Source organism: Physcomitrium patens, chromosome 6 (genome assembly GCF_059467195.1).
Source record: "Physcomitrium patens ecotype Gransden chromosome 6, ASM5946719v1, whole genome shotgun sequence".
Lineage (NCBI taxonomy): Eukaryota > Viridiplantae > Streptophyta > Bryopsida > Funariales > Funariaceae > Physcomitrium > Physcomitrium patens.
In genome coordinates this window covers 14,849,851-14,921,581 of record NC_143415.1, presented here as the reverse complement: position 1 = coordinate 14,921,581, position 71,731 = coordinate 14,849,851, and the positions used below count along the sequence as shown (strand labels likewise).

The 71,731-nt window shown below is 35.1% G+C and overlaps 4 protein-coding genes and 2 long non-coding RNA genes across 22 annotated transcripts; 4 read left to right on the top strand and 2 right to left on the bottom strand.

The window, feature by feature from the left end:
• Positions 1–18,595: 18,595 nt before the first annotated feature.
• LOC112283627 (clathrin interactor EPSIN 1) lies at positions 18,596–23,586 on the bottom strand. Of its 9 annotated transcripts, XM_024522603.2 has the most exons (15): positions 23,441–23,586; positions 23,021–23,217; positions 22,814–22,865; positions 22,503–22,582; positions 22,303–22,381; positions 21,902–21,985; positions 21,641–21,786; positions 21,364–21,528; positions 20,922–21,053; positions 20,534–20,718; positions 20,197–20,318; positions 19,819–20,059; positions 19,540–19,650; positions 19,187–19,342; positions 18,596–18,945 (listed from the first exon to the last, which is right to left on the bottom strand). In XM_024522603.2, the coding sequence occupies exons 2-15, from the start codon at positions 23,155–23,157 to the stop codon at positions 18,809–18,811; spliced, it is 1,827 nt and encodes a 608-aa protein (XP_024378371.1). In that variant the 5' UTR covers positions 23,158–23,217; positions 23,441–23,586; the 3' UTR covers positions 18,596–18,808. The 9 variants fall into 9 exon arrangements, 8 of the variants coding, with proteins under 8 accessions (XP_024378371.1, XP_024378363.1, XP_024378366.1 ...); XM_024522595.2 differs by having other exon boundaries at positions 19,540–20,059; XM_024522598.2 differs by having other exon boundaries at positions 19,209–19,342; positions 19,540–20,059.
• Positions 23,587–23,711: 125 nt separating this feature from the next.
• Positions 23,712–27,120, top strand: LOC112283628 (uncharacterized). 8 transcript variants are annotated; one of them, XM_090251397.1, is made up of 10 exons: positions 23,712–23,840; positions 24,334–24,412; positions 24,651–24,771; positions 24,888–24,973; positions 25,281–25,375; positions 25,475–25,571; positions 25,824–25,938; positions 26,089–26,243; positions 26,456–26,581; positions 26,714–27,120. In XM_090251397.1, exons 3-10 carry the CDS (start codon positions 24,684–24,686, stop codon positions 27,074–27,076), a joined length of 1,125 nt encoding a protein of 374 aa, XP_090107523.1. In that variant the 5' UTR covers positions 23,712–23,840; positions 24,334–24,412; positions 24,651–24,683; the 3' UTR covers positions 27,077–27,120. The 8 variants fall into 8 exon arrangements, with proteins under 8 accessions (XP_090107523.1, XP_024378376.1, XP_024378374.1 ...); XM_024522608.3 differs by having other exon boundaries at positions 26,702–27,120; XM_024522606.3 differs by having other exon boundaries at positions 24,641–24,771.
• On the bottom strand, positions 26,988–28,572 carry LOC141045532 (uncharacterized). The gene is made up of 3 exons (XR_012217731.2): positions 28,248–28,572; positions 27,378–27,474; positions 26,988–27,149 (listed from the first exon to the last, which is right to left on the bottom strand). It is a non-coding gene; the product is annotated as an uncharacterized LOC141045532 (long non-coding RNA).
• Positions 28,573–29,797: 1,225 nt separating this feature from the next.
• Positions 29,798–34,351, top strand: LOC112283629 (patatin-like protein 6). The gene is made up of 5 exons (XM_024522610.3): positions 29,798–31,531; positions 31,765–32,507; positions 33,027–33,217; positions 33,513–33,755; positions 34,121–34,351. Exons 1-4 carry the CDS (start codon positions 31,249–31,251, stop codon positions 33,598–33,600), a joined length of 1,305 nt encoding a protein of 434 aa, XP_024378378.1. The 5' UTR covers positions 29,798–31,248; the 3' UTR covers positions 33,601–33,755; positions 34,121–34,351.
• A 1,420-nt stretch (positions 34,352–35,771) lies between these two features.
• LOC149989182 (uncharacterized) lies at positions 35,772–37,239 on the top strand. The gene is made up of 2 exons (XR_016503434.1): positions 35,772–36,240; positions 36,484–37,239. It is a non-coding gene; the product is annotated as an uncharacterized LOC149989182 (long non-coding RNA).
• A 16,806-nt stretch (positions 37,240–54,045) lies between these two features.
• LOC112283864 (uncharacterized) lies at positions 54,046–61,549 on the top strand. Of its 2 annotated transcripts, none has more exons than XM_024523136.3 (18): positions 54,046–54,186; positions 55,273–55,417; positions 55,541–55,676; positions 55,815–55,966; positions 56,198–56,281; positions 56,391–56,453; positions 56,614–56,763; positions 57,160–57,372; positions 57,752–57,868; positions 58,202–58,269; positions 58,635–58,785; positions 58,916–59,065; positions 59,426–59,539; positions 59,837–59,935; positions 60,099–60,188; positions 60,433–60,520; positions 60,635–60,765; positions 60,971–61,549. In XM_024523136.3, the coding sequence occupies exons 2-18, from the start codon at positions 55,352–55,354 to the stop codon at positions 61,112–61,114; spliced, it is 2,016 nt and encodes a 671-aa protein (XP_024378904.1). In that variant the 5' UTR covers positions 54,046–54,186; positions 55,273–55,351; the 3' UTR covers positions 61,115–61,549. The 2 variants fall into 2 exon arrangements, with proteins under 2 accessions (XP_024378904.1, XP_024378903.1); XM_024523135.3 differs by having other exon boundaries at positions 54,112–55,020.
• The last annotated feature ends 10,182 nt before the right edge of the window (positions 61,550–71,731 follow it).

Below are 71,731 nucleotides of genomic sequence, written 5' to 3'. Positions count from 1 at the left end.
TTACAAAGTGTCTTATGGCATTTTTTAACTTTAACAAATACTTGTACCAATGTTGCTTTATTATCATAATTAAAAATAATTCTTGGTGTTGCTAAATCTAAGAATTTCTTGTCAATCTTATATAAGAAAATCTTAAAAAGTTGGCTCCCTGCAAACACACTTCATAACTCTATTGCAAATCAAGCCAAATGACTATACATAGTATATGAGATATTTTCTTTTTTATGGTAAAAGTCTTCAATGTATTGCATTTAATCATGTTCTATTATGTAAAATCTTACTCAAGCATGCATTAGGTACCTGACTATAGAAGGTAGAATGGAAATTTCAACAACAAAATCTTAAGTCTAATAGAATATCAAATAATTCTAATTAAATCCTTAACAAAACTAAGTAAAATTTAATCAAATTCAAAAGAAACCTTTAAAAAATTACAAAAGAAATAATAAGAAATATTAAAGAAAATAAAAAAAAATCTACAATAAACCTTAAAAGAATCCTTAAGAAATCCTAAAGAAATATTAGAATAATTACAAATATATCTTAAATAAATCTCAATCAAGTCCTAATTCAATCATAATTAAAATCCTAATGGAACTCAAATAAATCCTATGCCAAATCTTAAATCCTAATTCAAACCCTATATAAATCCTAAATTCAAAATTAAATCCTAAAAAAATCCTAAAACTTAAACCAAATTCTAAACAAATTCTAAATCCTAAATCAAATCCTAAGATAGATTAGAATTCTAATAACTATTGATTAAATTATTGATCTTGCTTAAAAATTTACACACCTCTCAATCTCTTAGTTAAAAAAAAGGTATAAAAAAATTAGAAGATAATGGCACTTATCAAATGGAAGAAAAACCCTAAAATCTGCTTAGATATTGGCCAGCCTCCTATTGCAATTTGAATGTTGAACTTCCAGCACCAATATCTCCTTTTTAAATTATTTGATTGATTTTAAATTTTACTTATGTATAGAAAATCAATTCCATTACTCTTAGACATAAATTTCACTCCAATCCAACTAGTAGATTACTAAAAATCTTAGAAACTCTAACTTCCCCTCAAAGTCTAATTTCCAAGACTTCAATTTACTTGAAATTCAATAACCTTCAACTCAACTATTTGATCAAGCTCAAACTTACAACATACACTTGAGACAACTATTCACATAAGTTCTTAAAATTTAAATCATAGATCTGCCACCAAACTTACAAAATTCTCTAAAATGTGATAGCTTTTTTATTTCACAAATTCCAAAATCATCCAAAACAATGTGACTTTGCAAAGCTCTTACAAAGCCATCATACACTCAAATCACTCAAAATCAATGCTCAAAATAATCTTAACAAGTCTATTCTCTAATCCAACTCTTTGATCTTACCAAAGAATCCCAATGATTACCATGGATGCCTAGTTTTGTGCCTCAGGGTCTGATTTCGACCTATGTTGATAATTGGTCCTCTCTAGATATCAAATTTTGTTCTTTTGAGTAAATATTTACTAAAATCAACTTCTAACTTCTTCCTATATATGCTTGTATTCTTTACTTTTCTAATCTATCTTATTTTATCTTATTTATGGCCTTACAAAGTAAGTAGGAGCCTACATTGTAAAAAGATAGTATTTACATCTTGAGATTTACTTTCTTTTGAACTATTGTCTATTTTTTAAGATAATTTGTTATAATATTTGAAGTAAGATCTTCTAAAATATAATAATTTCATCACCTTTTTTATCTATTAGTCGTATTATATTACAACAATGCCTAAAATCTCCATAATTATGCTTCAAGTACTTAATAAAAATTTGGAGAGGTTTAAATGATGACACTTCTTTCATTGCAAATAAAGATGCCTTCATAGCTTGAGCCATGTAAGACAAAATAGTTGGAGCATTAATTAAGGAAGTAGCTACTTTTTTTCCTTTGATATCTTCTAAAGATGTACTAACTTCTTGTTGGATTGGATCTTCTTCCTTCACTATAGGCATTAAGCTTGAGATAGTATCTTCTTTAAGAATTGAAATAAGTTCTATTCATACCTTTCAATAATGCTTCACTTCATGCAATTCAAATGAGTATTTGTTACTCTATTTTTTATAGATTTAGAATACTTTATATTCCAAGTATTGTCAAAAGAGTTCTAAGGCATATCACGAATTAAAAATGGGAGATCTTTCATGTTTTTTATTTATTTATATTTAAAATTTGAGTATCCAACCTTGCAAAGAGATGCCTTCAATTCTTCTTGAAAATCTATCCCTTACCAAGTTTTAAGGATTATCTTCTATCTTACAAAATGTGTCCACCTCCAAAATCTAAAGCCTTTGAGTGGTATCCAATACTAAAATAAGCTGAAAAGCCTTGTTAGTATCCACCTTTGACTCGAAGTCCTTGATGTGGTCACTATCCAAGTAATTTAGTAAAAGAGATCAATAATACTAACTCTTATTATGTACCATAAAAGAAACTACTTAGATACTTGCAACTATTTAAAGGCTAAAAGGACAACTTGTATCTATAAAACCACCAAGCTTTGAAATTCACCAATAATCACCTCCACATCACTACATGTCCAACATATTTGCAAACAAATGGATCTTGCTAGTCATCCACCTAACCTTGTCTCTATAGTATACCTATCAATACAAATTAGTACAAATATAAAATGAGATTGCCATGATAAATCTTTGAAAATAATATCCACAAGTACAAGAAGGTACAAAAAATAAAATCCAAAAATCTACATTGGATTTTTATCTCTAATAATACATAAATAAAAATCAATACTGAATTAAAGTAACTAGCATCTATTTGTGATTAATTATTACAAATTATATAACATGTGACAATAAAAGACAATTGTAATCAAATGAAATATAGAAAAATGTCAAAAAATCAAAAACTCACTTAGATAGGAATTGGTATTTATTAAATACCACTTCAATGCTCCAAATGACCTACACTCTAAAAATTGAGTATGCTAATATATTCTTTAGATTTCTTCTATATAAAATTGACTAAAAAATAATCAAATTTAGATTCCATAAGTACTTAAAGTGAGCTTTCAAACTTGATACTTAAGAATTCTAGATAATGTATTTTTTTTTTAATATCATATAACAATGTATTGGGTCTATGACTGTGGAACCTTATTACTCTAGATCCATTACCATGATGAACCTTTGATTGTGGTGTCCTAAGATTGTGATCTTATAACCATGGACTAATGCTTTGATGTACAAAAGAATGTTGCAAGCCGCTATTGGCCGCCACTAGTCAATGCTTATTGCTGCAAATTCAATTTATTTTTTACAAAATTTTGATACACAATAGCATCTTGCACCACCTCATACCAAAATAATTGTGCTTTCTTGCTCAATATTGCACCACTATTTTGTAGCCTATTTGTACAACTATTATGCACTAAAAATCCAAGCTATGGTCTACAACCAATTTGTAGCTTAGCCTCACCTTGCAACATCTATGTATTTATACTATCCAATATTGTATCCAATTTGTATCTTTGTGCAATAAGAACTCCTATAACTTATATTCTAGTACCTTCACTGCCGTAGCTAAGACTCTTGCCACTATCCTTTAATGTTGCCTTGTAAGCTAAGCCAATAATCTATCATTGTACCTCCATATTTCAGTCTCACTTTGTAATTTTGTACTTCTTGATTACAACTTGCAATCATCCAACGCCACAATCTCATACTCTACTTCCTTTATACCATACTATAGTATCCAATATTACTCAAATATAGTATTTATCCTTATATATTGTTCCAATATTCTACTTTTATATCGTGATGTATTTCAGCACACTACTATTGATTTAGTTGCCTAGTACATTAGTGTCTAGAATTCAATAGCAAAAATAAACCAAAATAGGATTTTTTTTTATTTACTATTATTTTTATTTTTAAAATTTACTTCATTTTAACTTACTATTTGAAAAATTGAAGAAAAAGAGAGATTCTTGTGAAATAAAAGATTAAAAATCTACACCAAACTAAATTAAGCTATCTCTTATATCATATCAAAGACATGAACCTTAAAGAATTAAAAGATCAATACAATCTTATGGTATTCAAAAAGACCAAAAAATCACTCAAAGATGATATAATATTAAACTAAAATTATTATTATTAAAAATAAATAGATTAGAAAGTCTTGAAATAAGAGTAAGGACTAGAAAGGCATTAACAAAAGTAAAGAAGGCTTCACTCTTACCTCCATATATACTATCTAACTAAGAGCTATGTAGCAATTTTTTATAGCACCTCAAAAACGTATTGACTTTGCAAGTCACATACCTTAACTTGCAAGGCAATTTTTTTACATGTATACCATATAATTAGCTTATTCCTTAAGCTACCAATTCATGGTTAATTTTTTGATCAAGTTTCTAACCTATCAATCAACTAAAAATACATACGAAATCAAAGCAGTGTTTATGACGATTCTAGAAAGCTATTCTAAAAAATATTATGAAATAAATCTACTTTACCTACTTCTACTTAATTATATAGGTAAATATTAGAGTGAATATTCATGTTTGTATCACATCACAAAGAGAAAATTTAAGAATATAAGTGTAAAAATTTTAAAAATTAAAAAAAAAAAAAAAAAAAAAAAAAAAAAAAAAAAAAATTCTAAAGCTTTACTAAAATAGCTAAATAACCATAGCTAAGCAAACTCTTTCAATAAGTTCTCTTACTCTCAAAATTGCTCACAAGACTTGACTTAACTAGAATATCAAGTCAAGGATTTTTTTCTACTTAAGTATTTAAACTTTAATTAATATGAATAAATTCAATTAACAAAAAAGCTATCAATGGATGAAAAACCACTAATCAAATTAAATTACATATATTTGATGAGATTTAGCACCTAATGCCATAGCATGTGATAATTCCTTTAAAAAATAAAATATAAAATATATTTAAAAAAATAGATCCAAAGTTCTACAAATCTATATTAGAAAGCCAAATATATGTAACCAATATAAAATCAAATATATGCTATTCTATGAGTTGTATTAATTGATATATAAAAAAATCAAAAAATATGTATTTTTAAATTACAAAAAAAAAATTAAAATATCTCAAGGATATATTGGGTTTTGGACTTTACTTGACAAGCCAAAGAGATGAATTATACATTGCATTTGTTAATTTTGACTCAAGTTGCAATCAAAACATGTACCAATCTATATTAGGAATTATTTGTAAATTCAACGATTTGACAATCCATTGGTCCAACAAAGTACAAGACATTGTATCTCTATCAATAACAAAGGCAAAATATTGAATACTTTTGTATGCAACTTCCACCATACTTTATCTACAAAAAATATTTACTAAAATAAAGATGAGTAAAATCTATCCAACTTCATTTTTTAGTAATAATCAATCATGCATGTATCTAGTTGATAATCCAATCTTACACAAGAAAACCAAACATATAAACATAAGAATTCACTTTATTAAAAAAAGTTATGACAAAAAAAGTAAAGATAGATTATATTCCTACAATCATTTAATAAGCAGATTTTATTACTAAACTAATGTCCTATCCAATATACTCTATGAATAGAGAAGAATTAAGCGTCAAACTTCTTTTCAATCACAAATTACTATTTGCATCTTAAAAAACCTTAATCCTAATACATTATTTAGCCTCTTTATCAAACTTCAAACCTTGATATTTTAAACTACTTAAATCAAAAACTTTCTATTTACAATCTCTTTAAAAGTCATAAATTTTGGACTTATATTCTTCATATACTGCATATAGTTTTCTAAACTTCAATGCATAAACACCTATGTCATTGAAATTTGTTGCTTAAAGCATTAGCTTGAGCTTTTGCCTAGCCACTTTGGTCATCGGCTCTCTCTATTCAACTTCTAACCTATAAGTTGCAAACTCCATTAAAACTATTGAATTTTTTGCTTCCATACTTGAGGCTATATGCAATCAAGAAAAATAGTAATCAAGAAAAATGTCACAAATATGACAAAAAACTATAGGTAACAACTAAAACATCATCCAAAAGATCTTAAACTGAATAACAATCAGTTCTTTATATTAGAGTAATGGACAAATTACAAAGTTTTACTTCAATTCAATAGTATAACTTAAACAACTACAAGAGTTATGCACATACTATAGAACGAACTTTGATTTGTCTATATAGGTTCTTTAAAGTCTTGTCCAAAGAAAAACCTGCATAAAATATCTTATCCAAAATAAAAAGGAGGTTGAGAAAAAGAAGAGGTGTTAACTTAAATACTCTTATTTTAATTACATTTATCTATATATAATATTTATTAGATTACTTGCAACTAGTTACTATTGATTTGGCTATTGTATAATTAAGTACAAAAATTCTAATACAAATGTCTAATATACAAAACCTTAGTCTAAAAACACAACTTATAAGTATGTGTCGAGATAATTTTGAATAAACTAATAAATAGATAAAAAAATATAAAAATACATAATATACTCCAAATAAATGCATATATATGTATATATATATATATATACCATTATTTTAATTTAATCTAATCTAATGTATATACATTATTATTATATTTATTTCATTAAAATTTTATTATTATTAAAATATTGAATAATACATTGACACATGATAATTCTTGTTAAATCATTTTAGAATAATAAACCACATCATCTAAAAACTAGTAGAACCAATTGAACATTAAATGCAAGAAATGCAACTCAATAAACTAAGCATCTCATTTTAGTGAGAGACACATTCTGACATTAAGAAAAACTTAAGAAATTTCTTACAAACAACTGTAACAAACCTATCCAGCATTTCAAATTACTGATTGCAGCACATGCTCGGAGAACAGGTAGAGAAAATGAGAGTTACACATCATTCTACAAACAAGCTGAATGGTTCACGAGAGTGTGACATTGTGGTGTTTCACCCATTCACAATGTTGTTCTATCTGACCGAACAGTGTTGAGATTGGATACTATGTTGAGCATTCATTCTTGTCATCAGCATCTTCATAAGTCTTTCGTAGCAGCTGAGCATCAATAGCATGGAAAAAGCTGTAGTCCCGGAGGCTTCAAGCTCCGAAGTTACTTTGTGGGGTCTGTGAAGTGATACACGATTCGAGTTTGAAAAAACGGAGTTCTTCAGTAATTTGCGCACACATTTAGTTGCTCAACGCAAGGTCTTATTTTACGAGGCAAAAGTGAGATGTAACCCAGCTTCGAGGCTCCACTGCAGAGGGCCGTTCGAATATGCCACAGGGCTGTGGATGCTGGCAGTCAATTGCATGCCCAAACCTGGGAGAATTCAATGGGACAGAGGAGTTGTCTACTGAAGCGCTTCAATATTCAGTGGAGGACCGCAACATCTGGAGGGCAGCAAGGCGGAGTGCTGATGCCAGAATACGGCGTAGGTGATAGCTGCTACTGATGAGGAACTAATTGTTGGCAGAGTCCAGCTTATTCACCCCCATCTTGCCGATTCTGGAATGAGAACTGAGCAACAAAGTGTAGTTCTCCATCATTTTAGGGAACAATGCGGGGGGAACATGGAAACAGTAAATCACACAATCCTGCTGCACAGAATAACAGCGGTAAGATTCAAAATCATGTCTCATGACACCAACTGGCTGAACACCACCTAATTGTCCTTGGCAAATGCACTTTTAGCTTCGCCTTTGAGGGAAACACTTTAATCCAGCAACAAAGAGTCAATCACCTTGTGTTTCAAATCTTGTTTGCTTTGTTCCTCTCCTGAGGGAGCTGCAAGCTTATCATGACGGTTTATTTTCTGATTCAGACAACTTCCTCTGAGATTAATAAATGCGACTAGATTACGAACCGAATCCAGGAGCTTTTTTAGGACCCTACGTGCTCCTATATTCTTGATTTATGACGTTCTATGTCAAATCAAAGAAATGAATAATCACTGGATCAAGGATCATGATTGAAGTAGAATTGGAAGGTACCGATTATTTCCCTAAAATATCTATTTCGGAAACATTCCGATCTGCGATACTGAACTCATGATCAGTACTAGTTTACATTGTTTCTATTTGCTTGATAGATCAACAGGAGGTACAAGAGGCGATTGTTGCAGACTTAAGAGCAATTAATGCGGACATTTTAATTCATCAGAAGCAACTGCATTTGTTTGTTTTCAGTCTGATTGACCAGTTTAATAAATTGATTCTCGAAGGCAATGTCGTTTTGACGCATTCATCAAACTTTCGAGGGTAAGTCACTTTTCTTTACAGAAAGAAAAAAACGATAGATATATATATACTTCTGAAAACTGAAGTTTCAGTATTCCAAAGAGTAAATACCCTCAGTCTTGAATCTTTGGTTAATTAGATAACCTGATATATTTCATTCATTCATTCATATGAGGCAGCTATGGAATCCTGGTGAGATCTAGTAGGCAAAAACTAAGTTCCTGAGGATCCTAATGTTTGGTAGGCAGTGGGGTCACACCCATGATTCTGAATACAGTAGTCATCTATCTTCTCTGCGACCAGGTCAGGAACCATTGCGTCAGAAAATCGTGCCGTAGACATGGGCCAGATTCTGCATCCTCAAATAAAAACCAAAGACCACTCCTTAATGAGAAAACTGTCACTTCCGGCAGATCGACTTGTGTCAGGCACGGATTGACACAAATAACGGTAAATTAATGCACGATGTGAAACACAGCCCTCTGCAGCTTAAAACATTCTTCTCAGAAAGTAATAATAGGTTGCAGTCACTTTCTCGAGTTCGGACACAAGTGTCTATATATATCCTGGAGCATTCGTTACTGTGACGCAACCTGTGGATTGGTACCTACAAGAAAAAGCCAAGGCAAGCTGGCTGAGTTGAGGTCTTTACCCGACCTGGCTGTGAAGAGGAAAGATTGTTGACCAGTCGCAGGTCCAGCACCAGAACGCATCTAATTCGGGACCCAGACAACGGAGTTAGTTGTCGGAATATCAACTTTTGCAGATGCTGCGTTGCATCTAGAAGATGAAAAATCACCTCAGTAGAAGGTTGAGATCTTCAGGGGAAGCATCCGACAGAAAACGGGAACAAGAAACTGGTACCCTAGCTGTAGGGGTATTCATAATGTTGAGGAAAGCCAACGTCGTGAGTTATTCAGCTAACAATTTGACGTGTACGTGGATCCACTCTACCCCTGGTTGACGTTGCCAACATGAAAAGAAAGTATGAGTAGTGCATCAGTAATTTACATCTCAGCGGAGAGGCCAATAAAATATTAGAATTAAGACGACGGCAGCATGTAATGATTTCATAAAGTAATCAATTCGGAGTTCTCAATCTTGGGAAGATCTAAACAAAAATTTGAGATAAAAGCACCAGACTAGCCTGCTAGACATTGTGTATTGACTGAATCGACTGTTATAGTTCAGCTATATGCATTGAAGAAAAGTCGAGTCCATTATCAACATAGTCATCTCGAAAATTCAATTCGAATCATTTACACTACAAACTTTGATTCCTACTTTTCGGTGGAAGCTGTGGTTGAGACACACGTCACGTGTTGGGATTATCGAAAGTTCTTCACAATTTTAGTCTGCAATCATGTTTCTCGTCAAAGAGCAAAGTTACGAGCCTAGACCCTATCGTTCACTGTTGATACTGATCCTGCTGCAATATATCTATTGACGAGGCGCTTGCTATTAAGAACAGAGGTTATGTGCACAATCAAAATGTGTAATCAAGAATATCAGAGAAGTGGATTAATTGAGATTACATATAATTCCTGCACAACTCTCTGGAATGACTAACCATCCACTGACTCAGGCCCGGCCCTGGTTTGAGAGATATTATAGAATCATCTTAGATATCTTGTTTACAGAAAGAGCTTCAACAACCTTAAACAACAATGTAATCAGATCAAACTGTTATAAGTGGGATACTGCAATTAAGGGCACCACAAGTGTTCTAATGCAGAGCTATCAAAATCAAGAGGTTCGATCAAAGTTGGTGACAGATTAAGTGCACGATCTCCCTCACCCACATAGTTCAATAAGAAGCCACGTCAAGTACGCAGTGCAAAAGTGTATGGTTCCAATCGGCAAATCCATTACTTTAACTTGGACATGAAATGCCTCTGGCGCTGCGTTGGTTCAGTGAGACAGATCCAAAGAACCTAAATCCCCCAAACTGCAAATCAACAGACCAGTTTTCGCAGAGGAGTTAACTAAGTCAATCGAGTTTGGCATGAGATTAGATTGGACTCTCCTAGTCACAATCACGATGCGATGGACTTACACATACCAGAGATCAAACTACTGCAGACTTACTGCGAAAGAAACCGGACACGATTGGTGTGTTAAGAATCAACAGCTCACGTTGAGGTCGTGTGTATTGAAGAATCCGATGCACCAATGCAGTATCGAAATTGCAGTTATGAAATTTCTCATTGACACCATGCTATTTCAGCAGTGTTCCACAAGCAAGTGTTGTGGGGGTGTAAAGATCGGGAAGACGATGATCCGCTGAAACCTGCATCCAACCACTTAGTCTTAATTCGATCTCACTACAAATGACAAACATACGAACCTCATATCGACACAGAGCCGGAGTAGTCTGCCTCTTGAACCGTCAATATGAGACTGAGCTGAGGGGAATGAAGCCTGGTCCGAGGCTTGTGTCGCAGCAAAAGCATCAGACCATGCAGCATTCCTCCCAGCACAGCACCACTGGTATGCTGGTCATGAATAAAGCGTGTCGAAAGAAATGTATCATGAAATAGTCTCAAGGGGAATGAAACCTGGTCCGGAGCAACATTTTGGCAAGCCAAGATATGACGTCTTCGAGCCATGCATCATTCCCCAGGACGGTATTTCCTTCATCATCGGTACAATGCTCTGACTGATAGAAATTCGCGCTTCTCATACCCGAATCATTAAGCAAACATTGTCGGTAACCTAGATATGCTTCCATTTTGGGAATAGATACCTATCTTACAAAATACTACTGTTATGCAACTCCGTCGAATAAGAATGTAGTATGTTCAAAAGCGGAATGCCTCTCAGCACAGTCCCCCACTTTTTTAACAAACTCCACCAGGTTAAATCCACAAACCAAATCTCACGAAGGGTGAAGTTTAGTATATTGCATCATCATGCAACTTCTACGAGGGGAATGAAGCCTGGTCCGAAGCTTTAATTGGGCAAACCAACGCTAAAAAACTTCGGTCCAATCATCATTCCCCAAGGACAAGCCGCATATGACTAATATGAGTATCTCAGGAACAACTCCTCGCATTCCAATTGCGACGTAACTGCAACTTGTTAATAGCACTGCTATGAAACTCCCTCGAGGGGAATGAAGCCTGGTCCGAAGCTTTGATGCAGAGTGGACACACAGCTCCGGTCCAGACGGCATTCCCCACGATAAAGTCCCATGTTGCACCAAGTTCTGAAACTTCAATTTCAAATACCCCGTCAGCGACCTTGATGCCTACCCATCGAGTTTGCTGTCGATCAAATGCCACGATTAGAGAAAAACTTTTCTAAGAATTCCCAGTACAGACTGTCAGAGGTCACATCTCCGAAAGCGCTGATATAGAAGGACCTAGGGCTATATGCTTAATCCTCACCTGAACAAATTTGGATGCAGGCAGGATTAGGATGATGTTAACGGTATCGGTTCACAACATACTATGACTCCCTGGCTGCTGAATGACATCGAAGGTGGGTTAACTACTGAACTGTGCTGCCAACGATCCTACTCTCGTGGCGATCCCTCGAAGGCTCGATCCATCAGAACAAAGCCTCGAATTGTTACCATGGCTAAATCGATCCTGTCCAGCGGACATATCAAGGATGGAAAGGGAATCCATAGGTAACAACTACTAGAATGAGTTTTCCCAAGCAGTAATACATATCTGTGAACGATACTGGCTATGATCTACAAAAACCACCACCACGAACGCTGAATCCAGGAGGAATCAATCCGACCCTGAATGTTAGCATCGTCAAGCACCGAAGATGGCGAATTGTCTCGCAGTTTGTTTCGAACAGTAACCTGCTCTGATGGCTTGGTTATGAATTCAGCTCACTGAAGCATCACCACAAATCACCCTGAAAAACGTCGAATGGTATACACAGTCCCCGAGACGATCATCTAGCCAAACACAAGCAGGCTGGCCACAGTACTGCACTATCCGACGCCGGAGCCAAGGACTGCCGTGGCCGTCTTTCAGCAGTATCCGCTTCTCCCCTGCTGACACATGGAGTAATCGCTAATGATGTGCTGCATGAATCGCAACAAAATTCGGCAAAATCATGGATCATCGAGGCGACTGACGACACATCTACCGAAGTTCGTCAAAACCCACCCCAACCTCCCTCTGCACACTCTCAAGTCAGAGAGCTCCTCGTCACTGGAGTGTCGCCGATTCCCAGTACCGCCCGGCACGCATGAGCCTCTTGATGCAGGATACGAAACAGCCGATGTATGCATGAAACCAACACGATGGTTTAAGTGCCAGCCGCATCCGCCAAGCAGAGAGGCACATGCGATCCCGAGTGACGTGATGGGGCAGACGGCGGGGGTGGGCACGTAAGCGAAGCGTGGATGCAGGATCATGGTGAGCAGCAGAATGGAGCGGGCGTTGCTGCTGCAGACGGGGTGCGATTGTGATGGAAGTGATGGCGTAGTGGCGAATATATAGCAGAAAGAGGAGGGCAGAGCGGCCAGGTGTACGTAAATAGTAAGAGGCCCTTTGCATCATGCAGCCCTTGGATTTTTCTTCGCCGTGCTTTCTTTTATCTTTCTTTCGCCTTATTTTGGAACCTACTTCAGTTAGGGTCTCCGGTAACGAACTTGTGCTTCAAGCGGGGCATCATCGTGGGGGGGTTGGGAAGGAGGGAGAGTTATGCTGCGGCAACCCCACCAGCCCTTCACGCGGGCTCTGCCCGCTGCGCAGGCTCCGTTCCAAACAAAACACACTATACCGAACTGCCTTCCATGCGGATGCGGCGAACGGCTCGGATCCAAGGGAATGTTGGTCAGTTTGACGAGATAGTGCCTGTTAATGCTCTCCCTCTCTTCCACTCTCTCACAATTGTGGGCTGCAATCCAAATCATCCACTGCGGATGGATCCTTCCCTTCGCATGTGCTCCGCGTTGCCCTCCACCGCTCCGAGCCTTTCTTCGCCTTTCGCCCGCCTCAATGCCCCAGCAGCAGCAGCAGCCTCCATAACAAAACACAAAACAAAAAGGCACTTCTACTTTTACTCGTTACTTTTTTGCTTTTTGCTTTTTCGGCATTGAAGCTTCTTGGAAATTTGTTGCGCATGACGACCGCGATTTATCGTCGAGAATTGCGCTGAAGGAAACTGTTGTAGAAGTAGTTAAATTATGTCTAATAAGTCCAACTCGATGCAAATTTATGTCGGGTAATCTTTTACTTTTTTTCCTCTTCTCTTAATCTGAAATAATAATGTGGTGTTTTAATGTTTGTTTGTTTCGCTAGAGTTGGATTCAGGTGTCCTTTACTCTAAAGCTTATGTTAATAAGTTTTTAGGCTATTAATCTCTTTAAACATATTTATATATAGAGAGAGAGAGGTTATAGAATTGGTTTTTAAAATTTATGAAATATTAATAGTTTATACTTCATAATTTTAAATTATTATTCTTTCAACAAAGGAACGAACATGCATTACTTTCAAAAGTATAATAATAATATCTAAACAAGTTTAATTGCACGTTTTAAAATATGTGATCAGGATATCAAAGGTTAAGGGAATAACAATCTGAAACTTTTATTTGAATTGTAGTTTTATTTAAACATTGAGTATTTCTGAATTTATCACAAAAACAACTTTGTTTATTCATCAATAAGGTTAGAAACATATTTCTTAGGGATGATGTGTTCATTACCTTGAATATGACATAGTTAAAGGTAAGTACATGAAACATGGAAGTAAAAACACATCATGGCAATATTTTTCTATAAAGTAGTTAAACAATCAATTTTCATAGTGTTCCATCTTTTTTCTTTTTTAAATAAAATAAAACGAAATCACCGATGCAAAAAATAATAATGTCTATAACTTGAAAGAGAATTATGTAAATGTATTGTTTAATGTATATGTTAACTAAGATTATACATTAACTATTCCAATAAATTACTTAATACACTGGTGGTAATTGTTTAATTACACTTATTTATTTTCATGAAACCTCCAAAGCACTGTAATTATAAAAGAAGAGAAAGATTAATTTTGACTTTCAATAGTGGATGGACACCAATAAGATTCCATGATCCATCAATTAGCTTAAACTAAAGATTTGTGGGTAAAAAAAAAGACTTTTATAATGCCAAATTACCAAAAATATAGGCCTTGTTGTTGAATCCACACATTGGAAGATAATACACTTTACAAGGATGAAAACAAACATTCATCCAGTAACACATTTTCAATATTTGAATCACAAAAAAATGGAAGACTTTTTCCATCTATTGCACGTGGAAATGTCCTTTCAGAATCAAACTGTTTCCTCTCTAATCCAAATTATTATATAAGTTTTGAGGGCTTTAAAACAATGACAAATTACCCTCATAGAATTTTATGAGGGAAATGGTACTTTTCCTCACTCTTAAGGAGGTGATATAAGAGTGTTTAAAATCAACACGAAGGTGTAGCTAGTGTAGGAGTTTTTAATGATAGTGATTCCTTCTTTCTTGTGAGTCATCCAAGTAGAAAGCCTCACATGAAAAGCTCTTAAAGTCTCAATTTAGAAATAAATTACAATATTAAATTGGTTCTCCCACATTTGTGATACCATCTTATAGCATGACATGTCTCTGTCTCAACTTCTTATTATCCTAAGCATGACATCAATTCAATTTGAATGCACTTCAATTTAAGTATGACAAAAAATCAAATAATAATAATAATACTAATTAGAAAATTAATATTTGATTCTTTGTTTAAAAATATATATACAAATAATATTCTATGGTAATTCTATGAGTTGAGTGCACAATGAAATGAGAGGTTTTAAGTTTGGTTCCTAACATTGGCATTGAGTTTTGTAACTTCATTTGTTTATTTTTATTTGTAGAGTAAGTGTACTCCTTCTTATGCTTTTACCACCCTTCTTTACAGACACTAAGAGGTCGTGGGTCCTTCATTTTTCCAAGTTTCTGATCATTTCCTTTCTCGATTCCATTTTTTTGGGCACAATTACTCATCAAAACTCATGATCCGCAAATGCTTTTTTCGATCTAATAATTGCGCCCTCAAAAGAAGACAGAAATCCCCTCACAGGAGACAACACACAAGAGAACCCTAAAAAAAAACCCCTTAAAAAATAAAATAAAATAAAATACCATAACAAAATACCAAGGAAGGCCCATTCTAGCACTCGCTACAAACACCATTGTGGTGTGAAAGAGACAAAACAACACTCCCTCCCCTCCTGGCCTGCTGTTATTTAAAGGCCGCAGAATTTTGGGGATCCCATATGGCCTACAATTCTGGACTTGTCTGGTTTTATTTAGGGCGCGTCCCCCGAGCGAGTATTAGGGTTCCCCCTTCCCTCCCCCTCTCAACCACCCTTACAACTTAACTTAACACGGCCCTTTCCTTCCCTTATATAAATATGCATCTTTCTAATCTCATCCTTTGTCCCCCATGACATACCCCCCCCCCCTTTCTTCTTCTTCTTTTGCCCTCGTGGCACAGTCCGAAGCCAGCGTGGAGGAGGAGGCTCTCAAGACCCTACAGAAAGGAACCCAAGTAAGGGAAAGAAAGGCACCGTGAGGAGGGAGAGTGAGTGGCCTTGGCCACGAAGACCAGGGAGGAGAGGGAGACTTGGGAGAGGGAGGGAGGGAGGGAGGGAGGGAGGCGGGCAGAGAGAGATTCCGGGGGGTGGGGGGGATGATACCGCTAATTCTGTCCATCCACTTGGAGGGGGGGACGGGAGGAGCAGAGGACTTGGGCTTACTAATATAAGGGTGGGTGGAGTGGGGATGTCCCACCAACAAACTCCCAAGCCCATGACCAGGGCATTACCTCCCTCCCCCCCGTTCCTCCCTCTTGCCTTCCTTATCTTAGCCCCGACCAAACCAGCCCAACTCAGCCCAGCCCCCTACCCGGCCCAGCTGGGGGTGGCCTCCTCGGACTATCTAAGGGTCCTTTCATTCTTCCTATTCCATGGACTGGTTGGCTTCATCCATCAAAATATGCCTTCCCCCCTTGTGTCTGTTTCTGTTTCATGGGGTTCGAGTCTTGTTCATTAAAAGAAAGGAAATAAACAGGAGAGGAGGCACACCGGTGCAGAATTTTATTGATGTTGCGGTTGTTGTTATGCTGTTTTTTTATAAGAGAAAAAGAGGGGAGGGTATCTGGAATGATACTTTGAACAGTTGTTTGACTATGCAATCACTCTCTCTTTTCCCTCTAACACCCCCCTGCCCAGGAAAAGGAACCTGTGCAGGAGAATAATATAACCAACCCGAGAAATTCTTCAAAGAAATTGCTTTGTTCGAGTGGGAACGAGCAAGCCTGAAATGCTGCATTCTTCGCCCTGAATGCAGAAGTGAGGAGTGATTCCCCACATTCCTTCGGATATGCATTGGTTTGGAGAACCCAGTCTTTCTTTTCTTTCTGTTTTCCCTTTTCTTTATACTTTCCTCTTTGTTTTTCCTCCTTCACTCATCCTGCATGTCTAGTTCGAGGAAAAAAAAACATATTCTATTGATGAAGTTGTTATTTTGTTTGATTACTTGTTTGTTTGAACTTCCGGAAAAATCGATCTGGAACTCAAAAACCAATACTATCAGAACCATCAGAGTGCGTGTGTGTGTTTGTGTGTATTTTTATATAATTTTTTTAAAAAAATTTGTTCTTTCTTCCTATTTTTTTTAATTACCAGGCCAGTCAGATTCTTTCGTTATGACTTCAAGCGTTGGGACTTGGGTTTCCTAAGCTCAGCAGGTTTCCGATCCCCTAACTCTCTAGAATCATAGTCTTCCGACACAGTCCCTTCACCTCTTCGGTACTTGCTTGTTGACGTGAGTCTATAGCCCCGAGTGCCCTCTGATTTCGTCATATATATATATATATATATATATATATATTATGCTGATCTTTGTCGTAAGTCGTCTGAATCTGGTTCAAGCGATCAGAATGCACTGTTGAAATAATTACTGCAACTTCGTCACATCTCGGACACATTTTAGTTACGAATACTCTAGTGTTGAGCCAGAACCCGAATCTAGACACAATGTAGAAAACCTGAAGAATGCCGATAGATTGATCAGTGTCTCAGCCTACTCTCAGCCTCCTCCTACAACATGTTTGAATATGGAAAACTCACTCGACAGGAAATGATGCAAGTTGCAATACATGGGGCTCCTCCTGTTGGCTCAAAATGCTTTTGTTTACAACTCCTGCATGATTCTGTGTGGCAGGGGCGCCGGTCCAACACTGGAGGTCAAGCTACTGTTGCCCTGCACAATTGACAGAAGCGTTGATGGTGGAAGAGAAGGTAGGCGGCAAGTACAATGCTGTAGGTTTACGCGGCTCAAGCAACCGCCATGTTTCGATAGTCCCCCTGATCGCAACCCTCCACCACAAGTCAGACAGACAATTTCTGACATTTGCGCCTGCGACAGAGCTACCCGCGTGGGGATAGTACATTTCTCCGTTTTTCATATTTTCCTTTGTGCAGTTCTCATACCAGGAGAGCTCCACCTAGCTGTCCAGCATTCATTTTATTTCCCAACAGCTCATTCGGTTTCAATTCTCTGTCAGAAGGTTGATCTTAGCACCGACACATGCGAGTGTCCTGTGGAATTACCGCATCTGGTCTCCAGGTGAAGTCCATGTCCTGTTCTTTGCGATCGATCACAGCAAGTTACTCTGAAGCGCAACTTAGTTAATATGAGATGCAATGGTCGACTTCGGCGCGCAGCCTGTTACTTTTGTTAAAAATTCAGGTACCGTTAGAAGGAGGAACGAGTCTTGAGCCAGCAGGTTTAACTTGAATCCCAAGAGCTTGCGAGGGAATATGTCGATCACTATAAATGGTTGAGAGCGAAGCTTGATGCCCCTCTTCGTGATGGTCTAGCCCGATTGATTCATGAAGCAATTGGCAGTTCTATTACAAGCTGTATGTACACATATAGTTTGGACCCCTGCTATCTGGGACCAGTCACTGCATGCCATTGTCTGGTAGAATTCTGTTTATGCAATGAACACATTGTGACGCGTATTTGACATTGTCTAGTGGGATCCGGTCCTTTGCCACTGCGATAGCTGATTGCGATGAAGGTGGTGCCCTGTAGATGGTGGGGTATTCACTGCTCAGTCAAAGATTTTACGTGACTCAGATACTTGCTGATACTACGTATAATTTTGCTCGGATCGTGGCTCGAAGTTGATAATTTCTTCGACATCTGTTGAGCTGGCTGAAATGATTCACTATTAATCAGTTCATGATTGTGGCTTAAGAAGGAGAAAAGAGGTCACATGCTGATGATCAGCCAAGGAAGAATATATAAAAGATCATCTGCTGATGGCAAGAGAGCCTTTCAACTCAACCGGCATTCGCGAGTGTTGTTTGTGAATATATAAATGTATATATACATATATGTATCTTTTGTCTGTCCATGAAAGTGTTGATCATTTTGGACGCAATTAAAATTAAGGACGAGTTGCGGCTGCATCGTGACCAGGACGACTGTACCGCTTATGCCTACATGAGTGTTGAAGCCTGATCTCGAGTGTGGAATCACGCGGTCACATCGTCGAGATGCACGGCAATTCATGGATCATCTCATTTTCCCTGGAATTTATAAGAAGGATACAACAATTCTGCTGAGTATTGCACCCATTGGAATTGACAACTGTGAGATAATCATGCAGGTGCAGGGGACCTGCGTAAGATCAAGGGGATCATGTAAGTTCGTGATATCAAGGATATCAATTGCAGCTCTGATCAACATCGCTCACTTTGGTTAATGACAGCTTTATCCACTTGGTTTTGGTATATCAGTTATGAAGCTCCCTGCAGATGCGACGTTGTTCAAGCCACTATTAGTGACCTACACTGTGATTGTTGCGAAGGTGTATTGTAAAAGCTGATCTCATTGTCCTCAGAGCATTATCTTTGGATACCTGGTCCCATAATGTTGCTCACATGGGCTCTTCCCTGCGTCAAAGTAGTCGCACTGAGCAGCAAACTGCTGGGTCTAGGGGCAGATGATCCGGACGCGGCCATGTTAAATCCTATCTCGTTCATGCTGAGTGGAGGGTTTTGGTCTTTCTTCTGACCTATAAAACCAGAATGATTACATAAGCCAAAATGCACACTAGATTTATGCTTCCAAATGCAGTTTCTAAAAAGTTACAGTAAGAAAAAGGGCCAATAACACTCTCAAATATCCTTGTTTTGTGCTCAAGTCACACATACCTATGCCAAGTATTCAGACAATGTGTTAAAATTTACACGGTTTTGCAATGAGAAGTACCTGGTGCAATGGAAAAGTCTACCAGACTTGTGATGAGAGGATCGTTCCAGAAAGCTGATGAAGAAGTAGTGGACAAGAATGGGTTCGTTTGTGGTTGCAACTGCAGGGCCTCTTCATTCCCAGCCAAGACATGAGGCTTAGTGCAGAATGGATTGAAGGAGCCAAACAGATCCATATCATCCGTCATAGTTTTAGTGGAGCTTCCTGAAGCAGTCTGTTCCAATTGACATGCTAACCTTGAATTGAATTTGTTAGGATGGTCGCTTAAGGGATAAAAACCTTCATTGACAGATTCCCGAGTGTGTGGTTTTTGCGATTCAAGGGATGCAAACGGAGGGTTGAAGTGTTCAAATGATTTCCCGCCAATGATGCTGTCAGCACTGCTCTCAGGAAAGACTGGGGCGAATGGTTGAAACTCGTTGTTTGTGATAATTTTTTCTGATGGCGGAGGTTGAAGAGGACTGGGCGTGGAAGCCTGGCAATGCGCATGAGGGCGCGAAGGATAACCATGCTCGGATCCCTGAGATGAGAAAAAAAATATACGTCTCTTATTTTCAACTTAAAAGCTGATGCAAGGAATCCCAAATTCATCCTGTAACTTTCTAAAGAAGATGTGAAGCATATGTGTCGTTTCCGTTACTTTATGTCAATACTCACATTCTCACTAAGTGGTGCCGCAATAGGTGGAAAAGACGCTTGAAACTCGACATCTGTGAACAGGTCTTCCAAGGCTGCATTTCGGCTGTGCTGGGTAAACATCTCATGCTTGGCAACAGGAACTTTAAGTTGTATCCATCCCCAACCAGTCGAAAAGTCTCAGCACAAGTGATACAACTTGAAACACAATTTGATTCATAGTTATTGATATTGGCTGTAGACTCGACTTAATATCTGTTGCTGCAGTTTCATTAATTACTGAGAGGCATTTGTCATTCACAATGATCTTTAACGACTAATTTGAGCTCAATTGAAGAGCAGAAGTGGATCGAAGAACCTGAAGGCCTTGAAGTTCCACGTGGATCGAAATCGTTCGAGTCATCGACAGTGGACTTGATTGTAAAGAAGAGACCTCTGCTTGACGTGCTAGGCGGAACCTCTGGTGTGGGTCCTGTACTTGCCTGAAGAAGATTGGTGTGGGCACGCATCACAGCTGACACTACTCCTTTGCTTGCAGAACATCTGGCACAGTCATAGCATTAGATTGCATACAAAATTCTTACATCAAGTCCTGTAAACAAACATCAGACTGCCAAACTTCCAGATGAAATTAAAATAAATTAAAATATCTAAAGAGGAGGAACTTTTGGGAGGAACTGCACATGCCGAATATTGTGCAACAAGATAAATCGAACAAAATGAGCCTATCAATCGCTCAAAACTACCTAGAATATGAGCGACAGTCGTCGAGATCAAGATTCATGTCTCCCTCCGCTGAAGACTTATCACTCTTGCGATCACCCACTTTCGATGAAACATAACCTTCGTGGTGCTCTCGTCCATCATTCATCTCGTCTCTATGCACGGCAGAATGTTTTCAAGACGTTTACTATTATAATCTCTCGACTCTTACTAGAGCCGTGATAAGATCCTCAAGTTCCTTTCAATGAATAATGCAGCTTGTCTCTGGTAAATATTCATGATGTAACGAAGTTCTGATCGAATGAACAAGTATAATAATATATAGACCTCGTCTGAAAACTGTGCGTAGTGAGCTATTTCTTTCTGTTTTCAGAGGAGAATTTTGCATTGAACGTGTGCACTCTACTGAAATGCTGCAGTTTTTAATTACAGCCTGCAAGCGTCACTTTTTGCCAGTACTCTGACCTGTTGGATTCTCGCTGATCTTCCTTGTGGACTTCATCATCCTTTTGTGCATTCACGCTCGAGCCTCCCCCATACCGCTCGTTTTCTTTGTCGCTGTAGCTACCGCTTGTGCTTAAATACGAACTTGGCTTGAAGCTCATCCCCGTATTAGAGAGGCCTCGATACCTGCACAGCATGGAAGAGCCATGATAAACTATAGACTGTGATTTTCGGGAACTAATGTATGCATGGCCACCAAGCAAGACCATCTTTACCATCTTTCGAAGAGGGCACTCACTTATCTCTGTTAGCAGCAGCCTTTTGCTGTAGTTCACGAATCTTGCCAGGGTCATTGATCAGCGCCAACAGGCTCTCTGCCTTTTTCCTCACATTGATACCCTGATCTTTGCCGTTGGGCTCAATGTGTTGGAAATCCAGTAAAACCTGCCATCACCGATGAACATACACAAATGCTTTTTGCCAGTAGGAAATTCCTCTCGCTTGAAATTATGCAACGCATGAGGGATATGTGATTGCGTTGGTAATCTTTTCAGCTCACCTGGATTTGGTAAGCCTGCTCCCGCAGTTCATCAATTACTCGCTCAGCTCCATTGGCAATGAGGTACTCCATCACTGCTAGTGACTGGCAAGCACCATCAGTCATTGAGAAAGAAACTTGTAATAAATCAGTTTACAAGTAATTATGTCTAGTTTCAGCTTGTAAACATCATGACAGATTTCCAGGGTTGCCACAGAGGTTAGGATTCTGAACCGACAGTCTACATTCTGATGACAGGAGGTGCCTTTCTAAAAAAAAAAAATCCTCCCAAAGAACGGGGCAAGGTAAAGAAGCTTCTTGAGGCCACTCTGAGTATTATGGATAATATAATACGCAGCAGAAATTCAATGAGAGATGACATAGGTCACTTTGAGAAACAGAAAGGAACTAAGAAACTCAACCTTATAGACGTGTCGCCAATTCTTCCCAGAGTCGTGCAAGCGCTTCCACAAAACCCCCATAATCATGTGATAGTCTTGGCTGCATGAATTGAACATGTAAAGTTTGCCATCATGGAATACTTATTCGTTTAGAGTTACAAATGCAAAGAAATAAGCAGATGTCTTTGAGATGAACTGGGTGTTCTTTGCGCAAGTCTTACAAGTTCCGAGTCGCTTGTGCGATATCACCCATGATTGCTCCATGCGGTCCCCAGGGCTCATTGCTCGTGGCCTCGCAAACCTAAAGCAAATAGAAAAAAAGTTTTCATCGGGTTAAAGAAGATGACGGAAACAACCAGAATGTTCTGCGTGCAAGGAAAAATCTCTCCGTGCTGAATCGGGACGTCAAGCAATCTCTCCCCAAGTCACAGATTTACGAAGCTGAAGATTTCAGAACATGTCATGCGCAAAGCATTGTTGGAAGCACCTTCGTTGGACAAATCTGAGAGAAATACTGGCAGGATTATCTTACTTTGAGCTCAATTTCAGGCACCTTGAGGACTTTCTTGTTCACTTCCCTCTTACTGCAATGTCATGCACACCCGCGCTTCAATATTTCCATAAAATGGTGATGACGCACTCACGACATTGGGAGGAGAAACAAACCTGTCAGTTAAAGATGATTGTTGAACATCAATACACGATTGAAATCCAAGAACTGGGTTGCTTTGCCACTTACAATTCTCGGACCGTTTGGTCCAACACTTTCTTTAGATCCATGGCGCTCAGGTCAAAGCCCCCATGTCGCACTCTATCAATCTTGCACAATGTTTCCCTTGCGTCCACCAAATTCTTAACAAGCGTTGCCTGGTTCATTAACCCCGCTGAGAGTCTACCACTACAGTAGCATTCTCTTCAAAACTGCTGTCAACGTGCCTGCAACCATGACTGCACTTGTTAACTCCTACCGCAACACACAAAATTAGACTGCAATCGCATTTCTAAGGCTCCCCACCCTGTCCTTGGCCTCACATGCATTGTCTACTACTTCATCTCGTCAGTCAATTTTCTCTTCTTAGAATCGTAGAATTCGTTTAATGGGTGTCCAGAGGAGGACCCTCTATACTCGTAAATCCAGTATGGTATAGTTGAAGCTCACCAAAGCTCTGCCATGGTCCACTTGTGCAGCATGTCAAGAGAGAAAGGGAGAGTGTTTAGCGGGGATCACGATGGTGGTTACCAACGATTCGGGCAGGCGCAACTTTTTCTCTCTTCCCTGCCCCAGAATGGCATGTGTTACCGTTTTTGCAAGACTTCCAACTTTCATCGCTGTGCATCCAATCCCCGCGAAATCGTGTGTTTTCGTCGTCTTCCCACTCTCGATTCCTTCGAAATGCCTTGCTAGGTTCGCAAGTGTTAGCGTTTCGGATTGTCATCGACGGTGGTGGCCATGGCGGAGCGTACGCTGCTTGCCAGGCGCACGACGGCCTTCGCCCCTTCGCCAATTCAGCAGCTATCGCTGCTTGCACAACGATGCAATGCTATCAATCTTGCCGAAGGTAAGCATCACCAACATGAATATCATCTCGTACACAGCTTTGCTGTTCCTCACTTTCACTATGCCTTCGATTTTTGAGTTTTGAATTTTTCTGGGTGCAATCACCAAATTAAGGGACCGTGTCTTGTTCTGAATTTCGAATACTGGAAATGGGATCGATGCTGATTGGAAAATTTATTATCTCACAAGCTACGGACGTTGACCTCGGAAAAATCACTGCGTGCTGTGATTCTATGACTGAGTTCGAGGTCTGTGTAGACAAACAGCTCAGACATTTGTTCGGTTTCTTTCTGCTCACTCAGTACTCTGCCAATTCTCCAAAAACCAATTTTCTCTGAATCCGTGCGATCAAAAATTAGGCTCTCCTTGCTGACGAATTCATCCTCTAGGCAACCCCCCCCCCCCCCGAAAGTGCTTCTTTGAGCGACAATGTGACATTCTTTGAAAGAAGTTTACTGATAAATATTGTTGCACTTGGGAGTGATGCAAAACAGGGTTTCCCGACTTTCCAGCTCCACCCGAAATCAAGGAGGCTGCTATTGCTGCAATCAGGAGTGATTTTAACCAGTATCGGTAAGTACTTCCGTTTGACATGCATGTCATTTCAAAGTATCAGGTTTGCACCCCCTTGTGTCTTGGTTGCCAGAATCTTCAAATCATCAAGTCACAGCTGCAGCAAGAAAATTACATTATCCAAGGCTGATCAACTCATCTTAGACCAAGGATTAGCCCACATAACGGGCACGAACATATTTGATGACCACTACTGCGTTGGACCGAGCACGTGACTTGGTTTCGCAGACATGTGCAGGGCGTATGTGAAAAGGTTGCGGAGGCGTTTGAAATGTCGCATGGTGTGAGGGTTGATGCAGCAACACAGATCACTATCTGCTGCGGCCAGTCGGAAGCTATGGCCGCCACTGTTTTTGCTGGTAATTCATGCCACTCAAGAGTCCCCACATCCGTCACCTCCACTTCAGTCGATTTCTGTTACTATATCCAAGACTCTCTAAAAGTGTGTAGTGATTTTGTACTCTGGGTATGGCAGTAGTGGAAGAAGGCGACGAGGTTGTGCTTCTTGATCCAGTATACGAAACGTACCAGTCATGCATCATACTTGCAGGAGGAACCCCTGTGAGTCTCGCAACATGTGTTAAGTCTTTCATTTTGTATCAAGTTCGAGATCTAATGTATGGATTTCATGTCTGTAAACGATTGTAATATCTCCATGCAGTAATCAACCTGGATGTCTCAGCTTGGTGTTCCTTCGACTATTGAAGCAATTTCGTTTAATCTTCTTATATGTATATGACATGGAAGTCATGATATCTTACTGTCAACTCACTCGCAGCCAAAACTCACATGGCGCTCCAAAGTATTAGGTTTATATGAGATGTGTAAGTATCTGTGAGTCCTGACTGTCATTCTTTCGTGCCACCAGAGATATGTGTCTTTAAACCCGCCCCATTGGAGTTTGGATTTTGAAAACTTGGAGAGCGCGTTTGGCTCGAAGACAAAAGCCATTATAATTAACAGGTAGGTAATCGCGGAAACATACACTCACGTACACTTTTATCGTTCATGTATGTAATCTTGCGGTGCTCATGTGTTGACTTGACACGGCCGATGTTGTAGCCCCCATAATCCCACTGGCAAAGCGTTCAGCACGAGCGAGCTCGCCAAGATAGCAACTTTATGCTGCAAGTACGACTGTCTAGCAATTACTGATGAGGTACTTGATCCATCAAGTCCTTGGTTCAGTCCACCAATATCATTCTAGTCAGACTTCGCAAAGGAATATGCTGAGTTATTTTGACGAAGTCAATTTCTAAGCAGTTGCGAGAGCAGGATTGGTTTTTAATGTAGGACTTCTAAGCAGACATGCATGGATAAATGCAGATTTAACACAATCACTAAAGCCTAGGATCGAGGCACTTTCACCGACGGTCAAGTGTTAAAATGGGATTCGTGTTTTCTTTTGCAGGTGTATGAGCACATCATCTTTGACGGACGTGAGCATGTGAGTATAGCGTCATTTCCAGGCATGCAACAACGAACTATTGTGACATCTTCGTTATCCAAGACGTTCAGTGTGACAGGTGTGTGGTTCCCCTTTGCCGTTTATGTTGCTCACATTTTTGAAGACTAGTGTTTGGTAGGCTGCGATGAGGTTAAATGTGACCCTGTTAAGCACTGATGTTATTCTTTGTTTACACCATAGATTGTATTTTATCTGCTGGTTTCTGCAGGATGGCGAATTGGGTGGGCAGTAGCACCGGCCACTATAAGTGCTGCAATCGGAAACATCCACGTAAAAATGACAGATTCTGCACCAGCTCCTTTTCAAGAGGCCGCTCTTGTAGCGCTTCAAAGCACGACTAACTTCTTCACGCAATTAAAACAGGTATGATGCTTACACTCTGAGATATCTCTCTCTGTCTCTCTCTCTCACTCTCTCTCTCTCTCTCGATACATACATGTCAAGAGAGAGAAAGAGAGAGAGGATTCCAGGTTGCATGGCATGTGGACTGTACATATACCTACTCCAGGACAAACTACTTATCTTGTGAGCTAACGAGGAAGTAGTGTTTTTTTGGTGATTTCTGATGTAATTAGGAATACGAAGAAAGGCGAGACTACGTCTGTGAAATGCTTCTGCAAGCTGGCTTCTCCAACTTCTTAAAACCAGAAGGCTCTTTCTTCGTATTCGCAGAACTTCCTAAGGCATGTCCTCTTAATGATGTAAGTATTGTCATACATGACTCTTACTTCTAGGCAACTAGAAGACCAGCACATTATGATTGTAACGTGTGGAAGAAGTATTATTGTAATTATTATTATTATGATTAGTTTTTGAAGCAGAGCGTGTTTCAGGTGGATTATGTAGCAGAACTCATTCAAGGAGCTGGCGTTGCCGTAGTCCCAGGGCGTGGGTTCTTTCATCAAGCTGCTGATACTGTTGGACAATCTACCCAATTTAAGGATCAATCTAATACTGGAGAAGAGCTTTCAGCTGAGGAAGTTTATGATAGTAATGGAGCAACCAAATTTGGTGAGCTTTGCATTCAGAACTATACAACACGGTATATAAGAGTGGCTTTTTGTAAGGACATGGCCACTCTGAGGGCTGCTAAAACTGCAATCCAGAAGCACCTTGCATTGGTGGACCCTGATACAGGGCATAAACAGCACTATTCTTCTCAGTGTAGTCTTGATCGTCCCCATTTCTTCACGTGAAGGGTGCATGTGGGCATTTTATAAAATTCAATGTTGATGTAACATACGGTGCTTGTTCTTCACGCCTATATCCCTGGCCACAATCTCTCCAGTTTTTATTCCTCCAAAAGTACTGAGAGTATTCATGTGGTTGTTAAATGTTTTCAATCTTTGGGTTTTGAGTTATAGCACGTACAGTAATGAAGATGTGATGCCGTGTGCCAGTTTATGTAGTTATGAGTACAGTGCTTGGTAGCAATATGAAAGAAAGATCTCTGAAGGAAACGTCTGTCAAAATCAAAACCTCAGAATTTTCGAATACCTGGTTTTTCTAACATACATCTTCAATTTCACTTTTGTATTCCAACATTGTTTCCAAATCTTTTGGCAGGAGCAGCAACTTAAGTGGGTGCGAGTTCCTGGTCAGACCCAGCCACATTTATCAAAGCCCGTCACAACTCATGTGTACTGTGTCTTAAAATAACTTTAAAACAACACACGAATACAAAGTAATTCGTTGGTTTTAATTTTTATGTTTTAGGTAGAAGTGCTTAAAATATGTTCAGAAAGCCCTATACTCATGCAAATACTTCATTACTTTACAGTTTATTTTGTATCTTGTATCAAACTCAGGTAGTGAGATCAACATTTTTCTCAGTTAAAAACGGATTCAGATTACTAAAGACTATAAAATCTGGTCTTGGTCAAAAGTGTAGTTACTTGGATTTTTAGTTGAAACTCAATACGTATCATTTAATATTCATTCAGTACTTGAACTATAAAAAATAAAAATAAAATTTTTCAAATGACTCTGGTACTTTCAGGTTTCTCAATTTACAACAGCTTTTGACCACTAAGATTTTTTTATATTGTGCTATTTAAAACATAAATAGTACAATATTAAATTTCTTGGTTTCATTAGCATTTAAAACATTAATGAAAGAATAATGACTGTCAAAAACAACATAATTCATAATTTGTATATTTTAATGAAAGATACCCAGAAATTTCCAATTACATTAAGAGCATATTATATCATTCTTTTTACCAATAAAATTTTATAAGTTAGTAATGACTAAATCAAAATTCATATGTATATATATATATATATATATATATATATTATGATCATAATTGTTTTTAAAACTGATAATGAGAAAAAAATTTAAATGATTTTAAAAAAAACATATACCTATAAATTTTCTTTTAAAAGCTCTTACTTATATTATTTTAAAATATATATGTTATACGTCTTTAGAATTAAATTTATTTGTAAAATTGTGACTAAAACTGAAGACTTTGAGACTAAGTTTTAGAATTTTTGATGCACTCCTTCAAAATAATTAGATGGGGACAAAATTATCTCTCTAAAAAGGCTCATTTGTTGGGCTATGTTGGTTGTGTACAATACTACAATTTTTGTATATTCATTTTGCATATTCCACAAGGAAATTCAGAGTTTTGAGTTGGGAAAGAATTTTAACATCGTTTCCTCGCAACACAATAACTTCCACCACGATGCCAGGCGACTATACCCTACCTAGTGAGGCAACTATAATACCCGGTGAGTGGCGGGTATTAAGATACTCTGGTGGGGTCGGGTATGTAGGACGAGCCGGGCTGTCATCTGTCACGGAAGGTGCAGAGGGCAACCAACTAACCAACCAGTGATAAAGGGAATCAAATCAGTAGTGGACTCATTCAAAATTAACATTTTCCTAAATTTACATATTATTTACTTTGATATAAATATATATATATATATATAGATATTCAATTCTTAATTTATTTTTTTACATTGGACAAACTCTTCAACTTTCCGGATTCTAACCTTATTCTTCACATGTTACTCATGTTGAGGCTGCCTTTAACGCTTTATGGTTTTATTGCACATTCATAATTCTGAGTTTGTGTGTGGTTAATATTTTATTAGAACTGGAATGACCGAGAGTATTTATATATATATATATATATGTATGTATATATACACTATAAATTTCTTTTTAGTCGATAAATTGCAAATGATTGTACTAAAACCAATATTCAAGTTTTATAAATGTAGTTCTTCTTAGATATGTTGAATCATATATTTTTGTAATAAGAGAACTGTGATTATTATTGATCAAGTTTTACATTTATCTTTGCAACAGATTTATTGGAAAATGAACCTTACTTGGTTTGCTGAGTAAAACAATATTTTAAATTTTTGTACAAAAAACTTGATTAGAAAGAAGAACAAGTACAAAGAGATTGCTGAGAGTAGCACTACGAGACTACTGGTGGTGGAGCTTGAAAGCTCCCAATTGTAATTTTCAGTAAATATTTTTCGTGGGCAACGGCACATGTTTCCACTGGTGTGTGAATAAAAAATTACACACACACATATAAATGTATGTGTGTGTGTATGTATGTATGTATGTATGTATATAGAAAGACAAAATAAAAATAAATAAATGATTAGAATGTTAGAAATAATACATTCAAGAGTTGCACTTCTCATGTAAGGATTGACCAATTAACAAAGAAGGGGGGGGGGATAATTGGCCCACATCACAAACACAAATACAAACTTGTACACATGTGCACTGAAGACAGGGAGAAATATACAGCGAAAGTTACACAACATTCATCCAGGCCAAAGGCCACGTCACCAAGGCAGGCAGGCAGGAGGGCACGGTGTGAACACGTCCTATAGGGGGGTGGGGCACTGGTTCAATAGGGCGGAGGAGGACCCTTTGTCCGCCGCCTCGCGCGGGGCCTCTCTCGCTCGCTCGCTCGCCCTCTCTTTCACGGCCTATGTCCCTGCCGCACATTGTCGCCGATTCCTACTCTTCTCCAGATTGCGGGCGCATCCCCCTCCTCATATCTTTCAATCTATCAGTCAATCAATCAATCTCTTGTTTTCTTGCTTGCGTAATTCTGAGCCCGCCGATTCGGATCTTCTCGTTACGTTTTCCGGAACTTGTGGGAAACAAAAAAAGGATGAGCCCGCGTGTGCTTGGACCTTAGCCTTTCGAATTCCCGCGATCGGCATTGTTGCATTCTGATGCGAGTCGTTCCTGCAATTGTGTATCTGTGTGCTACACGGAAGCGTGATAGGCTTTAGTCGTTCCACAGGGAGCACCGCGACTCGGGAGGATGTAGATGGTCTACTAAATCCTCGTGGCGTTTTAGGAGCGCGCGACTCTGTTTTTGCGATTTGTCGTAGTGTTTTCCCCGACAGTGTACGTGTAAGTTTGTTTTGGGTAATCATGCATTGATGAGTGTGCTGTGGAGTTCCCGAGATTGGAGCTTCCTCGGCACGCGTGCACACAGGAACCAGGAATGACTAGAATCTCGTTCTGGGTTTGTCCTTGAGTAGGACACTGCTACATCCATTTCAGTCTCTGTTTCCTTTGGATCTCACGTCCGCTCGAATCTCTCTGATGCACCTTGGCATTGATCTAAGTCTCTCACGTGAATTGCAGGTGTTAGGCTCTCTAGTTTTACTTTTGTAACGGTCTCAACAGATTCAGAGCTTTGGAACCGTTCACTAGTTCACGAATTCATTAGACTAGGAAGTTTTCAGGGAAACGTCTTCTGGTTCGAACCCGCCATCTCTTTCTTTCTTTTTTTCATTTAAAAAAACGATTGATTTTTTAATCATTTTTGAGACTGTGAGTACGAAGAAGCTCTGCGCGGGTCTAGTTCACGAAGGTCGCCTGGAAATGCTTGCCAAGCTCGGATTTTAGCTTCTTATGCAGGCACATCTCATCAGCTTGCTCGAGTCGTGGTTGGTCTTCTACAGTCCACTGATGGCATCGCCGCCTGTTTCTTAGCTGGTCGGTGAATTGTTACTCTATTGCCGTGCTTGTGGTGCGTCTAGAACATATGATATGTTGAACTGGAGTTCAGTGTAGAGTGCTATACTCTCATTCCACGTGAATCTCGGAGGCAGTTCCATGTTCCTTAAACCTTGGAGCGTATGATCTTGTGGCTTTTTATTTTTTAAAATTTAGAGTCCTCTGCTATGCACGGTTGGACCGACTTATACCTACATTTCTAGCCGTGTCCTGGACTTAGCCGCCAGAATTATATCGTCCGTTCCTTTACTTACAAAATGGAATTATTAGATTTCTGGAATCATTGAAGTTTTGCATCGGGGACATTTCCAAGCATTAAAAAATTCTGTAGACTGTAGCTATTGCTAGAATATGGCATGGGATCCGGACATTGCTTTGGAGTCCTTCTTCGGCAGCCTGAGAGAGGAGATCGTCAATGCGGAGATGCTTACAATGCAGGAGGATGGAGACGATATTGCAACTTTGAGTAGTAAGTCGTCCGAGCTTCGAGGAAAGATTTGTGTCCTCAGCCTTGATGGTGGCGGCATGCATGGAATAATACCTGCACGCTTGCTCGCTCACCTCGAGGAGCTTTTGAAGCAGAAAAGTGGAGATCAAGATGCGCGCATTGCTGATTATTTTGATGTTGTAACAGGTAATTCATCGATATCTCATCGTTATACAGTGTAGATTCTCACACTCTTGGTCTCTGGGTTGTTTTGAACTTCTCTGCTTTTCTCGATTGTGCTGCATCCGTGTTTCAGTTTTCTGTCTACCACCCATTGGTGTCGTTGTTTTTCACGAGACTGTGACCCAGTCCAGAATAAGTTTGAAATGTTTCGCTCACATTCCGTCGTTGTTTTTACCTGACGATGAAATTTGATGCAGGGACATCGGTGGGAGGTTTGATAGCCACCATGCTCTTCACAGGTGACGAGAACAGTAGGCCTTTATTCCGAGCAGAGGAGGCATGGAGGTTGATGGCAGAGCGGGGACGAGAAGTGTTCAAGAAGGTCTCAAGGTCCTCTGTGTGGTCGAAGTTGAGATGGAAGTCGAGCAAAACCAGTTGGTTCTCGGCTAAATCACTAGAGCAGGTATTCAAGGAGTATCTGATGAGGAAAGATGGCAGCGCCCTGACACTCCGCGACACAATTAAGCCCGTGTTGATCCCTTGCTACGACCTTGCCACAGCCGCCCCCTTCCTCTTTTCGCGTGCCGATGCTCTCGAAAGCCAGACATGGGACTTCAATCTCTGGGAGATTTGCCGCGCCACTACTGCCACTCCCCCTTTCTTCCCCCCTGCGTGTGTCACTTCCGTTGACGGAAACACCTCATGCACAGCGATCGACGGACGAGTCGTCATGCACAATCCTACTGCCGCTGCAATCACGCATGTTCTCCATAACAAGAGAGAATTCCCGTTTGTGCGCGGAGTGGAGGACTTGTTGGTTTTGTCTCTGGGAACTGGGCAGATCGACCAGACTTACATGTACGATACTGTCCGGGGATGGGGCACGATGCAGTGGGTGAAGTCCCTTGCGAAGATCGTGTTGGATGGTGTCGCGGATACTGTAGATCACACCATCAGCATGGCTTTCGGCGAGCATCGCAAACATTACCTTCGGATTCAGGTGACTTATCCTGGGCCTGGTAGATATTCCACCAGGTCCAGGCATGTGTGGAGTGCGGACTTGCAAATATGGACGTGCAGTGTATTGCATCGTCGATATGTTCTTTTCCGATCACTGATTTGTGTTTTCTCTCTTCTCTTGTTTTGCTTTGATCAGCTTTTCGTCATTTCAGTGACTCTTCTAGAGCTCTCTTTGGCCTCAACTTACAGCTATCGTTGGTGCTGCATTGCTAACTAGTGCAATGATTTGTCCTCTGCAATTTGAGACTGCATGTGTGTTCTATCGTGTGTCTGTGAGGATTTCTTGTGAACTCTGGGGAAGCAGGAGGGAGGAATATGAAGGAATCAGAAAAAATGTGCTATTGTTTTCTCTTCCTGCCTGGTCTCTGAATCCAACAAGGCTCGTGTTTTGTACCTGGAAGAAGTTCAATGTCACGTGTCAACCAAAAAGTGCATGAAATGTGTCCACATGTTGTGTACATATTGGTAGCTGATTGCACTGCCGTTTATTTTTTTGTAGATGGCAGGATTGCCGAACAAGACAGAGACAGACGTTAATGACGTAAACCAGCTCTTGAAACTTTCAGAAGATTTGTTGGACCAGAAAAGCATGGAGTTTCTTCCATTTGGTGGTCGAATGCCTTTGTCTGTGAGCAACAGAGATCGGCTTGATTGGTTTGCGGAGCAGCTCGTGAAGGAGCGAAAATCAAGGTGATTACCTCTGATGCCCGCTATTATGATAACGTGCATCTTTTATTCGTACTTCATTAATTGAAATTCTTGTAAGTCCTGGCTCAAGCCAATCATTTACTTTAGTGGTTTTCTTATCTTTTGTTTTTGATTAGGCGAAGTTGCATCCTGGAGGCCTAAGCAGCATAATAACCATCTGATTAGCAAGGACTTCTAATCATTTCTTCTCGCCCATCTTCCTTGATAGATCACTGATGCTGTGATCGAAGTTATCAGTGAGTGGCAGAGCATCTAATGATGTATATCTGTCCTGCAGAACTCCAGCCGCAACAGAAAGCGCATTCCAGAATTTTATTGAGAAACTGAAAAGTTCCTGTCCTGAGGTGTCTACGGGGAAGGAGTGAATACTGTCATGATGTCATTACCAAAGATCCTTCGCTCTGAGTGATAGGGGAGGTTCAGGAAAACAATCATGAATCTGCTTCGGTGAGAACCATGAAGGTGGTGGTGAAATTTGAAACTGCCCGTCTTACTTTCGTCTCAAATTCTGAAAGACTAGGTGACTCTCTCACTTCATACTTGTTTTCGTGCGCACAGTTGAATTCAAAAATAAGAGCAGATCCAGCCAAGGCATTGTAGATCAAGAGTCCTTCTTGCAGAGCAAGATTTAAGAAAAATATCTTTAAAAACCTGTGCACTGTCAAGAACTCGGGCATTAGCTTCTAGTATTTGTCAAAGCATTTAGTTTTCAGCTCGTACAATTCCACATAGCTTTAATCCACTTATGTTCTAAGTTTCTGGTGCTCTATTATTTGCGCCATTTCCTATGAGAGATAGGTACATGGTCCTAGGAGAAGTCCATTGCTCTCTTTCACATCTTCAGAGTCGTTCCATAGTGCTGAGTTGTGCATGATTCTGCTGCAGGAATCAATTGGTGTTCGGTGCGCATGAGTGCCTACAATTGTGTGCTCGCGCACCTGTCTGGAAAGCTCCAATGGTCCCAGCATAAGAGTGAGATTCTTAGCTTTGGAAATTCAAGGTGGTCCTCCACGGCGCTCTTTACAATTTGTAAAGACTGCCCAGTGATGAAGCAAAATTCCCTTCATGTAATTTATTGGCGTGTAAAGCAAGTCACCAAGTTCATCATGCTGTTCATTTCTCATGTACAACTTTGGCATCAAACTTCAGTGTACATCTTTCTGTTGAGTTTCTTTTCCTAGATAGTAGGTTGTGCCCTTTTTCCTCGATTCAAGCAAAAAGACAAATAGCTTAATTGTATAACATGACCATCATATTTGTGGTCCGTAGAGTATTTTCTTAGAATTGTTTTTGCAAGTCACTCCCATTCTATCTTCCACAAAACATCATCCGCCCAAGAGTTTCGGCGTATCGGATCTCATCCTGCGTAACTTCTTACTGGTTTCTAAGGAACTGAAGCCAAAAGTCTAGATAAATTACTTGGTGAGTGACATTTCAGCGTTGACATCCACTTACCCAATGATACGAGTTGGGTCGACGTCCAGTCCTCCAAGTTAGTCACTCTCTCCCATTTCTGCAGGTGCAGTCAACGTTTCTGCTCTACTAACAAGTGGGAACCAGCCACCTTCAGTTGCGAAGATTCATGTAAGATAAACCCTAAACCTGAATGAAAAAAAAAAAGAAAAAAAAAAGAAAAAAAAAAGCAGCTGATTAGAGGTTGCTTGCAAGTATTTTTTTCTTCTGTTGGAGTCACTTCATCTGGTACTGTACGAAGGACACAGCCATAAATGACAGCAAAGGTATTCCTATGTAACTGGCTGCCCATCACTGCCCTCACAATGCCTTCAACTGAAGGACAACACCAACAACACAAATTCTGAATTGTGGTAACTTGTTGTGGCCTTTCTTGTATTCATTCACTCTTGGCTGCTATGAATTGAATATTTACAGACAGAAGTCAATTGCAATCCTTCAGTATGTGGCACTGGTGTAAAGCAGATTACTGGGTCTTCTGTTAACCTAGTAGTCCAGCTCAAGCAGTGGAATGTAGGTGATGCAGAATTTGATTGTGGGTGCACCTTCAGAAGTTGACACAAGGAGTGTCTGGAAGCAATCTTAGCTCTTCAGTTCGATGATAAGCATTGCAATCTGAGTTCAGGATAGAAACATTTGATAAGGCTAGTCCTGACACTCACTGAATTGTGCCCCTAATTCACGCTTCCTGTGTGGTGTGTTCATCATCGATCTTCACATCAACAAACTGTTCCTGTGGGTGTACTTATTTTGTCTTTGTCACTACGGTCAAATTTTGATTGCTTGGCACTTCAGAGGCTAGTCTCATGAGGTTTTAAATTAGAAAATGAGCATAATTTCTTGATTTTCAATTTTTACAGAAAAAAGAAAACAAAAAACCAATTTGTGCTAACACGGTTGAATTTATTTGCATCGATGTGATTCTTCATAATTGTTGTTTTGAAACCACTAATTGTGTGTGATTTTCAAAATGTTTGATTATCATGATAAGGTATAAAAACTTGAGAAATGTACAGGAAATGGATTTTTCTGGACTCTTAAAACATGTTTTTGATAAATTTTGTATTTCAGTCCGCAAATGCGAAAACGCTTCAAGGATGTCAAGAACTAATGATCATTTCTTAGTATTCAATTCTTCAGAATATATGGTTAACGAAGAAAAAGGCTAAATCCACAGAAAAAAAATTTGAGGGGGTTCCGAATCACACCACCACAGCAGTGGTTTCTCCTCATCCAGATACCACAAAGGGTTGTGGCTGACGACTTAACGCGGGAAGAATAGGAAGGGTGGGACCAATCAGAAATCGCTTATGTGGAATCCTAGTGGACAGAGGGGTTGGCCACGCAAGCATGCTTTATCGAAAGTTCCTTCCATCCTCGCTCGTGAGTTCTTGATAGTTCCATCCTCAAGAGCGACGCGCCGTAAATCAGACCACGGATCTCGGCGATGGTGGGGCCACTGTAGTGATAACATTAGTGCTCGTCACGACCAATTTCGCCGTCTCTCCATCGTTTTCTGGACTGCTGATGCTGTAAGTTAGTCCTCCTCCATTTCCTACGCTTGTCAGGTCCTGCTGTTGCCCTCAGATTTTTTACAGCTATTTTTAGGGAGCCTTTTCGTTTGAGACCGTTACTATGCGACGTGGTTGAGAGGAACTTCAGGGTTGAGCATTGGAAGCGTTGACATTGTCCGTGTGCTCTTTTCTGGAGAGAATCTGATTGTAGAATCGAGAATCTCCGGCATCTTAACTAGTAGCAAGTGGTGTCAAGTGCAGGAGATGTGAGGTTTTTTTGCCTAAGTAGCCATACGCGTATTCTGAGGTAATGTTCGTTCTAAACGTCAAATGATGCGTTACTGCAATTTTCTTTTTACGTACTTTTTATATTCTCGAGGAGAAGTTGTTCGATCGTTAGATCATGACGGAAGCTTGGTTTCAGGCATGTGTCCTCTGCTACAGGCCACGCGCGAGCACAGTGATCGGTGGCTAATTGTCCATTGCCTACAGGGAGTAGAGGAGCGTGCTTTGTGATGTTTAGTTTTCGATCGTCCCAGTGAACTGTAAACTAGAACCCTGATGTAATAGGGAGTCGCACACGATAACTTGACCGGAGGAATTTCGTTTGGTGCTGCGGTGGATGATTTTCGTCGCTTGTCTGCTCATTTTCATGAGGAATTGTTATTGTTGAGAATCTTTAGAAAGACACAATAGTAATAGTAAGTAATACACACACGCACAAGAGCAGTAGTAAGTCATACACACACAAGAGGGTTTCTAAGGAGAGAGAGCTTCACACATAAAATTTTATTGATCTAGTTGTGTCTTGTATATAAGAGGAGAAAAGGGGAGAGGATAAATAATACTTCTTCACTAGACTCTACATATTGTACCTATAGTATTTATTGTAGCCTATAGTAAATATTATGGAGAGCGTCGGCTACATTTAATGATTTCAACACTCCTCTTCGTTCATCATAATATTTACATAATATAAAATTTGTATAGAATTATGATCTATACTTTTTTGTGATCTTGTAAGATCAACAATTATTGCCTCATTAAAACCTTATTGTATTTAAGGACCATAGATGAAGGAAAAAGTATACATCATTTTCTTTAATTATTTAAAGAGCTCGTTAACTTTCTTATTCAAGAAAAGTAAGTCGTCGCATACTAATGCCATAAGTAAGTCGACAATGGTTGCACAATGGAAGAGCTTTGGTAAAGAGATCAACAAGGTTATCTGTAGATTTAATTTCCCTAATTATAAGTGCTTGATCAATAATCAAGTCATGGGTATAACTAAAATACTTTAGATCAATATGCTTTGTGATGTCGCCTTTAATGAAACCAATTTGTATCTATGCAATACAAGCATTGTTATCTTCATACAAGATAATTGGAGAATCATCATATGAAAATCCACGGGTTGTTTGAATGAATTTATCAATTGATCACAATCAAATACATTCTCGAGATGCTTCATGTAAGGTAGTAATTTTTGCATGGTTGGATGAAGTTGCAGTTATTGTTTGTTTCACTAATTTTCATGATATTGCAGCTCCATGTCTTAAAAATACATATCCTGTTTGAGATTTAGTTATTGCACTATCAAATTTATATCCTGCATCACAATATCCAACCAATTTTGGATCTGCGGATTGTGTGTAGTATAATCCCAAGTCTTTAGTATCTTTTAAATAATATAATAAATATTTGATGCCATTTCAATGTCGTAGTGTTGGACATACACTATGTCTTGCAAGAACACTAACTACAAATGCAATATCTAGTCTTGTAGATGTAGCTAAATACAAAAGTGTTCCAACTACTACGAGGTATAGATATTGATCTCCTAATATTTCTTCCTCTTCCTCGCATGGATGATATGGATCATGACCATCACGACCACAACCAATGATTGGTGTGGACAATCGATAAGCATCAATCATATTAAATCTTCACAAGATTTGTCTAATATACGTTAATTGGTAGAAAAAAATGCTACCATCTGTTAGATACATAATCTGAAGACCAATGCAAAAAGTTATTTTTCTTAGCATTTTCATCTCAAATTCACGTATAAGAAGGTTAGTAGTTGTAACACATGTAGATGTAGTGCCCACTAGGTTAAGATCATCAACATATACAACAATGATCACAAAACCAGTTTTATCTCGTTTAATAAACAAACAAAGGATTAATAGATCACTTATAAAATTATTTGTAATTAAATAATCTCGAAGACGTTGATACCACATGTGTCCAAATTGTTTTAAACCATACAAGGCCTTACATAATTTAATACCACGATATTGTCCTAGAGCGGGTCGAATTTTCATATAAATATTTAGAATTCTTGTTTCTAAGCCAAGTTGAACTTTCACATAAATATTTGTATCAAGAAAATCATATAGATATGCAGTTACTACATCCATCAAATGCATCTCTAAGGTGGTATGAATTGTCATTCCAATAATATATCAAAATGTAATTAAATCCATGACTGGAGAATATGTGGATTCATAATCAATGCCAAATCATTGAGTAAATCCTTGAGCAACAAGACAAGCTTTATAGCAAGTTATTTGGCCTTGAGCATCTTGCTTGCATATTAATACCATCTTATATCTCACAGGACAAGATGTAAGAGTGTCTAAAATTGGACCAAAGGCTTTTCTCTTATACAAAGAGGCATACTCCTCCTCAATAGCAGTTTTTTATTTTGATCAATCAGAGCGACGTATAGTCTCTTCGATAGTTTGAGGTTGGGGATTGTCTTCCTTACAAGAAAGGGCTTCTATAATCTTATATGCAAATGATTCATCTATTGTAATAGATGGTCTGTCCCAAATATCATCTGTAGCATAATACAGAATAGATAATTCTTTACTCAACTTGTTCTTATTCGTTCCAATTCCAAGATTGTTTTTCATAGGAATTGAAGGTACATTATGCATGGATATATCATCATGAATTGGTAGTCCCGTAAGATGAGTGACAATTTCTTGAGAAATAATACCAAGATTAGTCAATTTTATAGCTTTCTTCTTACATGGTTGCTTATCTGGTCTACGAGTTTTTTTAGTTGTTGTTGTTATAACTTGAGGTATTATAGTCAATGGCATTGCAATCTGAGCAGGTGCATTCTGAGCCTCATTAATATGAACTTTTGTAATTCTAAGTACATCATTGAAGCCATTAGGTGTTTCATTTGCGATCCGTTTTAGATGCAAAATCTTAGCAACTTTAATTTCTGCCAAAGATGTCATAGGATCGAGATCCATTGTAAATGTTTCTGGTGCTTTAAATATGAGTACTTTATTTCTTTATTGATTGGATATTCTTCTTTGAAGAGATGAAAATACATTTTCTTCAAAATGGTAATTTTATAAACGTGCAAGTAATAATGTGCCAGTTGATGGATCAACAATACGAATAATGCTTGATGAATCAAAACTAACATATATGCCTTCTTGTCGATGAGCTCTAATGGTACATCATTTAGTTTTTGGTTTTGGAATCCAAGCACGGCAACCAAATACTCGTAAGTGAGATATATTTGGAACAAGATTCAAAATGAGCTCATGTGGTGAAACAATTTCAAGAAAAGAAGGGCGGAGGCATATTAATGCTACAACATGTAAAACTGTATGACTCCATATAGATGCAAGTAAATTTGCATGAAGGAGGAATGACTAGGTAATGAGTTGTATATGCTTTATAAATGACTATGAAAGTCCATTTTGAGCATGTTCATATAGAACACAATATGTCAACTCAATTCCTATTGCAATATAATAGTCTTCAAAAGACTTTGATGTGAATTCTTTTGCATTATCCATACACAATTTTTTTATAGGATAATCAAGATAATGTGCCCAAAAATGAATAAAGTATAGATATAAGATTGGCAAATACCATGTTTTGAGTTGATAATAATGAAACATGTGATTGTTTATCTGATGCATCAACAAGGACCAAAAGATAACAAAATGGTTCTGATATTAGATTAATAGGACCACAAATATCACCATACAGTTTTTTCAAGCATTAGTGGTAATTCTTGTAGAAGTTTCTAAATTAAAGGCTAAGTAATCATTTTATCTTACAAGCATGTATGACATAATTCCATAGAGTCTACATCTGCAGGCTTTAAATTGTGCCCAGTTATACATGGAATGATCTTTCTAAATAATGTGGATCTTGGATGTTCCAATCGTCCATGCCAAATACGACTCTCTGTGATAGATGATGTAAAATTAAATATAATGGAAGGCCGAATTACAATTTGGTATAAACCATTTTCTCTAGCAAAAGCTTTTTCAACAACTTTATGGTTCTTTGCAAGAATCAAAACCTCTTTTTTATTTAAAATGGCGGTCGAGAGGTGATAACCATTAATACGCACATCTTGGTAGTTGATCAGACTCCAAGGTGCTAAGGGTGCAAACATGGCATATTTATATTTTATGATGGAACCTACAGGTAATTTTACCATCGCTATGCCCTCTTGGAAACAAAACGCATTTGCTCCAGCCATGGTCATCATATTTTTAGTTTACTAAGTTAAAGATTTTTCAATAAAAAATCGTCTATCTTGCAAGATAGTATGTGTTGTTGCAGAATCAATGAGTGCATCATTTGATTCATCATTAGAGGTTTTTTCATTCATATAAGCCTCTAAGTCATCAACACCAATTGAATCCATGGACGCATCCTTGGTATGAACTTCACAAGCCTCAGCTCGTAGTTTCTTATTTTTTTGGAATATTTTAATAAAATATTTTGAAGTATGGTATACACGCGTTAAATATCCAATCATTCCATACTTATCGCAAGAACGCATCTTTGATTTTTTTCTACTATAATTAATAGTAGAACGTTTATTCTTTCCATATAGGTAGAAATAGTCATGACTATGACTACCCTGATATTTATAAGTACGTTTTTCATGTTTATATAATTTTTTTTTAGATTTTGAAATATTAAGTGTATGAAATTTTGGAATTGTAGTTCCAATAGGACGAGCTTCCGCATTACTCAAGAGTAGCTCATTTTGCTTCTCCCCAAGATAAGATATGACATTAGAATGACTCTAAAATTTCATGTTCCTATAATATAGTACAAGCACAGTAGATACAGGAGAAAATGTAGAGAGAGTTTTCTCAATCATTTCTTCTTCAGAGATACTTTGTCCACATAATCGTAATTGTGAGACAATACTATATGTTTCACTATTGAAAGTATTTAAATTTAGAAAATCCAAGATACATAAATGTGTCTAATTATGACATGCGTGTGGAAGAAAAATAGTCTTTTGATGATTAAATCTGGATTTAAGATTCTTCCAAAGCTTTGCAAGATCTTCCATTTCCAAGTAATGATGTTGTAATGCAGGTACAAGATGATGACAAAGGAGAAGAAGTGCTTTCCAACAAATAAAAGGAAGAATAGAAATACTTATTATAGGAGATTCTTCAAACATAATGGCATCCGAGTTGTTCTGTAAATAAATTTACTTTTGCTATTTTTACCCATAATAGATAATTGTTTCTATCCACAGTCAATGGTGGAAATAAAAGAGCTTGAAAATGTTGGGATGTACTAGTAATAGTTGCAACCATAGTAGAAGCAGTTGAAGATGTTGAAGCACTCATTATAAATAATTCTATAAAGAAAATACAAAATCAAGTAGAAAAGTTGAGTAAAACGTACCTTAAAATATAAAGTCAAATAAAATAATAAACTTGAACTTGAAAAATCAAAATATTATTTTTTTTCTTTTTTCTTTGTTTTTTTTAAAGAGAGATTGTGAATTAAGGCAGCAAAATAGCAATTTGACAGCGGTAGTAGGTAGCGGCAGGGTGGCAACGACGGCAGGGTAGGCAACAACGGTCACGTCCGTGTCAACGGTGATATGGTGGGCAGTAGCAACAGTAGGGGCAGCGATGTCGTGTTGTAACATGACTATATGGTGAAATATGATAATATGGATCTTATTATAGAAGAGCCAAGTTAAAAGAAAAGGTAGAAAAATATGGATAAAAGATAGGAAGATTATTAAACTTTTAGTAGTAATGCTGCCATTTTAAAAAAAAATAGCTTATATTTACTTTGTAGGACCAAAAATAAGGCAAAATAAGGTAATTGGAAAAATAAATGATATAGTCATCTTTAGGAGGAAGTTAAGACTAAATTCTAGTAAAAATTACTTAAAAAAAAACTAGATGTTGATACCCGGAGAGGCCTAGTTATGAATGAGGATCGAAATCAGACCCTGAGGCTTAAAACCAAGTCTCGACAACGACTCTGGAACTCTTTAGCAAATCGGAGAGTGGAGTTTGATAGAAGATTGGATATGGATTCTATAGGCAATGATTTTGGATGATTTCGAGTTGTTTTGACTTTTTAAGAGCTTTGCAAAGTCAATGTTTGTTTCGGATGACTTCGATTTTATGAAATAAAATAGGATTTACGTTTTGGATGATTTCAAGAGTTTTATAATAGATCTATAAGTGAAATTTTGTAGGATTATGGTTATAGTTGTGTTTAATATGTGTTGTGAATTTGAGCTTGATTTAACGGTTGAATTGAGGAATATTGAGGTTTAAGTGGGTCAAGGTCTCAGAAAGTAGAATTTTAGGTCTAGTGGGGATTTTTAAGATTTCTTGCAATCTACTTGTTGAATTGGAGTGAAACTTTTGTGAGAGGTGATAAGACTTGATTTTCGATATATATGAGAATTTTGAAATCAATCGAATAGTGCAAAGGAGAGATATTAGCTCTGGAAGATTGGCATCAAGATTGGAGAAGGAGGCTGGCCAATACCTGAGCACATTTTTGAAGTAATCGTCAATTTAGTAACTCCGATCCTTTTTAATTTTTTATGTGATTGTTTTTAACTTATATTTTTAGAAGTGTGCAAAATTTGACTTAAGATCAACGGTTTATTCATTAGTTATTGAGGTTTAAATCTATTATAGGAATTATTAGCGTTTGGTTTAGGGTTTAGGATTTGGATTAGGGTTTGATTTAGGGTTTAGGTTTTGATTGAGGATTTGGTTAGGATTTGATTTAGGATTTGGTTGGGATTTGGTTTAGGATTTGGTTGGAGTTTGGTTTAGGATTTGGTTGGAGTTTGGTTTAGGATTTGGTTGGGGTTTGGTTTAAGATTTATTTAGGGTTTGATTTAGGGTTTAGGATTTTATTAGGATTTAAGATTCAATTAGTTTTGGCCTAAAGTTTGAATGAAGTTCAATGGGATTTTAACTAAAATTAAATTAAGATTGAATTGAGATGTATTTAAGTGATATTTGTGATCCTTCTAATATTTCTTTAAGAATTCTTATTCTTTGTTTGAAATTTCTCTGAGGTTTCTTTGAATTTGATTAAGCTTGTTTACAATTATTATAGTATAATTAGAGCATTGTTAGTATTCTATTAGAATTAAGATTTTGTTATTGCAATTTCTATTCTTTCTTCTACAGCCAGGTGACCAAAGCATTCTCAAGCAAGACTTCATATATTACAACAGTGGCAGTAGTTTGGCGGCAAGCGTAGGGCACAGTAGGAGCAAGGTGAAGCTGGACTGGATCAAGTATTTTAAGCAAGTATTCTAAGCAAGTAGGGTAGAGAGTAGAACAAGTGCTCTAAGCAAGCAGCTAATGTGAGGGGCCAGCAAGAAGAGCAGCAAAATCATGAGGCAGACACTAAGTAAGAGTAGCAAGAAAAGTCAAGACTAGAGCAAAAAAAAATTGTGATAGAGTGTAGAAGAGAGTCGTGCTGATAACGTGTTGAGAATGTTTAGAAAGACACAAGAGTAATGGTAAGTAATATACACACACAAGAGTTGTAGTAAGTCATACACACAAGAGGGTTTCTAACGAGAGAGAGCTTCATACATAAAATTCTATTGATCTGGTTGTGTCTCATATAGAAGAAGAGAAAAGGAGAGAGGATAAATAGTATTTCTTCACTAGACTCTATATATTATAGCTATGGTATTTACTGTAGTCTTCAATAAATATTATGGAGAGCTCCTGCTACATTTAATGATCTCAAGACTTATGAATGTCTTTTCAAGTCTTTATCTATCACTTGCTTACAAAAACTGAACTGTCATCCTATAATCACCCGTCCTTGCTATAAATTAATTTTATCCTGTATCGCTTACAAAAAAATTCCCTCTCTACTGTATCATTCTAGTAAAATTTGATTATACGTTTTATTTAAAGAAGAGGTGCAGAATTGTCCAACATAATTATCAACATGGTTTAACCATTCTTCTTTCTATAACCAAAACAGTATAGAAAGAAACTTTTGCAACTAGCATTTTTTATGATATATATAACAGAAATAAAAATATATAAAATGACTATAATGTAGCATATTTTTTATTCTTTTATTTTTTCCTATGATATACATGCACATGGACTCAAATGCATATGTATGTACATCCATACATATTTACTACTTCTTAATGTATTGCTTATTGTTTTAATATAAGTTGTATCCTGTAAATTATTCCATATATCATATATTTAATAATCCTTTTATTATGAAAATAACATCTTTGATATATATATATATATATATATATATATGAAAATAAGATGATAATTCATTGAAACTTATTATTTCATTATATTAGTCAAATTTTGTAAGCATAGAAAATTTACATAGTTTCTAAAGAATGCTACTTGGACTTCTGAAGTTTTATTTTTTATTTTTTGATGTTATTGAAATCTATAAATCATTGAAAAGAATAATAGACTAATCAACAAGGAAATGCCTTTACATTTCTATTGTAAAATTTTGATTACATTAGCAATTTAAATCAAATAAATGATTAAGCTAAGAATATTTTAAAAATTTAAATCAAATAAATGATTAAGCTAAGAATATTTTAATATTTTTAAATAAAAAAGAAAAAAGAAAAAACAGCAAAGAGAGAAAATAATAGAATATAGAGAAGAAAAAAGAAAAGATAAGAAAATAATGAAAAAAATTAAAAATAATTCAGTATAAGATAAATAATGTTTTAAATATTTATTTTTGGATTTGAAAATAAAAAGAAGATTCGAAATGCAATGGTGTAGCTTGCTCAAGAACCATTAGAATTTGGTTGATGATCTTGTCTAATTTTGTAGTATATTATTTGAAGGTAATAAATTTTTATTTTAAAGAATAATAACTCTAATGCATTTTTCTTAAGTAGATAAACTATTTTAGAACATAATTTTAAAATGTATATTATATTTTTCTTAATTTACATTAAATTAAAAAAATCTAAAGAAATACTTGCATTACAATTAAATTATATTAATGTTACGGATAAACAAAATAAATGATATTATAAATGATGTTATAAATTTTATAGGTTAAAATAAATACATAAGTCTATATTCATTTAATCAGAAATATGGTTATATTTTGGACTAGAAATAAAATTCTTGTAAAAGAATAATTTTAATTAAAAAATAAACTATATATCTTATATAATTTATTATGATTAATTTATTAAATTCAAAGGTTTTTTTAAAAAACTTTATAGAACGACATCAATCATAGTATAACACAAAATATTAAAAAATTAGAATCAAACATTAAAAAGCTAAAAATATTCAAAGCATATAATTGAAGATAAAAGATAGATAGAGTGCAACAAAATAAAAATTAGAAATAAGAAACTATAGTAAATTTTCATACATAAATATTGGTTACTATAAAATAAAATAAAATCTTGTTTAAAATTTTATAAGAGTCTTTAGATATAAGTCCTTATTTTAGTTTAATTTAGATAATTGATTGTTTATAATTTAACTTTATTTATCACATAAATTTATAAAAACATATTAATAATATCCATTTATCTCTTATTTTAATAGTATGATTCTAAATTAATCTTTCCATATTTTGGTTTGTAGCGTAAATTATTTATTTGATTATTTAGTTACTATTTCTAATATATTATATAGAAAATATATTTTATATACATTAATATATGATAGATTATTTTAAAAATACTCTATTACAAATATAGCATGATTAATCTCTAACAAAAATTAATTATTATTGAGGATTTTTTTTAGTTATTTAATTATTTAATTCAAATCAAAATTATTCATATTTTTATTTAAGCTTAGATTTTGTGTATATATATATATATATATATATATATATATATATATATATATTAAATATAAATTTTCTTCAATATTTAATAATAATAAAAATTTCTTTAAATTTATTCTACTTGCTATTGCAAAGGTATTAAGATTTTGCTAATTAATAAAAAAATAGAAAAGTTATTTTTAATCTAAAAGCATGCAAAAAAAATTAGAAAGGTAAACCTAATTTTTTTCATAAAATTAAATTAAAAATAATATTAAGAATTTAAAAATATAAATCAACTTCAGAAAGAATTAACTATAATATGTATGAAATTTCTTTTAGAGGTTTAAACAACAAGAGCTATATGGTTGTTTAAAAGAGTTATAAATATACATGTTTAAATATAATTTTCTACTCGGTTATTGAATTTTATTATAAATTCTTTCTTTATCCTTCTACTAAATATAGAAATACCTATATTACTTTAATCAAAATAAATTAATAGAAGTAAGTTAAAAACATGTTATGTAGATTATATCTTCTTTAAAAATAATTGGAAAAATTCCTTAAATATGAATTAGATAAATAAATATTTTTAAATATGCCATATGGTTATTGAAAATTATTTTATACATTTATTGTATTTTAAGGACTCTATTAGAAATAACAGACAATGTAAAGGCTTGGGCTTTAAGCTTTATGGTTGTTAAAAAGCTTCCAAAATATTTTCTTGGCATTAGTATATACAAAGGCAAGACATAAGCTATCTTTAATCTTTATGTCTTTCATGTATTTTACTTTAAATTTAAGTCTCACTAGTTTCTTCGTATTTGGCAATTGTTATTATGGTTTTTTTAATTTTTTAACTTTTTAATTTTTTAATTTTTTAATTTTTTCTTTTATATTTAATAAAATATAAATATATAATATTTTTATCTTTTTTCCTACGACTATGTCTTTGACACTTAATATCAGTGCAGTATACCAAATTTGCATATTTTTTAAAACCATCTCTATGGACGTTATAATATTAAAAAATATATATATATAATTTTGCAACAGAATAAATTTTTTATTTTGTGACCAATTAGAATGTATTTAAGGAAAATTTCAAAGGATTTTTAAAATATAATTAATAAGTTAAGAAAATTCAAAATAAATATGTAGTTATATATATCTCAATAACTTAAGTTTAAAGTCTAGATAATTCTTTGTATGCATGTAATTTTGTTTTAGAGTTATTAGAAGTTGGTAGTAAAGCATGGTAAAGGTAATTGAATGACAGCAAGGGTCTTATATATATATATATATATATATAGAGTTTTTACAGGTAAAAATAAAAGATTATCTTATATAAGTTATTAAATAATACAGTTCTTAATAAAAATGTCAAAGAATAGAAAAATATCATTTATAAAGTTACATGCACAATCTATTTGAATTTTAAAAATCATATATAATATTATGTTAGCAAGAAAATTTAAATTCTCAATTTAAAAAAAAAAAAATTATATTATAAAGTTGTTTACAAGTTGTTTGTATTTAATTTTATAATTATTTACTCTACACATAAAGAAGGTGTTAATTTGTCAAATATTTCTTTAACTTTTAAGGAGATCTTTTGTTTATTAGTAATATTAAATTCAAAATAAAAAAATATTGTTGAATAAATTTATGTCTTTAATAACATGAAAATAATTTTAAAAAAACTAAAAAGATTTTATTGTAGATCTTTTATCTATTGGAGTGAAAAAGAATAAAAAAAATTAAAAATTAAAAAATTATGTAACTTTGAGATCTAAAGCAATTTTTTCAAAAGATTAAATGATAGATAAATAGTACCATAAATAATCCAAATAAAAATTAAATATTTATTTTGAAAAATCAAAAACTTGATATTTTGAATTTAAAAAATTTCGTATCTTTGAAAAGCTAGAGCAAAAAAAACTTCTATATAAAATTAGAGTTTATTTTTTTAATAGACTATTTTTATTGATTTATTTTAAATATTAAAAATTAAAAACTTGACAATTGTTTTAAATTTGAAGCTAAAACCTTAATTTTAACATTTTTTTATATAAATATTTAATTCTTATTGCTCTTATTGTGTAATTTTATTAGACCAATTGCTAAATTCAAGTTATATGAAACACCTTATATGTATTTAAAATACACAAGTAAATATGATATATAATATGAATCACATAAAAAAAAATTGGTAACCTTTTCAGAAAATCAATTATTTTTTATATATTTTTCAGTTAAGATATAATTTGATATTTTTAGATGCATTAGACTTTCTTAGTTGCAAATAGACAATGTAGGATATAACTCTAAAAGTTTCTAAAGAATCTTGTGTCATGTTACAATACAAAATAAAAAAAATAAAAAAAATAAAAACTTTTATGAGAATGTTTATGTTTAGAGTTTTGTTGGATTTATTTGAAAAAAAAATGTAACAAACATAAGTCACTTGTTGTGTACACAAATAGGTCATATTAAATAAATAAAATATAAAAATAAATAAGTATTAAATTTTAAAAATAGAAGTAGAATATTTTCAATATTTAATATTTGATAATGAATACAAAATAAATTTTAATATTATCTTTTATTATACTAAAAGTACCTCAGGCTACATATATTTAAACATAAAAATACTTGCATAAATGCTTAAAAATTATTACATTGCTCTTTATTTTTTTTGTAATCAAATACTTCAAAAAAATAAAGAAATATATAATCTAACACATATTTGAAGTTTTTATTTTCTTAAATGAATAGATTAAAATTTCAAAAAAATGAAAGAATAGAAAGATTAAGAAATTATGCTCTCATAATAGAAGAGTGTACAAATTATTATAGTTTGATGAGTTTTTAAGAATAAAATATACATATATATATATATATATATATATATATATATTATTTTATTAATTAAAATTTGTTTTAATACTATAAAGTAGAAAAAGAGTTGAACATAACTTTGTAACGTGTTAAATCATGGTGTAGTAGATAAGAGTTTTTGAGTTCAAATTGTTAATTTTCTAGTTTTCTTCTAGTGATATTTTCTATCTATTACTATTAATTGTAAGACATAAAATAAGATGTAGAATAGTATATTTTTATATTTTTATAAAAATTTAAGTTTTTAGATCCATCATATATATATATATATATATATATATATATATATATATATATATATATATTGAATATACCTTTTAAATAACACTTAGTATAGAATCTAAATATGAGTTAAAAAAATATAGATAAAAATATAAAATTTGGTATAATTTTTATATTAAAAGATAGAAATTAATTTGAAAAGAAAATAGATTATATTTTTTATTTACGAGGTATATTTGAATGTTTATAAATCTTTATATAGTTTCAATTAAGTTTTAAACTTTAAGAGGTTTTTAAATCATGCATAACAAAGATTGAACAGTTTTAATCTTATAAACTTTACAAGAAAAAAATCGTAATATTACTAGTTATATAAGTATATTTGAAATTATTTTGAAAAAATAAAATAGTGAGTAATTTATATTTTAAGTAGTGATATAAAAAAAGATGAAAAAAATTAAAAATCATAATAAAAAAAAAGACTAAATTATCCAACGAAGTATTGAATATTTGATATAATAGAATTATATGAAAGAAAGAAAGACATTGGTCATAAATGATTATTAAGGAATTTTTTATTTTTTGTTCAAAAGATAAATTGAAAAAAAATAAGATTAATAAATTAAATCTAAATTATTTATTTAATTTTTTATTATTATATAAATATCATCAAAAATATGAATCATTAAAGAAGAGATAAATTATATAAAAAATATTAAATTATAAGATAAAAATAAGTTATAATGGTTTTTAGTAAATTCAAATAAGCTACAGAATCTCCAATCAAAATTAGATTACCAAAAAGGTATTGTAATGGATATACACATTTAAACCAATAATTACCTATATGATTAGATACAAATAGGTAAAAATAGATTAATTCCATAATATCTTCTATAGAAGCTTCATAGACAGTGCTTTGACTTTATAGATGACTATAATTGACTTTTTAGGTTAGAAACGTGGTCAACAAGTTGGCCATGTGCGATACATGTTGGTAGCTTGAAAAATAAGCTAATTATATGGCCCACACATAGAAAACTTACCTTCTAAGCTAAAGCATGTGTCCTGCAAAGTCAACACATATTAGAGGTCATATAAAACATTTCCACATAGCTCCTAATTAAATAGTATATATAGAGGCAAGAATAAAGCCATCTTCACTCTTGTCAATTCTTTTCTTGCTTCTAGTCTAGATTGAAGAGTCTCTAGTTTCCTTGTCTTTTGGCAATAGCCATTCTAACTTTTTTTTAATATATATACTACTTTATTGCTATTTTTTTACTTTTCTTTTAACACAAATTTTTTAGATTTATATATCTTCTTTCAGTTCATGTCCTTGATAGGCATTAAAAAAAATTAAGGATAGTTTTATTCTTATCTCTAAATAAATTAGCTATCAAGAATGACTTATAAAAACTCCCTAAGAATTGCAAGATATGTGGCCTAAACATTAAAATATAAATCACTTCCAATGCATTCTTTTAAAAGTCAGAACTTATAGAATAATTTTTACTAAGCACATTTCATATCCATTAAAGTTTGAAGATGTAATATATCTTTACAAATCCTCTTTAAAGTTTGTATAAAAAGATATTATTGATTTAACATACTCTATTTACTTGTACCTACTTCTACATATTTTTATTTATTAGAATAATATGGACATCTAAAATATGTAGTAAATATTTTCATTCTTCCTTAATTTTTAAGATATTTATAATATTAGCTATGTTTAATACAAAAATTTATTATGTATATATAAATTAATCAATTTTAAGATTTTTAAAATATTTTACTCATCAAATATAGATATACTTTAATAAAATAAACATTATAGTTTTTAACTATAATCAAGTATCTTTTAATATATCTATAATTTTTAATTTTTAGTTTTTTTCTTTATAGTTATATATATATTTATTTAATTTTAAAAAAAAATCTTTATATTAGATATATATATATATATATTACTTAATTTTAAAAATTAAAATATATAGATTTATTCATAAAAAATTTAAAATATATAATTTTTTTGATAAATTATAGATATACTACAAGCAAGTCAAAATGTTTATTTTTTTTGAAGCGTTAATTATATAAGCTAAAAGAAAGAGGTAAATACTATATATCAAAAAGTTTAATATTAGCTTTTAAATTTTTTAGTAATTAGATAAATTTAAAATATTCATTTATAATTTTTTTGATTAATTATATTAAAATTATTTTTAATTCATTATAGTAAAAAATCATATTAATATTATATTATTTAATATATATAACTACTTTATATAAGTATTTTTTATATTTTTATTAATTTAATTCTGTATTTTAAAAATAAAAAATATATATTTTAAATATTTACATATATTATAAATATAATTAGTATACTAACTAAATATTTTTATTTTTACAATCTTATAATAAAAAAACATTCTTGCAAACAAAAATTTATTTAATGTTATATATACTTGATTTCAAAAGAAGTTTATTGTAAGTAATTGTATTAAAAATATTAAAATACATGTTATTTGGTTGCTTAATATTATAGGCTTCTATTTAAATGTATTGATGCATATATATTGGAAATTGGTACAATGTCTAGGATTTTTACTAAATTAACTAGATTTAAACCGCGTCACAATGTCTTTTTGTATACCACATAATTTTAATATATATATATATATATATATATATTGAAATTGATATGTGTATTCATAATTTTCATACACAATTAGATATTGTGTTCACATATCAATTTATAAATGTGGTATATTAACTTAGTTTTAATACATATCAATAATAAATATACACATAATTTTATTTTTTTTCTTTAACACAAAAGAATATGTATTAAAATTATACTGTACACAATAAGATATTTTGACCAAAACCCAATCATTTTAGTAAAATTCCAGTCAACATATCAATTTCCATTTATATTTGTACACATATTTTTAATTTTATTTGATTACTTAGACTTCTAAAATTTATTCTATTTATACATATATGTATTATTTTTATTTTAAAACTATTAATAAGAGAATTGTAAAATAGAAATAAAAATTATAAAAAATTATGACTTTCAATGTTATAAAGTTATTTTGGCTATTGTTAAACTATGTAATAATAGTATTTTATTTTTATTAAACAAACATAATTTTATATTAGTGAAATTGATTTTATTATAAGAATAAAATTCCTTGAGGAATTTTTTTAATATAAAATTTAATGTAATCAATAGCCTTCATTTCATAATAGATGTCTTCATATAGATGCTTTTTATTTAAGTTATAAATTGAGTTACCTCAAGAATTAATAAACAGACTTTAATTCTTTACTTATTTCTTAAGGTCTAAAATATTACTTTGATGTATAACATGGTAATTCTTAACCATATGTAATAACAGATTTTACAATTTGATATATTATGTACGCTAAAAAGAAATCACATATAGATTAACAATAAAAAATATTAGATTTTTTTTTTTTTTTTTTTTATGAACCAAATAAAGCACATTAGTAATATCTAAATAATATTTCTTAATATAAATAATATTTAAAGAATTATGCAAGCATTATCCATTTACCTTTCATAGAACATAATCAAAATAACAAACAAGATAAAAATTTGTATATAGATAAGGATTTCTATTTACAAACAAATGAGTAAATAAAATATTTATCTACGTGTAGAAGTCAAGTTAAAAAAAACAAAAATCTTTATTCATATGCATGCTAGCATTGGAGTCTCTTTCATTTGCTTTAGAAGTAATTGTGCAAGTAATAGAATTTTACTTTGTTACAAAGAATGTAGAAATCAATTGCTATAAGAGGTCATTTTATTTATTTATTTATTTATGTTGAAATAGCATTACAATAACAAAATCAAAGTATTAGAATGTTATACATGTCTTATAAAATAGACAAACATCATTGTCTTTGTCTTTGATATATATATATACTAGTGAGTAAACCCATTGGCTTTGCCAATATCTAGTATGGTTTTAGCAGCCAATCAAAAAAATGAAAAAAACACACAATATATCTCGGCAGCCAATCAGTGCCCCTTACTGCAATTAAAAAAATAAAATAAAAAATACACACACACACACCCAAAGTATACCCTGGCAATCATTGCCACCTATTGCTCCAGCAAATGGGATTTTTTGATGATACATACAAACGTTGGCTACTCAGTTTTTCTATTTATGTAGATATACATTTTTTCTAACATTGATTATACAAATAAATTCAAAAATTCAAAAAGTCAAAATTAAATTTCTTACATGCAAATGCAAAACTAGTTACAGTCAACAATTGGTTTTGGAAATCATGACACAACTATACTTCTTTTCACTTGAAATTCCCATGCACCCACTGAATTTTCTTTTCAAAATACTGCATATGCATCCATCCGTTCATCAGTTCCATATAAACGACTCTTGTCGAAGCGGGTATGATTTTTCTCATACCTGGCATCGGAGTAATGATACCCGGAACATCGTCCTGGAGTTGGGCTGGGGAACGGGTGGATTGATGGACAGAAGTACATCAGCCGAGGACCATACGGGTTTCGATTTGCCGTGGGGAGGGGGACATGAAAGCAGCCTTAGGGTTTGGAGCCTCGCCAGGCCATGGCTTCATTGTTAGTCTTCTTCGCGAGAGTGGATCTCTCTCTCTCTCTCTCTCTCTCTCTCTGTTTGCAGGAGAGGCTGGAATCGAAGGAATTCGGTAATGCCTTCTCATCAATCCCAAAAGCGTCTCTTACCGCATACATGTCACTGCCCTTTTAGCTTCCGTATCAGTACTAGAACCTCTAATTCCTCCAACTAAGCTTAAGAGCTTTGTATTGAATACAACCTCGTGAATGAGTCAAATTTTAGATGTTGCTCTCTTCTGTTGCTCCCTGTTGACGTGATTTCTTGTTGGACGCCCGTGACAAGTCTATTACAACAGCGTCTAGTCGCGATTTGTTAGTGAGAGATATTTCCTCTTTCCTGTCGTCAGTGTGTTCGATTGATTTTATCGACACGTGTTCATGTAAAGTTCGTGACTCAAGATGATGGCCGTATTTTCGTGGGAATCCGAGAAATGGAATCAGTGCATGTGAACATAAAGAGTTGTTTCTTGTTCCACTAGCATTCTCTTGATTTTGAGTACAGAGGTTTTTGGTGTCTTACAATCTTATGAAGTGACTAGCCTTTTTGCGTAAAGCGTGCTGCTTATGGTTTTGTTTTAGAAGCAGCTTCTACTGTTAGGGCGTTAATTTTGGGAATTTTCTGCTTTAGAATTAGCCTAATGCGTTTCGAGGAATAGTGTTGTTTTATTATCCCTATCAGCTGTCGAAGTATCAGATTGTAATTGGTTTTGGGGCGTCGAGTTTAGATATTTGTGATGAAAGTTGGGTTTACGGGAGAGGAGATTTATTTGTTTCGTGATTTTTGTGGTATCATGTAATGGAGTACTGGGAACCTGGTATTTGATGTACGTACCCGAAATTGTGCATTCTGAAAAATATGCTTGTTCTGTAAGAATACATGGTTGGCCGGGATAGAAGTTCAATTGGTAAGCTTTTTGTGCTTATGGTTTGAGAAGGTAGATGGGATAAATCTGAGTTTCTGCACGTAGACTTGGGAATAAATGGGTGAGGTGATATGCATTTACTTTGACTGTTGGTATTGTGAATATCCAATACATGCCCGAAGCTGGTGGAGATGAGTGCAAGTGTTTTGGGGTTTCCGGAGAGTAAATTGGTGCTTTTGTGTCTTCTATTTGAAAGTCTTTGTGTTTGACCACGTGATCGGTTGGTGAAAACAGAAGTGGGAGCTAGTGAGTTATCAAGGTGTTTTAGGGTTTTGGAAAGAGAATTATTAAAGGTGGTGGATATTGAGGAGATATGGGTGATCGAGCGGCCACAGCCATGGCCAATGATGGCATGAGCTCAGTTGAAATGATGAAGGCTGTAAGCATTGATGCCACGATGTATTTTGGCTTAGTGAATTTATATTGTTTAAGTTGGACCTAACCTTAAATGAGTTCTTAAGTACCTCTTACTCATGTACAATGTTTCCGTTGTGAGCTGCAGGAACGGGAGGAGAGGAAACTCCGTATGAAACGTCAGCGGGAATCAGAACAGGAAAGAACGGGAAAAGTCTCGAAGCCCTTCAACGAACCTCCAAAACCTGTGGACAGGTTGCGCAACGTGGGGCCATTACCTGAAGGTATCTTTCGGTTGTTTAACAATTGCAGCTGTAGGTTTAGACGTAAGGGAGATCTAGCCAAGTCGATGTGTGTGCATGAGCACATAGTATTTTACAAGCTTATTTTTGCTTTGAACTCACTAGGATTTTTGTTTTCAGGTTGGCTGGATTGTCCTGGTGCTGGCGATCCCATATGTAACTTGATTCCATCCAAAGTGCCTCTAGGGGAGACCTTCAATGAGTTGTTAGATGCAGGGAAAAGATACTCTCGACGGCATGTAGTTAGGCATCAACAAGCTGTGGGGCGTAAGGTTGGATAGCCCTGATTTGCATCAATCAATGCCTACAGGAAATCATTCTATACAGTCGATCTCTGTTAGGGTGTTCTATATCTTCCCACTTTCAATGGTCTTTACAACAACTCGGAGGTGCATTCTGTTCGTACTTCAATTGTACGTCTTTTAGGGATACGAATTGTATTGCTATGATCATGGATCCATTGCATCTTCCTGTATAATGTAATGACGGAGGGCTGTTTGCAGATCGGACTTGTCATTGACCTGACCAATACATCTCGTTATTATAACTCAAGCGAGTGGACTAATGATGGAGTGAAGTATGTGAAGGTGAGTACAACTAGGTTCTTGATGGTATTTAAGGTTTTTAACTGATGTTTCTGTATAGGAGTCTGCAGTTTTGCAAGCAGGACCTTAAGTTTTCTCAGTGCCGTTGCAGGTGGCTTGTCGAGGACGCAATGAGGTTCCGGATCCGGAATCCGTGAACACATTTGTATTTGAGGTGGGAATGTTGTGTATTGCTATTTATCAATTAATTTGGTTTTCATATCGTGGCGTTGTATGGTTATCCGCGTTTCCAGAGCCCCAATCTCTGATTGTGCTCACCATTTATCGATTTTTGGATCTCACTAGGCGCATTTCCCGTGTTGTGGCTGGTATAGGTGATGCGATTCTTCTCGAATCTGCATGCTAAAAATGATACCACTGGGAACAAGTTTGTACTAGTGCACTGCACCCATGGACACAACCGTACTGGTTTCATGATTGTTCATTACCTCATGCGCACCAATAATTGCAGGAGTGTAGAGGAGGTTCGTCTAAAATCTCTGCCATCTATGGTGTAGCATTATGTTCTTTACATGATTGTTTTGAGTTCGTTAGGGCTTACTCATTCACTACATGTAGCAGTTCTTCTCGATTTATCACGTTTGCAATAATTTGAGCGTAATCTTTTGCAGCACTCTATAGATTGATTGGAAAGATGACTGAGTGAGTTTTTGAGATGCGGGTATGTGCGTATGGTTCGCAATAGAGGTGTTCGCACTCTTGATTGTGGTCATGTCTAGATGTGTGAAATGAGCTAACCATCATTTGGTAGTGGGTTTTATTTACTTATTTAACTTTTATATTCCATCTCCCAGGCAGAGCTGTAAGATTTTTCTTTCCTTTGTAGGTCTACTATCCTCATTAGATTTTCTTTGTAACAGGGTGTTCGTATGTTTGCCAAAGTAAGGCCCCCAGGCATATACAAGCAGCACTATATTGAGGATCTCTACAAATTTTATCATGAGCCAATGCCACAGCCTCTAGTTTGTCCTTCTACTCCAGAGTGGAAAAGACCCGAAACTCCTGATCTGAACTGTGTCGCTACAACTGATCCAGATGAAGATGATGAGGAGGATTTCATGGCTGCTCTTCAGGTGATAATTTACTTAAAACGATGATTTCCTGCTAAAGTGGACTATGTCTCTACGCATTAGTGAGCGTACATCTTTTGCAATTGCCGTGTCATTGCATCACGTGTTAATCCTCTCATATGAGTCAAAGCATGACCGCTTACATGTTTAAAAATAACTCAGCCTTTCGCCAGTACATGAACTGTGATCAGGATTTTTTTTAGGTTTGATGGAGATGTTTTTGAAGGTTTTATATTCAGCATCCTCTCATCAAATTGGTGGGTTGGGGTTTAAGTAATATCTCATATTTACTGATGCCTAACGAATCCTTGGTTCAAAAATTTGTGTTTGGATGCTAGCTGTGGTTTGTAAATTTTTTGGATTGTTGGTTTTGTGTGATAAGTTCACGGAGGAGAAACCAGCTGCTGCTCCAATGACAAACGATGATGTGCTTGGGGATGCTATACCTGATGATCAGCAGCGAGAAATGCAAAAGTTATGCTATTGGGCCGTTGGTGTGGTGAGTCCTTCGAACCTTTGACTTGATATTACTGTCTACCCTAACTTTCTATTTTGACACCGAGGTTATTATCCTCAACAATCCGAACTTCTTGCCTGCTTGCTGCCTTCATCCCTTCAATGGAGAATAAGCAGTAAACAGCAAGAGGGCAGCGTGTTGGATATCCCCTGGGTAAAGGCTAGGGTTGTGATTGCTTATGCATGAAAATTGAATGGAATGGACAGGCCAGATGAGCGTCCGTTCCTGAGATCGGTGCTGCTTGTTTCGTCAACAGTCTCCTTTTGATAATCCTTGCGCTGACACCTGCCTATGTTTCATGGGCTTGGGCAACAGCCTGTTCCGCAAGGATATGGGATGAGCAATTTACGCTTTCCAGGATCTCAGCCGGTGTCCTTGGATAGGTATATCTTCTCTTCATATCTTTGAGATTAGTCTAAAATTAGATCGAAGCAGAGCAATGGAGATATAGCTTGCGAAACATGCAGTTCCAGTTAGCTTTCTTCTTGTATCTATTTTCAGAATGTTTTACTGAGAAGGGTTGATTTGTGTCAAAAGACGCATCATGTGAGTGTGGAGGCCAAGTCCGCCGTGAATGTTTCTATTTCCACCTCGTCATTTTAGGGTTGACTATAGAATTAAAATTTTTCAGCATTTCATTTTCACAGTACGCGTGCTTTCCAAATTCTTTTGTTTGGATAGCGTCCTCTATGTATTTGCTGTTATGGTTACAAAGTTGTGACTGTATTGCACATTGATTAAATGACAGAAAGAATTTGCAGCTGCTGAGGCAGAAATATTACTATGCCACATGGAAGGCAGATGGAACTCGGTATATGATGTTAATAGCAAGAGACGGAGTGTATTTAATCGACCGAAACTTCAGGTTTCGGCGGGTTCAGTTGCGATTCCCTCTTAAGGTACCATTTAGTACAAGACTATGAATCGTGCTGAAATATGCTATCATTGAAAAGGACACAGTGTAATGGTACACCAAAGTTTGATCACGGTGCTCGTTCCGGAGCTGACCTTGAGAAGCACTGTGTGTAGGGACAAGTCGGAAAGGATGCTTTGGCCCCTACTCATCATTTAACATTAATGGACGGTGAGATGGTGATTGATAAGCTGCCTGATGGACAGCTGAAGAGGCGATATCTGGTGTATGATCTGATGATGGTCAATCATCAGACTATCTCAAAGGTATTCTTGTGTGTCATCTTGAAATGTCATGCTTTCTATTCCAGTAAGGGGAACGAAGTATTGTCAACCTGAAATGATACTCATGCCCCAGATATCATGGTCTTTTCCAAGGTTGGCCTTTTCATATGTGGAGTTTACCTTCTCCAATGTGTCGAAAGGATATTTCTAGGTAGATCTCTCATAAGTCATCTTATCTGGTTCTATTGATCCTGGACAGTTTACATTCCTGACACCAAATCCAACAAGAAAGGTACGAAGTTTTCATGTAGGATCCTCGTTGGGTGTGAGCGTTAGTTAAGCTCGCCCAGTCTGGAAGTAGGGCAGGATCATCACTTACAGGTTACAGTGCCTCATGTGTAGTTGCCGTTCAACGAGAGGTGGAGAATGATCGAAAAAGAGGTGAACGAGCCTCGTCTACATGAACTAAATGTTCTTCGAGGAAGGTTGTATGATTACCAGCAAGAGGCCTTCAGTGTGAGTACCGTTTATTCATGTCTTGTTTTTACTTAGCTCTTTCATTGCGCTTAGTATTGAGGTTGATTGTATGTTTTTCAGATGTTTGGACTACTTTTCCTTGTGCTCCAACTGCATTGAGTATTTTCACTTGTGGCAGTGTGTGTGGACGGTTAAAGTGTTGGTCCCAGTTGTGGTGGGGCTCGGTCCTCCTTACTGCCTACAGTTTGGAAGGATTTATCATGGTCTGGATTTGAGTATGTTAACATGCTTATGATGATCTGCTGCTAAGGGTACATGTATGTGTGCTTCTCTCAGGTGAGACGGAAGGATTTTTGGATGCTGTCTGCTACAGAGAAGATCTTGCATAAGTTCATCCCACAACTTTGTCATGAAGCCGATGGACTAATTTTGCAGGTAATATCCTCTCGTATTTTCATTTTACTCCTAGGGTTGGAGAAACGAGATATGCTTTTTCATGTATTTAATTTGCTTTATGTACAATGAGTTTATGAAGAAGTCTATGTTGTAGAATTTTGCACCAAGTACTGAAATTTGTTCTGTGGCCTATGTTTTGTAGGGCTTTGATGATCCGTATGTGCCCCGTACTCATGAAGGTCTTCTCAAATGGAAATACGCCCACATGAACTCTGTTGATTTCATGCTGAAGGTTGCTCAGTGACTCCACTCTCTTTATGGCTCGGTTATGTGCCCGACATCGTATAGTTGTAGCTGTCGTATTTGATGATGCTTAGTGCTTTGGAGTCTTTTCTTATCTGATTTCAGGATGTTTCATTAGATGACTGGGGTAGTTTGTATTGAGAGCTGCGAAGTTGACACGCTTTCAATTTATAGTTCCAGTACAAACAGCGTGGGGTTTGAAGTAGTTATTCCTCTTGTGATTGATGATATAGATTGCACCAAATGGGAGCAATTATTCTTTAATGCTGATGGATTCTGGCAAGCTTAGGCAGCTTGACCATGCTAAGGTGGTGTTTCCAGGTAATGAAATGCTCACCTACATGTGACTGGCCATTTTGCAGTTGTGCTTGAAATCAGTGTCTGATTGCACTTTAGGGTAATCTCAGTTTGGTTTTGTCGAACTTTGGATTACAGAGGGCGCAGACGTTCAAAGCATGGCGAACAAAGTGATTGAATGCAGTTACGATCCAGAGTTGGAAACTTGGAATTATATGCGTATGCGTCCTGACAAGGAGACGCCTAATGCATATCATGTCTACCTTAAGGTGCGGGCGGAGTTTGAAAGTTGTCACGTTTGCTACTAGTCCATTGTCCCATAAAACATAACCATAGATATTTATGTGTGTTTAGCCCGAATATGGTTGTGAAGGAAATCGTTTGGTTTATTTATCTGGAATTATTGCATTTAATTCTTGCACATAAATAGGCTATATTACGAGATTTTGACCTGTACCGGGCGATCTTGTGCAGGTGATGGGTAGTATCAAGGACAATATAACCGAAGAAGACTTGCAGAAGGAGTTCCAGGAAATTCTAAAATTACCTTTATACACGCATCGGATAGCCCGGGATAACCAGGCAGCTCATCATGCACAACAAGCGCGGAGAAAGTAGTGGGTATCTGGACGGTCAATTTCTGGACGGTGCTGGTAGACACATGTACATATTTGAAATTGGGTTGGATTAGCTTTGATCTCTTATTGTGAGGTTGAGCTTGTGCATTACATTGTAGGCACTGCCACATTTAGTATGGTGTTTTAGGTACGCCCACTATGTTACACACTTACCCCTCTCATTGGTATTACTCTAAAATATGTAGAGCTTCACAGTGTAATATAGTATGGTCATTGCTTACCTGCACAGTACACTTGAGGCTGTCAGAACTCCCAGCCCTAGGTATCATGTCTTATTGGCAGTCAATATGGGAAAGGCTGGAGGGTCTATACGTGATACGATCCTGGCTTTTTATTATACCAGGATGTATTATGCTTTGGCTCGTATTCTTGTTGAACGTGCTGTTTTTCTAGCCAGTGGCGGATTTTGTGAACAGGGAATGTTCTTGTATGGAAGACTTTGTGGTTGTTCCTTTTAAGATTTTTGGGGACGTCCAGTTTTCAAATTACCACATGCAAACTTTTTAGATTTTTCGAATTTCTTTTTCTTTATTCGTATTTCCATGATGGAGACGAGCACACAGGACTGGTTTAGGCTTTTCTTAAAAGAAAGCACATGAGGGAGTGTAGAAAAGGAGTGAGTCTAATATACCGTCTCTGTTCCCCTTTTTCTTTTCTTTTTCCATTTGTTTTCTTCCTTCTTTTGCCAGCACTAGTACATATATCACCAAGCTTCAGATGTGGTCATTAAACGTTGTGGAGGGTAGTGAGAGAGGTAGGAAGCAGATATAGCAGCCAACATGAGTAATTAAGAGTCACAGGCTGATACCATTAGCTTTTGTAACAACACCTGACCTGTGGTTGAGAAAAGTGCATCTTGGTGTGCCATTCCAGTTTAGGATAGTTTGTGGTGGCAGTAACAAAATTATGGTCGCACTTAGTGAATGGTAAGTTGTGGCACAAGCATAAATTGTGATGGCAATAATAACATCCTCACTAAATTGATTAGTTAGTTGAATCAAATATTTTTATTTCAGATTTAAGTTTTTAAATTTTAAATTTTTGCAAAGTTCATGATTTAGTGCACATTTTAATTTTTAAAGAAAATAGTTTATAAGCTTTTACAACACTTTCTAGTAAATTTACAAAAGTTATTTAAAGCCTGATTTTGATAAAACATATCTCACTCTTTGTTAATAGCACTACTAAAAGTTAAGAAGTTTTATTTTTTAATATATTTATTTACTTACTAAGTAAGTACAAAGGTAGTACTCAACCATCATCTGATTCTTTTGGTATTATTTGCTAATTTTGGCATAAATCTAAATTAACAACTTTATCTATTAGTTTATTCAAGATTAAGTATATGATTCTATTTGTTTATAAGATCTTAGAACAACACTTTCTTACATAATAATTTTAGCACATATGAAAATGACACTAATCCAATATTTACCATTCAAGTAATTCTATGGTTAAGCATAATTCTTGTTACTATATTAGCAAGGTAGAGACATTTTTTTACTTGCAACATTTATTATTAGTTTAAATACAAGATAATTATTTTTTAGCAAGACTATCCAACATGTTCAAGTAGTTATAAGTATTATTTATGATAAGTCTATGATCTTGTTATTTATAAAACAATCCATTGTAACTCATAAAAGTAAGCAAAAGGATTATTAAAATTAAACTCTTGGGTTTAAAAATCTAATAAGCTTTATTGTTATAGGAATTTAAATAAATATTAAGATACGTTTTTTTATATTTAAAAGCCTACTTATAACCTAAAAATCGTATAAATTAGTTCTAAATTCAATTCTAAAGATTATGCAAAATGCCATTATCATTATTGACTTGTTGTACAAATGCTAATAGATAAGTAATTGATTTGTTTAGATAAATTAAAATGGAGCTTTCGTTTTATAAAGCTTCAAATTTTTTACCAAATTATGTTACCTTATTAATGCCAATAAAATTTCAATTTCTTAGTTTAAGGCTTTTTTTATTTTTATTTTTATTTTTATTTTTTATCAGCAAATTCAATAACAACAAAAATATTAAAAAAAAAAAAAGTCCATCAAGGAAATAAAGTGCTCTATATTTCACAATTGATTAAGAATCATCCATCTAAATATTTGTTGTTTTATAAAATAACAAATAAGGTTAAGATGCTTTTTTCTATAATTTAATTTTTTTTATCATTTACTATTTGTTTCTGTTGAAAATATAAATAAATAAATAAATAAATAAATATATATATATATACACATTGAATGGCTAACCACATCTTCAATGAGAATCACTTTCAGTTGTTATTTTTATCATAATTGTTTTATTGTCCTTACATAGATTTGATCAAATCATAAATTTCTTAGATTTATATTCTGAAAATAACAATGTCAAACAATGTCAAAATGAGGAGGATCCTGCACACGCAAGAAAAATCATCATGTTTCACAAAAGTGCATTAAAACCAGATTTTAAACACCAACATGTTTGTTTGTGGTAGTGGGGCACATTTACTTCAACTACAAGTTTTACATTATACTCGTCCATAAGAAAGCATCATCTTAAAATATATCAACTGTGATTGAAAACTGATAATGGAATTTGCATGACACTATATACTGAAACAATTACATGATAAGATTCCAGAACACAACCCAAAACCGGTATTAATAGCAATGCAGCAGGACTCGTATGATGCCTCAAATCCTTCTCAATTCATAAACTGATGACCAATAGCATGTCGTCCACACAACACACCGACAATGCCCAGTACAATTTCAGCCAATTTGCAGTATCAGGGATAAAAAGCTGCATTGCAAAACAGTTAGGTCAAAAGCAAAACCATGCAAGAGGAAGAAATCAGTGCACAGAACTGTAACTCATCTTAAGAATTAAAGACGGAATGCATGAATACAGAGGCAAAGCTCAACTCAGAAATGAATTCCAGAAGAGTTTCAAACTAGTTTTAAACTGAGAATAATTCAATGGTTAAGGGAGACACTACAACACCTCCACCACAACACTGATTTATTAACTTGAATTTCGTGTCTCTGTGATTGTGGCCCTCGCCAGCATGATGTGTGCGGGCAGCGTAATCATGCATATTGTATCCTGTCTAATGACAAAAATTTGCGTGGAGAAAAGGCGAAGAGTAGGAAATGGTGGAGGGATGCTTGTGGATTAGCCATCCCTGCGACACAGAGTCTCATGTTTAGCTCCGAAGAATTCCCTATGTCCACCACTTTGCTCACATTCTCATTGGGGTTCTGATTTGCATCGCTCCCTGCTTGCAGAGCTTCCCTGTTGGCCTTGTTCTGCTTCTTCCGCTCAGCCTTACATCGATCACTGCACGTCTTGACATCATCCCAGCACCGCTCCCATACCTTGCGCCACGTGAAGGGCCGCTTGCACACCTCACAAATCTTGGAGGGCAGATTCTCCTTCTTCACACCTCGCGGCATATTTCACTCTGTCTATGCAGATCTCTCAAGCTCACCCAACAAGCCCGCATTCCACCCCGAACGTAGAACACTTAAACCCACTCACTCAGTATGCAGACTCTCACACGCCCTTCTTCCACTCGTGTGGCGTCACAACGACCATCACCCAAAAACAAATCTCACCCTCCTATGGATTTGCACGACAACGTGTCCTGAAATACGAGGAGGGGTTCCTCTTCCTCAACAGAGAGACTATTGGAGAGCAACGCTGTTTCCAGGGCCAGCTCTCTCACACTGGCACCGAGCAGGAATCCGAAAGCCATTCCACACAAATCAGCAAATCAATGAAACGAAATGCAATGCAATGCAGCGGAAAGGGAGATGTGGCAGAGGGAGGGACACACACACAGCATTGCAGAAGAGGAGGATGAAGAGGAAGAGGAAGAAAGTGCCCCAGCCACACTCTCTCCCTCTCTCTCCGCCACAGAATGAATGAATGCATGGGTATGTGAATGCCTTAATGGGATGGATGGAGCATTAAGGTTAGGGCTAGGGTTAGAGAGACAAAACATTGGGGGAGGGAGAAGGGAATAGAGGGCTACAGAGGAAGGAATTGAAATTGGTATCCATCTTCTTGGATCTTACAAGTATATTTGCATCTTTTTTATTTTTTTTGTAGTGTATCTCTCCATTGTAGTAGCTCAAGTAAATAATTGGTTTTTGGAAGAGTTTTGCATAAGTTGATCAAGAGATTAAAGATTTATAATAATATTTTTTTAATATACATATTTTTCAAATAAGAATTTTAACTATCTATGTTAGGATCTTAATATATATATATATATATATATATATAGAATCTTAGTAAGAATTTGAATCTTTTAAAAATAAGTCCTAAATTTTGGCTATTTTTAAATTTGCATCAATTTAAAATCAAGTATTGAAGATAATAACTTAAAGATTGTAAATAAATAAGTGAGATATGTAAAAGAGAGATGAAAAAAAAATTAAAATTAAAAAGAAATAAAAATGAATATTACTAAAGATTAGAAAAATTAGAGACTCTTAAAACTAAACTAGAAGCAAGTAAAGAATTGACAAGAGTAAAAAAGGCCTTATATTTACTTATATATATATATATATATATATATATATATATATATATATATAATTAAGAGATATGTAGCAATGTTCTATAAGACCTTCAATACATGTCCAACTTATAAGATACATATCTAATTTGCTATGCAAGTTTCTTATATATGCCTCATATGGCTAATTTGTATCACAAGTTGCCAACATGTGTAATATGTAGTCAACTTGTACTTCAAGTAGCCAACATGTGTAATGTGTAGTCAATTTGTACTACAAGTAGCTAACATGTGTAATATGTAGTCAACTTGTACTTCAAGTAGCTAACATGTGTAATATATAGTTAACTTATATATATATATATATATATATATATATGGAAATAAGTAAATTTAATGATATCTTGTATAGTAGCTTCTTAAAAACTTTATAGATACAAATTTCACTTTATATGTGTTTTTTAGTGATAGATAGGTTGAAATTTGGCCAATAAGTTGGCCATGTATTATACATATTGGCAACTTATGATACAAGTAGGTTTTGTGGCGTACATGTAGAAAATTTGTCTTGCAAGTTGGATATGTATTTTGTAAGTTGGACATGTATTAGAGATCTTGTAGAACATCACTACATAGCTTGTAGTTAAATAGTATATATGGATGCAAGGATGAGGTTTTTCTCACTCTTATCAATACCTTTCTTTTTTTTAGTCTTATTTCAAGAATCTCTTGTCTTCTTATCTTTGACAATAGTCATTTTAATGATACAAGAGTGTATTTATCTTTTGATTCTTTGTGATTCATGTCCTTGATATTTTGGCAAAAATAGTTATTTATTATTTTTGATATTTTTATAAAAATTAATAATTTTTTTTACTTCTTTTATTAAGCTTTAAAGTATCACAAACATATATTTACTGTAATTTTTACCTAAGTGATATGAATAGGTAGAAGTAGGTAAAAATAGATTAATTTCATAATATCTTTTAGAGAAGCTTTCTAGAAGCTTCATAGACACTGCTTTGACTTTATATGTGTTTATACTTGATTGATACTTTAGAAACTTGGTCAATAAGTTAATCACGTGCCACACATATTGGTAGCTTACGAAACAAACTAATTATGTGGCGCCCACATAGAAAACTTGCCTTGCAAGTTAAGATATGTATTGTGTAAAGTCAATACGTTTTTGGAGGTCCTATAGAACGTTGCCACGTAGCCCCTAGGTAGATAATATATATAGAGGCAAGAATGAAGCCTTCTTCACTCTTGTCAACTCCTTTCTTGCTTCTAGTCTAGTTTCAAGGGTCTCTAATCTTCTTGTCTTTTGGCAATAGCCATTCCAATTTCTTTCTTAATATACATATTTAATTATTTCTATTTTGTCATCTTTCTTTGAAAAAAAGTCTCATGTATTTATTTGTTTTTATCAAGTTCTTGTTTTTGACAGATTGACGAGAGTACACTTATAATATTAGAGCTTTGTCTAATCTTGATTAAGAGTGGATTACCCCTTTCTCTTGATAAGACATAAGCATATTAGAAGTTGCAGATTATCCTCTTTTAAATTGATATTGTTCTTAGTATTTTCTTTGTTCTCAAGTCCTCTCTTCTATTTGTCTTGAGCGATATTAGACATCTTCTCTTTTCTAAGTATTATCATGGCAGAATTTGCTTAAATGAAGAGTGCAATGGCACAAATGTAAGTAATTGAGGGAGTTAACGCTTGTGATGCATCAACTTAATTTACTACTACAAGAAGCAACAAGATTGATAGGAAGTGAAGAAATAGAAATGATTGGAGCCGCTTCAATATCTGCACCAAATCATGTCCCTTCTTCTATAGTGGAACGTCATTTCAATGTTAGAGAACCAAGAATTTCCCTACCCAAGAAGTTTGATGGCACATGATCAAAGTTTAGAGGATTTATCAATTAAGTACAACTTGTGATTGAACTTTAACCCCAAAGCTATCCAACTTCAAGATCGCAAGTTAGAATCATTAGTACGCTTCTTTCAGGTTCAACATTAGAATGGTTTTCATCTTTTCTCGAATGACAAGATTCAATATTGGATAATCTGGAGGCTTTTTTGGCAAAGTTTTGATCCATGTATGAAAAACATGATGTAATTCGTGTTGCAACCAACAAGATCAATATTTTGTGACAAGATAATCGATTAGTAACGTTGTACGCTTCACAATTTTGACAACTTGTAACTGATATCAAGTGAGATGATGCTACACTTGTTAGCCAATTTTTCTATGGATTATAATATGAAGTAAAAAAAATTAATGCTCAACTTATCTGATTTTCAAATATTGAGTCAAGCAATTGACTTTGTTGTGAAGTGCAATAATTATCTTTTTGAATTTCGATCTGAGAACCGTACAAGTAGACCTCAACATTTTATGATAAATATTATTTTAGGACATAAATATTACAAAGCCTCTACCTTGTTAGATTCAGGAGCCTCAACATGTTTCTTAGATGAAGAATTTGTTAAAAGATATAACATACTTTTAGTGAAGAAAACTAAACCTGTTCATGTAGAAGTCATAGATGGTCGTCCATTGTCTTCATGAGATGTTACTCATGAAATCCTTCCTATAGAAGTAACAACTAATGGTCATAATAGCTTTGTAATATTTAATATCATTAGATCTCCTTCTAATCCAATTATTTTAGGTTTATCATGATTAAAAAATATAATCCTAAAATAGATTGGACTTCTCGTAGTCTTGATTTTTTTGAAAGAATAACTAAGAGCATAGTTAATCAAGTAGAAAGTCATAAATCTAGTACAATTAAACTTGTATTTTTAGGTGCAAGAGCTTTCTTGCATGCTGCAAAAGAAGGATCACCTTATGTCATTTATGCCACACCTATTTCTACTGGTAGAAAGACTTCAAGTGGCATTCCAAGCCAATATCAAGATTTTCAAGATATATTTGAGAAGAAAAATATGGATACTCTTCTGAAACATCATTTCTATGACTATTCAATTGACCTTTAAGAAAGAGCACAACCGTCATTTGGACCAATCTACAATTTATCACAAAATAAGTAGGTTGAACTCAAGGAATATATTGAAGAGAATCTAGCCAAGAACTTCATATGCCATTTTAAATCTCTAGTAGCAGCTCTAATTTTATTTTTGGAGAAAAAAGATGGATCATTGTAGATGTATGTCGATTATCAAGGAATCAACAAAATCACCATCAAGAACAGGTACCCGCTACCTTTGATATTTGGATTCCTTGATCAGTTGAATCAAGCTAAGATCTATACAAAAATAGATCTACATAGAGTATACAATCTAGTATGCATTAAAGAAGGAGATGAATGGAAGACTGCGTTTTGAACAAGATATGGATATTTCGAATACAATGTCATGCCTTTTTGACTTACAAATGTACTAGCAACATTCCAACATCTAATGAATGATGTCTTTTGGGAGTTTTTAGATGATTTTGTTGTTTATTACTTAGACGACATTTTAATCTATTCTAAGAACATAGAAGAATATGAACTTTATTTTCATCATGTATTATAAAAACTAAGAGATGCGGAACTCTATGCCAAGATAGAAAAGTGTATATTTCATACTACTCAAGTCAACTTCTTAGGGTACATCATTTCAAATGATAGACTTATGATCGATCTTAAGAAAGTTCAAACTATTATGGATTGGAAGATCTCAAAAACGGTAAGAGATATCCAATGCTTTTTAAGATTTGCCAACTACTATCGGATCTTCATCAAAGACTTCTTTAAAATTGTAGCTCCACTTATACGTTTGACTTGTAAAGACAACTTCAATGGAATCAAGAATCGGAAGTAGCATTTGAAGCTTTGAAGACAACCTTTGTTTCTGCACCAATCTTATATCGTGTTGATTTTTCTAAGCCATTTTTTATGGAAATAGATGCATCTGACTTTGCTTTGGGTGCCGTATTGTCACAAATGGAAACAAATGATAAACTTTATCCAATAGCTTTTCATTCCAGAAAATTTTTAATAGCCAAAATCAACTACAAGATCCACAACATAGAACTTCTTGCAATTATGGATTCGTTTCAAGAATGGCGCTATTGTCTAGAAGGTACTTTTAGCATAGTCACCATGTATATGAATCACAAGAATCTTGAATATTTTATGTCAGTACGTGTTTTGAATTATTGTCAAGCTTGTTGGAGTATGTCTTTGTCAAGATTCAAATTCAAGATCACTTATCAACCATGAAAACAATAAGGTTTGTCAGATGTACTCTCTAGATGATCTTACCTTGCACCAAAGAAAAGAAATACTACTTTCGATCAACAATGGACAATTCTCTTGAAGCCACAACATCTTCATCTTTGAGCAATGAAATCAACACTAACTATTGATTCAACTTTTATTAAGCAAGTTTAGTCAATTATGTCTTCTGATTTTTTTATTCATGATATTAAGGGAAATCCTTCAAAGTCTCATGTTACTATTAAGTTTGAATTCAAGAACAATCTACTATATTTTGAGAGACGCCTATATATTCCAGAAGGTGAAGCTCGATTATGTGTTCTTCAAGCTCGTCATGACTTTCTAGCAGTAGGACATTTTAGGTACAATAAAACTTTGGAACTAATATCCAAGGACTTTTGGTAGATCCAAATGTAGAAAGCAGTCAAAGATTTTGTACAAACTTGTGATGTTTGCTGAAGATCAAAAACTCCTCATCATCAACCTTATAGACTTCTTCAGCCATTATCCATTCTAAAATAATCATTATCTTTTGTTTCTATGGATTTCATCATGGATCTTCCAATCTCAGGTTTTTATGATTCTATATTCATGATAGTAGATCGTTCTACCAAGATGGCACATTTTGTACCATATACAAAATCTATCACAGGTGAAGAAACAACTAAGCTCTTTCTTGACAATATCTATTAGTATCATGGATTATCCAAGGATATTATATCAGATATGGGAACTCAGTTTGTATCAAGATTTTGAGAGATTCTTTTTAATATTCTAAAAGTAGATATAAAACTATCTTTGATATTCCATCTTCAAATTGATAGGCAAATGGAGCGTGTTAATCAAGTTTTAGAGCAGTATTTAAGATGTACCATCAACTAACAATAAGATGATTGGACAATTCTTTTGCGATTGGTAGAGTTTGCTTACAATAACAGGGTACATTCTTCTAGAAAACAAATACCATTCTTTGTCAATTATGGTTATCATCCACGACTTGATACTTTTGACTTTTCAAAAGTTGATAATCATGCTGTAAAAGATTTGACAATTCATTTGTTAGAACTACATGCAATAATAAAGGCACAGTTAAAAGAAGTTCAAGAATAACAAAAGATCAATGCGGATGTTTATTGAAAGGAACAACCATCGTTCCACATATGTGACAAGGTAAGATTACTTTGTCACAATATCAAGACTACTCGTCTTTGTGACAAGTTGGACTATCGAAGGCTTAGACCATTTTTAATTTCTACTTAATTCAATCCAGTTGCATATTGTTTACACCTACCAGAGTCAATAAAAATCCATCCAATATTCTACGTGTCTCTTCTTGAACCATACAAGATAGTGGACATCCCAAGAAGAAGACATACTTGACCTCCTCCTATAGAAGTGGATAATAATGAAGAGTTCGAAGTGGAAGAAGTCTTAGATTCAAGACGGCGCCAAAATAAATTGGAATATCTTGTCCATTGGCATGGATATGATATTAGTAAATGTACATGGAAGCTAGTAAAAAATCTTGTAAATGCAGCAAAGGCGGTGGAGGCTTTTCATCAACAACATCAATCAAAATGAGGATAAAAATCTTCCTAATAAAATAAATAAGTTCTAGGCAAGATAACATTCTACTTTCAATCCTTGTATGTAGCTTCTTTGTAGTTGTGACGCTGAGGAGATGGAGAATTAATAACCAGCGGATTTGACTCAAGAGCCTTTGTTTGCTGACCTATCACATGAAACATTACGATTGTCACAACCTTCAAGACGACGCAATCGAAATGAAGATCTTTAGGAACGACATGTTTTTCTTTAAATAGATTATGAGATA

Coding starts and splice junctions, on each gene's coding strand:
- LOC112283629 (XM_024522610.3), top strand. CDS start 31,249: ATGGCATGGGATCCGGACATTGCTTTGGAGTCCTTCTTCGGCAGCCTG. Junction 31,532..31,764: donor TTATTTTGATGTTGTAACAG/GTAATTCATCGA, acceptor AATTTGATGCAG/GGACATCGGTGGGAGGTTTG. Junction 32,508..33,026: donor AACATTACCTTCGGATTCAG/GTGACTTATCCT, acceptor ATTTTTTTGTAG/ATGGCAGGATTGCCGAACAA.
- LOC112283627 (XM_024522595.2), bottom strand. CDS start 23,157: ATGAACCAGGCAACGCTTGTTAAGAATTTGGTGGACGCAAGGGAAACA. Junction 21,787..21,901: donor AGCAGGCTTACCAAATCCAG/GTGAGCTGAAAA, acceptor CGGTGATGGCAG/GTTTTACTGGATTTCCAACA. Junction 21,054..21,363: donor GATCAGCGAGAATCCAACAG/GTCAGAGTACTG, acceptor TGCCGTGCATAG/AGACGAGATGAATGATGGAC.
- LOC112283864 (XM_024523136.3), top strand. CDS start 55,352: ATGGGTGATCGAGCGGCCACAGCCATGGCCAATGATGGCATGAGCTCA. Junction 56,764..57,159: donor ATTGCAGGAGTGTAGAGGAG/GTTCGTCTAAAA, acceptor TCTTTGTAACAG/GGTGTTCGTATGTTTGCCAA. Junction 59,936..60,098: donor CCGATGGACTAATTTTGCAG/GTAATATCCTCT, acceptor TATGTTTTGTAG/GGCTTTGATGATCCGTATGT.
- LOC112283628 (XM_024522605.3), top strand. CDS start 23,732: ATGGCGGAGCGTACGCTGCTTGCCAGGCGCACGACGGCCTTCGCCCCT. Junction 24,772..24,887: donor GGCCGCCACTGTTTTTGCTG/GTAATTCATGCC, acceptor TGGGTATGGCAG/TAGTGGAAGAAGGCGACGAG. Junction 25,572..25,823: donor GTCTAGCAATTACTGATGAG/GTACTTGATCCA, acceptor TTTCTTTTGCAG/GTGTATGAGCACATCATCTT.